The sequence below is a fragment of the Antechinus flavipes genome, chromosome 3 (genome assembly GCF_016432865.1).
Source record: "Antechinus flavipes isolate AdamAnt ecotype Samford, QLD, Australia chromosome 3, AdamAnt_v2, whole genome shotgun sequence".
NCBI lineage: Eukaryota > Metazoa > Chordata > Mammalia > Dasyuromorphia > Dasyuridae > Antechinus > Antechinus flavipes.
Window position 1 is genome coordinate 573,151,182 of NC_067400.1, and position 72,089 is coordinate 573,223,270.

At 41.3% G+C, this 72,089-nt stretch overlaps 1 protein-coding gene across 1 annotated transcript; it reads left to right on the forward strand.

Moving 5' to 3' along the window:
* The first annotated feature begins 9,336 nt into the window (after window positions 1–9,336).
* On the forward strand, window positions 9,337–53,798 carry LAPTM5 (lysosomal protein transmembrane 5). The gene is made up of 8 exons (XM_051987996.1): window positions 9,337–9,509; window positions 40,009–40,102; window positions 41,202–41,278; window positions 45,296–45,427; window positions 49,435–49,560; window positions 49,744–49,839; window positions 50,219–50,311; window positions 52,908–53,798. Exons 1-8 carry the CDS (start codon window positions 9,423–9,425, stop codon window positions 52,983–52,985), a joined length of 783 nt encoding a protein of 260 aa, XP_051843956.1. The 5' UTR covers window positions 9,337–9,422; the 3' UTR covers window positions 52,986–53,798.
* The last annotated feature ends 18,291 nt before the right edge of the window (window positions 53,799–72,089 follow it).

Here is a 72,089-nt window from a genome sequence, read left to right on the forward strand (position 1 = left end):
ATAACCAAGTGATTTATCCTGAAAGGAAAAGAAAAGCCATGGGGAAAAGCTTCATTCTGGAACTTTGCTTTTTCTCCCAGGAGATGATGCATCCCCTAGGCAGACTCAGGTCCCTCATGATGTCTCAGCTAGAGAGAGAGAGCCTTAGCAAGATGCTCTGGCATCAGTTTGGAACAGGAAACTGTCCCATAGGCGTGGGACTACAGATACAGCATGAGGCGAGGGAGGAGGGGGGACAAAGTTCTTAAATTAAATTTTCTATTAGCCCATAATTCGCTGTTCCATGCTAACTGCAATATCAGAAGCTATCTTGAGCCTTTTCTGGATGTTCTGGTTTTAATACAGCTATGAGAGAAAAGATTATGGTCTATTTGTAAGAACTGAGGAGATCCTCATTACACCTTGACTTATCCCCTATGTGATTTTTCAATCTTGGGCCAACCACTTCCCCTCTCCCAACCTCAGTTTCCCTATCTGGATGAATGAAGCGAATTACCAAGGATGCTCCCAGAGCTGCTGTCTTAAGTTCTAGGAGCATCATAGAGTCCATACTAAGCACCTGCTTTGTGGTCAACTCTGGCCTTGGTGCTGGAGGAAACCACAGGAGGTAATAGCGTTCTATCCCTGAATGAGTTTACACATTTTGTGAGGAAATGAGGTCCATGTGCACAGTAAAAGATAGAATACAAATTCCTTGAGAGCAGACACTGTTTTTTGTTTGGTTTTTGAATTATTTCTTTCTTCCTATTTTCAATATTTTCTCCTTGAACTTGGTTGGAATTCAGCTATAATGTTTCTGGGAGGGTGTTATTTTTTCTTTTTTTTATTAAAAAGTCATAATTTATTTATTTTAAACAATTTCCCCTTTTTAATTTTGAGTTCCAAATTCTCTCCCTACCTCTCTTTTCTCCCTAATCCCCTGATGAAGCAAGTAAAATGATATCAATAATACATGTAAAGTTATGCAAAATCCATTTTCATATTAGCCATGTCATCAAAAAAATGATGAAATTATATTTCAATTTGCATTCAAATTCACCAGATCTCTTTTGAGGTAGAGATATTTTTTCATCATGAATTCTTTGGATTTGTTTTGAATCATTGTATTGATTGAAGTAGCCAGGTCTTTCACAGTTGATCATCATTATAACACTGCTGTTATTGTATAACGGTGATCTCCCAGTTCTTCCCATTTCACTTTGCATCAGTCATATAGGTCTTGCCATGGTTTTTTTTAAACTATCATACTCATTATTTCTTATAACACAAAAGTATTTCATCACAATTATATGTCTCAATCTGTGGTTAGCCATTCCCCCAACTGATGAACATCCCTTAATTTCCAATTCTTTGCCATCATAAAAAAGAACTGCTAAAGTCATTTTTGTACATAGAGATCCTTTTCCTTTTCCTTTGTTCCCTTTGGGATATAGCTCAATTATTGTATTGCTGGGTTAAATGGTATGTATAGTTTTAATGGGAGTTTTCCTTTTGGTATTTCTTTTTGGAGGGGATCAGTAGATTATTTCAATTTCTACTTTGACTTCTGGTTCTAAGATATCTAGGCAATTTTCCTTTATAATTACTTGAAATGTGATATAGTCCCAAAAATTTTAACTGTCTCTCCTTGATCTATTTTCATCAGTTCTTTTTCCTATAAGATATTTTGCTTTTTCTACTACTATTTTATTCTTTTTAGTTTATTTTGTTGCTTCTTGATGTCTCACAGAGTCATTAATTTCTGCTTGACCAATTCGAATTTCTAAGAAGTTGTTTTCTTCAGTAAAAATTTTTATCTCTTTGATTATTGGCCAATCCTGATTTTTAAGGAGTTTTTTCTTCACTATCTTTTTATGCTTCTTTTGCCAACTTGTTAGTTCTCTTTTCATAAATTCATTTCATTCCTCTCATTTTTTCCCAAGCTTTTTCTCTATTGCTTTTGTTCAATTTCTAAAATTACTTTATTGTGCTTTCTTTAGCTCTTGTAGAAATTCTTTTTGGGTTTGTGTCCAATTCTCCCTAAGGCTTTACTGGTAGATGTTTGAAAGTTATCATTTTCTTCTGAGTTTGTGTCTTGAGATTCCCTGCCACTAAAGTAACTTTTAATGGTCTGGTCCTGTTTTTTGTTGTTTGTTCACTTTTTCCAGGCTAAATTTTGACTTTGGACTTTCTGTTAGAGATGGACTCTGTTCACTCTGGGTAGGTGTATATGTAGTTGAGTATCTGGCTTTGGTTTCTCTCTTTCATGAGTTTTTATTGATTTTATAATTCAATAGGGCTGTAAGTTTGGGGGGTACTTTCAAAATAGTGTGATCCAGGGGGTGGTCTGGTCATTGCTCTCCTGATCTATGCTCTGGTTCTTCCACAATAGGGTTGCTGATCCCTTCTGGCTATAATTACTTCTTTCTATCCTGAAACTATGACAGGGAACTGGGTGATGGGCAACAGAGCTGCCATATTGTAACTGATCTTGTGCCTAGTGCTAGCACTGAGGTCCCATGGAATCTCTTTTTGATTAGATGTTCGGTCCCCTTGCTCTCCTTGTGTTTTATGCTACCGATGCTACTACATCTAAGGTTCACAACCTGTACTGCTTCTACTAAATCTTGCTCCTGACCAGCCCCTAAGCCAATGTCCACACACCTTTCTTTTTTTTCCTTCTAAGCTGTGCTAAGCTGGAAAAATAACTCATTGTGATTTGTATTGTTGTTGGTTTTCCTGCTCAGAATTTGGTTTGACATCCTTTTTAAGGTTGTATAGAGGGATGTAATGGGAGAGCTCAGAAAAATGCTCACTCTTCTCTTCCAGCTTTCATTTTGGGCCTGTCCATTTCATTTTGATTTTGGAAATTCTGGAAGGGAAGTATTCCAAAATCTCTGTTTCTGGAGAAGTCTTGTGCTGTCTGAGCACAAGAGATCACCAAAGGAGTGATAAAAACCTTCCACACCTGACATGATATCTTCAGAGGGCATGAGATATTTGCCAAATACTTATGTATTGATGCAAACAAATCTACCCTCAGTTCTTTCCATTGATGTTTGTGTGCCATGGTCTCCATTTTCCTTCACATCCTATTTGTCACAAGTCCCTTCTCTCCCAGGTCAGTGTTCTTTCTATTACAACCTATTTGTCTCTCTATTTCCAGGGACTCCATATGTTTATCTACTTTGTTGCAGGTGACTTTCATCTCTCCAAATCCCTAGAATTAGTCACTTTCTACCTTCCCAGGAGTAATGTGAAGAAATGGTTTCATGAGCCTTCAAGAATTCTACCAAGGTGAATTTTCCTTATTATGAGATCCTATGAGCAACCCCTTGGGTGGTCCTACTCCTCTCTCCCCTCTGCCTGCCCTCGGGGTTCTGAGCTCCAGGTTTCTTGGACTTTTCATTCTCTCACCCTTGTCATGGGGTCCTTGTCTTCTTGGGCATCTCCTTCAGATCTACCAGCTCACAGTTGGGGAGAGCATAGGTCTAAGTGAGTGGCCATCAGGCTCTGCTCTGTAGTTCTGCTAAGATTAAATAGCTAGGGTGGCCACTGGGGTCCCTCTCTCCCCTTTCCCAGTTCCCTCTTCTATAAAATGAGCGGCTTTGGCTAGGTGATCTCTAAGGTATCTTCCTGTTCAGGAATCTTATACAAGATTGTGGCAAGAGTGATGAATTTAGAGTTTGGGACCCTTTACCAAATGGAGGCTCTGATATTTAATTTCTCTGGATCTCAGTTTATTCCTTTAAAAAATGAATTTAGTCTAGAGAAGGTCTTCTTAACTTAGGATCTAACCAGGAACTATACCTATATTTTGATATGACAAATTTGCTTTGTAACCCTATGTATTTTATTTTGTGCATTTAAAAGCCTTGTTCAGAGAAGGAGTCCAGAAGCTTTCTAGACCTCCCAAAGGGACTGAGACAAACAAAAGGTTAAGAAGCTTTGGTCTAGATAAATGACCTGTAAGGTTCCTTTGAGCTTGGAGTCTGTGATCTCTGTTTTTGGAGGAGAGGGAGGACGGGAGGGATGTGTGGAACAGCAGAGCCCATGGCTGTTTTTCAAGTCAGGGAAACAGCCAGCTTCCTCCAGGCAACCACAGCTGCTCTCTCCAGGTCCCCTGAAGAGGCCTCATACCTCTGGGACTCTCCTGGGCCAGGAAGGTGGGGTGGGCCAGGAGGTGGAGCTGGGAGGGATAATGGCCCTCAGTCACCAGGGCTTGGGGACAGGGTCTGGTTCAGGCGTGTTTGCTCCCTGGCTGGTAACAGGACGTCCTGGCTTCCTCCAATACAAGGGGGTCTCTGTGAACGAGGGGCCGGGGGAGAAACAAGGGGCCTTCAAGGCAGCCAGCCTTGAGTCCAAGCCCCTCTGAGGGGCTTTTTCATTCATGTTCCTGACCCCAAGATCCAGATGTGTTTAAGGAACTGGGGATGGGGGGGAGGAATAAGGGGAAGCAAAAAAAAAAAATTAAAGGCCCCCAGAGAGAATCCCTGGCTGAATGAATAGCCTTCAACCATGGAAGGGATGATAGTGCTGGCTTTCTAGTGAGAAGGCCTACCCTGGTTTTCCCACTGAGCAGTCAGTCTAGTTATGAGTCCATTGTGGGGACTGCGAACCACAATGGACCCCTACTATGTCCTTCAGGAGTCTCCCTTCTCCTCTGGTTAAGGTGCTTGGACATAACTTGGACTAAATTTCTTTTCTTTGGTGTGTTGAAGGATCCTTTTCCCCTTTCTCTAAATCAGTGGTTCTCAAATTTTTGTTTTCAGTAAATCTTTATCCTATAAAAAATTATCGAGGATCTCTCCAAAGCATTTTTGTTTATCTGGATTATATTTATAGACATTTACCATATGGGAAATAAAAACTATTTTTGAATTTGTAGACCCTCTAAAAGGATTTCAGAGACCCTTAGAATTCTCTGGACCACACTTTGAGAACCACTGCTCTAAATGTTTGTCTGCATTTTGCTATACTGAAACAAAAAGATCATGCAAGAAGACATTTAATGCCCTTGAGGCTCAGTTTTCTTTTTTGGGAAATCATGCACTTTCTCTTCAACCTAAGATTGTTGTGAGGAATAGAATGAGAGGAAGGCTTTGTCAAGGTGATGGGCCTCTTCCAGCTAAGGGATTGGTTAGCATTTATAAGTAAATTCTATTTGGGATCAGTGGTAGTAATCCTACTTCTAGGGAATTGAGATCTTTTAACTCAATAATAATTTTGCTATCACCCAGTTTGGTCACCTCTTGCCTGGACTTTTGTAGTAGCCTTCTAATTGTTTTTTTTGTTTTTGTTTTTGTTTTTGTTTCTATAATCCTTCTTCCAGACAACTACCAATTGATACGACTCCCCTCCCCAAATAGTTAAAAAAAAAAAAAGCTCATTTATTCAAATTGGCAGCAAAACAGAACTCTAAGAACACAGATCTATTACACCTTTCATTGAATACTTACTTAATTAAGTATAACTAGTATTTATATAGTGCTTTAAAGTTTGCCAAGCAGTTTTTCAAATATTATTTCATTTGATCTTCCCAGTAATCTTGGGAGGTGAGTGCTGTGGGGAAATTGATAAAGGTAGAGGCAAAATTACTTGCCCAGGGACACACAGTTGGTACTAGTGGGAGACAGAATTTGAATCTATTCTAACTCCTGGTCCAGGGCTCTGTCCATTATCCACTGGACCACCTAGCTTACCTCCTCAAGAAACTTCACTGATTCCCTATTGCAATTAGACCAAATCCTCTCTCTGGCATCTCAAGCTATTTACCATCTGGCATTAGTCTAACTCTCAGGCTTTTTACACCTGACTCCTCTTACTCCTCTTTTGTATTTCAGCCAAATTATCTTCTTGGTCCCCCTTCCCATCACTCTCTATCTCCTATTTCCTATCTCCAAGCCTTTTTTGGACATAGCCAGAACAAGGCATTTTTATAGCTTCTTTCAAGTTTGAAGATGGCACCCCTGGTGTATTACTTTCCACATAAAGTTTTAAGCTGTGCCCTGGAGAGGTTAGTATACTATAGTGGAGAGACTTTGGGTGTCAGGGAGGTATTTGAATTCCATCTCAGACAGCTCTCCCTCTGAGACAATGACCTAAATTCTCTGAGTTTCAGTTTCCCTACAATGGGGAAGAATCACAATGTGAACTAGAACACTGTACATAAATGCTGACTTATTATTATAATTATTTCTTAAAGCACCTGAGATTTAATTTATCATAGAATAAATCCTTTGGGTGATGAAGGGTATAATATTTTGGCATTAAAAATTGGAATTAATTTTTCAAAAAAAGCTTCATTTGTCTCTTGCTGTGTCCTGCTGTGTAAGTTTTCTTACTTGGATCTCCCCCAATAAGGAGGGGTCCCATGCCAATAAGCTTTGGGACTGAGGTGGTCACATGGCCACATCCTTTGACAATCCATAATCTTGGGATTGGCTAATTTCCTGCTCCCCACCTTAACCATGCTCCTGTGGGATTTCTGAGATACTGCAGTGTAATTAGGGACTCACATTGTGAGGGCTGTCCCACACAAGTTGCATAGGGGGTATTGCTGTGTGACTTGGAGAAAAGCAGAATTGACATCCTGAGAGTCCTCCCCCAACCCTATCCAAGGGAAAAGTTAATTCCTGCCAGAAGGAAAAGCAGGAAGCTGGGACCAGAGGTCACCACTCTACTCTTCTCAGAGAGAGGAGGCCCTGGGCTAGAAGTAGATCTATTTACTCCCTTTAATATTATTAGTCTAGGAGCTGTGAATTTTAGATTCAAACTCACTTCTGATTGTTGCTTCAATATTGAAAGGAAAGGGAAGGACCCCAAAACTTTTCCTCCCAAATATCAATTTTACAATAAATACACAAAACCATTATCAAAGAAAACACATTCTTTCAAATCAATAGCAAATCAAAACTTTAAGGAAATCTACATAGGAGAATATGAATATATCAGAAAATATGGAGAGGAATTCTCCAATTGGGAATGAGAAGATAACTCTTCAGAAAGAGACACAGAGAGATAGAAAAATAGAGACACAGAGAAAAAGAAACAGAGACACAGAGAGAATGAGACAGAGACACAGAAACAGAGAGAAGAGAGACAGAGTGAGAGCAAGACACACAGAGAGAGAATGTCCCAGATCTCACCCAAGGGAAAGTTCCTCAAGTTTAGTAAGCTGGGGATGGGGATATGATGGAGACTAGCAGCTTCTCTCACAGCTTTTTCCCAGAGTCTTTTTCTTCAGCAATGTGAATGGAGGCTGGCTTCCTCCAACTTCTCTCTTGAAACTGGGGGCCAGAGAAACTGGAAAATGAATGGATGCCCATCAATTGGAGAATGGCTGGGTAAATTGTGGTATATGAATGTTATGGAATATTATTGTTCTGTAAGAAATGACCAGCAGGATGAATACAGAGAGGACTGGCGAGACTTACATGAACTGATGCTAAGTGAAATGAGCAGAACCAAGAGATCATTATACACTTCGACAACAATATTGTATGAGGACATATTTTGATGGAAGTGGATTTCTTTGACAAAAAGACCTGAGTTTCAATTGATAAATGACGGACAAAAGCAGCTACACCCAAAGAAAGAACACTGGGAAACGAATGTGAACTATCTGCATTTTTGTTTTTCTTCCCGGGTCATTTATACCTTCTGAATCCAATTCTCCCTATGCAACAAGAGAACTGTTCGGTTCTGCAAACATATATTGTATCTAGGATATACTGCAACATATCCAACATATAAAGGACTGCTTGCCATCTAGGGGAGGGGGTGGAGGGAGGGAGAGGAAAAAAAATCGGAACAGAAACGAGTGTCAATATAAAGTAATTATTAAATAAAAAATTAAAAAAAAAAAAAGAAACTGGGGGCCAGAAATGGGCAGGTGAGGAGACTTAAAGAAGGAACTCATCTCCCCCACTAGCTGTGTCCTAGCTCTCCCCCAGATTCTGGGCCTGGCTTCCCTCCAAGAAGGAGGGTCTCATACCAGACTTGGGACTGGGTTACAAAAGAATGCTTAGCTTCATGATTCGCTGGGGCCAGCGGACTTCAGGTCAGACCTGCCATACTGAGCTGTGTTTCAGGAAAATTCACATTTAACTTCATTTCACAAAAGAATTAACATGCATTCATTCGATAGGAGTCCCTCCAAGATAATCCCTTAAGTCTGCTTTGGGACTGGGCTAATTCCTTACCATGGGTGGGGGTGATGGGGAGTTGAAGTGGGACAGAGCCCATATCCTGGAGAACTTAACCCTTTAAGCTCCAGAACTTACATATAGAATAGGGAGTGCCTCAGGTGGCCCACTGGTGGTTCTAGATGTTCTTAATTTTACTTAATTTTTACTTAATTTACTTAATTTTACTCCTGAGCCATCATTTGCTCTCTCTGCCAGTAAGTATTACTCTCATCCCCATGCCCACACCTCCACCCCCTTTCTATTCTGCCATCATGATCAAATTAATCCTGCCATTGCTGCTGGGAATGCTGGGCCAATGTACTCCCCTAGACACCATTCATCATATTTGTAACTTTCCAAACAAAAACACCCTTCCTGGGTCATTGCTCACTTTCCACCTTGTCAGTCTTTGTGTTTGTATCCCCATTCCTCCCCTACTCCCCACCCCCTTAGTACAAGGTTTGGCTTGTGGTAATTGCTTAATAAATGCTTTCTCATTCATCTCTTTTCTCTATCTCAAGTCCCTTCCTTTGCCAATTCATCCTCTGTACGGTGGCCAAATTGATATTCCTAAAGTGTAGTTTTGATGATTACTCAAGAATAAACTGCCCGACTGCGTTGGCTGGTCTTTGTAAAGAGCATCTGGGCTTTTCCCACATTTCCTCACCTTTTCTCACTTTTCAGTCCAGTTACATCATTCCTCTTGTTGGTTCCTTGTATCTATTTTTCTTTCCCCCACCTCCGGATCTTTGCAAAAATTGTGAGACAAGCCTGGAATTCACTCTTGTCACCTTTATGGCTCAGATCCCTAAGCTCCCTTCAAAGCTTGGCTCAAGGGCCACTCTCCATGATCCTTACAGGAGTCCTTTGGAATGACTTTGGAGACATGGTGAATTTGCTAATCCACCTATGCCGTATTTCTCCTACAGACTACAAACTCCTTGAGGGAAAGGAGCCTATCATTTTTGTCTCAGCATCCTGGCTCGGCGCCCCGCACACAGTAGGTGGACCTTCCAGAATTTTGTGGACAACTGAACTGGACTGGAGACACTGCCCTGAAACTCTCTCTCAGTAGGCTGGCCTCAGGCAGCAGAGGAAGGAAGTGAAATGGGGGTGGAGTGGGGTGGGGTAGGGGAGGTAACTTCTCCTTTCTTCGCAGTGGAGTCTGGGCCGTCTTGTTCTTCTTCAGCAGCTGCGGTTGGAAGCCGAGAAGACAGAAGGGTGGGCTCCTGCCAAGCCGGGCAGCCAGCAACCATGGCCCTCAGAATGGTCCCAACCCAGCGCATCTGCTATTGCTTCAATGTCAGGATCGCCACCACAGCCCTGGGCATCTACCATGTGGTGAGTCCTGTCCCTTTCCCTTTTCCGGAGTCAGGGTCTGATGGGAGCCTCCTGTCTTTCTCTGAAATGACTCCTCTTCTACAAGTTGGGGTTATCACCCTGCCCTTTATCTACCACTATCTCTAACAGCCTGTAGCTGTGTCATACCCACAGACAAGGGTATGGGAGGGCAAGGGAGGCTGGGCAGAAGTTTGGGCTGGCACATCTCCGTTTCAGTCCTGACTTGACCATTGGTTCACAGTGGGATCTTTTAAAAGCTAAGTTCTCTCCCTGGTCTTCAATTTCCTCCACTTTAAAATGAGGGTATTGTATTCTGAGGTTCCTCCTAGCTCCAAAAGATGTCTCATTTTTGGTTGGAATCCTGGTTTGTCCGCTTTCTACTCAGATGACTTCCTGCTCCCCCGAGTCTCAGATTCCTCATCTGCAAAATGGGGAGATTGGACTAGGTGACCTAAGAGGTCCCTTCCCCATCTAGATCAATACCCCACCCTAGGGATAGATGTGCAATCCCCAGGGGAGCGGGGCTGGTCTTGGAAGGAACATCTGTTTTTGTTTTGCTTCTTCCTGTTACCCAGCTGCCTTCCTAGTTTTCACTTCTCCCAGCCTAGTTTCCTTGGTAGTTGCTTTGGTCCTGCCTCCCCTTCTTCCTGGCTTCCTGGCTTTGATCTTGTTCTCCTTAAGGCTGAACATGAGTGCACTTCAGAGATGACAGGACCCTCCTCCAGCTCAGCCCCAAGGGAGAAAGGAGACTTTGAAGGAGATGGAGCATTTCGATTGTAAGGGAAAGTGCTTGGTATTGCTTCCCATCTTAGCTTTATCACCTGTGCCTAAGTCCCCTAGGAGGAGACCAGCAGGGGAAAAAGAGAATTCTAATGACCCGTGCACAGAGAGACCTGAGGGAAAATTGGAGAGAATTGTTCAAAGTAGAAATGCATCTTTCTGGGAGAAAAAAAAGTAAGAGCCCTAAGCTTCCTGAGAAAAATAAGATACCTTCCAGCTCTAGCGAAAAAAAAAATAATGTGAATTTAGAGGCAGCAGATCTTGGCTTGAACACTGGCTCTGCCATTTAAACCTTGGGTGATCTCTGGTTAGTCATTCACCTGTCTAGACCCAATTTCTTTATCTGCAAAATGAAGTAGTTGGATTAAATAGTCTCTGAAATGCTTTCTCTCTCTAAATCTATAAGCCTACGAATCTATCTATCTATCTATCTATCTATATATTAATAGTAATGAGGAAGGACACTGATGATGTATCTAGCTCTGAAGAGTGCCACCAGGATGGGGGGGAGCCCCCAAGATCATGTTTGGTCAAAGGCATTGGGGGGTAATTGGGCGGTTGGGTGCTGCACTGGACAGAGCTCTGGGCTTGGAACTAGGAGGGTTTATTTTCATGAGTTTAAATCTAACCTCAGATACTTATTAGTTGTGTCTGGGCAAGTCACTGTATCCCTTTTGCCTTGGTTTACTCATCTGTAAAATGAGCTGGAGAAGAAAATGGCAAACTACCCCAATATCTTTGCCAATAAAACAGCAAATGAGATCAAGGAGAGGCAGACAATAATGAAATGATTCAACAATAAAATAGGGTGTAAGATTTCATGGCTCATACAGAGATGAATCCTTCCCCTCAAAGGGATTGCAATCTACCTAGGGGAATAAATAGAGGAAGTAGATGAAAAGAGAAGTTAGGAAATCCTGTATAATTATGTGCTGACAGGAGAGATCACCATGCATTGGGATAGTCAGAAAAAATGCGTAGTAGGGAAGGGGTAGGAAGTGAGCCGCTCCTTTTAAAGGCTCAGAAGGTAAAGACTGGATAAGGATGGTGAGAGAGAATGACATCCTGGAAAGGGGGAATGGTGCAAGTAATGAGGCGGAAGCAGCAACGACTCTGGAGTATCTGAGCAATAGTATGACCCAAAACTGACCGAAGAAGGAGGTTTAGCCATAGATGAGACAAAGCTGAAGGTGACGAGATCCTGAAGAAGAATATGTATATGTGTGTATATATATGTATATACATACACATGTACACGTACATATATACACACATATCTATATATTCACATATACAACATGTATGTATGTATGTACACACATATAAATCTGATTTGATATTGACCTTCCTTTGTGAGACTGTCCTATTATTGCCTCATTTTTCAGATGAGGAAACTGAGATCTGGAAAATTTAAATGATATGATCAAAAATAGCATGTATTGGAAAGGTACAGTTGGAAGCAGGAGATTAGGTTTGGAGGCTGTTATAACTGTCCAAGTGAGAGGTCAAGAGCAGGGCTCTGGGTGTGAGGGGTCATCTGACCGATGGGGCAGTTTTCCTTGAGTCACATCCATTCCCTGGAAATATCCCACAAGCCCAATGGATGGCATTCCCCAACCATTTTAAGTGATATCCCCAAAGGTGACAGATGCATATGTGCCCACCTAGGCTGGGCTCACACAGTGGCAGACATCTGGATGGAAGCAGGGGCAGTCATCCCAGATGTTTCTGCCTTGCTTAGAACTCCGTCACCCACATTCAGTCACGTACTCAGATCTCTGCCTAGCCGTTGTTACTCATGAGTCTAACCCCCTGGGGAGTAGTAGACCAGTCAGTTGTGCAGCCATTGCCCACAAGAGAAGGTCCCTTGGGTTTACAGAGACTAAGCCCTGTGATCTGGAGAGGGTATGGCTTTCCTGGCTCACTCGGGTAATTATGGCTGGCTAAGTCTGCCTGGGGAACACACAGTCACAGAACCTCTGAATTGGAAAAGACCTCAATGACCATCTAGCCCAACCCTGTGCTTGTTTAGCATCCCTTCCACAAAAAATCTGGCTATCAACCTTGGTTTGAAGATGGCTAATGAGGGAGAGTGACTACCTCTGAAGAGCCCCCGTTTAACTTTTGTTATTGTCAGAACCGACAGAAAACTGCTATGCTTTTCTTTAGATGGAGCCTAAATCTGCTTTTCCATAATTTCCCTCTATTATTCCTGGTTTCTTCCCTTTTCTCACAGTAGCATTTCACATTCTTGAATGCAGTTGTCATGTTCTCCTTTTCCATTCTAAACAATCTAAATTGCCTTCAGCCAATCCTGAGACTTTTCACTATATCAGTTAGTTTTCCCTGAGTGCTCTTTAGCTCATCATCATGTGCTACCCATATCTGAACACAATCATAGACAAAATGGCTCTGGAAAGGGCAAGTGATGGGGCAGGAAGGGAGTGGAAAATTACCTCCTTTTTCTCTGAAAGCCATATGAAGCCCAAGATGGCATTGATTTTTTGGTTGCCACATCATACAATTGACTCATAGTAAACTTATGTTCCACTAAAACCCCCAGATTGTTTTTCAGATGAATGTCTAACTATAGCCAGGTTTGCCTGTGGGCACCCAATCATAGTGCAACTTGGAGCCTGTTCTTTGCCAGATGTGGCTTCTGCTATGGTAAGCTCTTCACACCTGGTCAAGAGGTGCAAGTGGAAGCTCTGTGAGTCCCACCAATTACATAGCTGTTGGAGGCACTGTGGTACACAGGGTGAAAAGTCCATCAGCTTTGAAGTCAGAACGCCTGGCTTCAAGTCTTGAATCTGACACCTAATGTCTTTGCGAGGGGGCAAATCAATCCAAATGCCTGGGTCTCAGTTTACTTTACTATCACTCTGAGGTCACTTGTAGCTCTGGTCACTGGTGTGGAAGGTCACCTATGGGTGGCCAATTGGCTTAAAATGTCCAACTAATTTTATACAAAGAGGACTTTGGTCCCTGAAAAATGTTCATAGGGTACTTAGAGGCAATGAGCCTCTGTAAGGCTGTCAGCATCTGCTCAGATTACTCATCTTGTCCACACATTGAGGAGAAGCTCCTAGGAAGAATTCATTGATCTATCTCTGTGAAGGTCAATGAGGGCGATGGTCTTTTCCAATGCTTTGGAACTGGGCAAGATTCTGCCTAATTGAAATTTCTAATTTCTAATTGAAAGACAAGACTTCAAGGGAAGACATGAGGGATGCTAAGAAGAGCAGACACTGAAAACATCATCTCCACTGGCTTTTAAGGTATTACCAATAATGCCTAGAAATCCATTGCTTTGGTCTAAGACATGGAAGCCTCTTCCATGAGAGAAGCTATGTAGCATCTTGGAAAGAAGCTCTCAAAGCTGGCCATCAAAAGCTTGCATTGGAGTCCTGACTGTCCCCTTGGTAGCTGTGTGACTTTGAAAAAAATACTTGGCCTTTCTTAGACCCAATTTCCCTCCTGTGAAATGAGGAAGAAAGTGGCTGTTTTCTCTCAAGAAAATATTGCCAAGTTCCAGATAAAAGTCACTGTTATTGTAGCAGAATATCAGGGCAGGAAAAGGCCTTAGAGGTCATCTAGTCAACCCAGGGTTCAAGGGGGAATCAGTGGATTTGGAAGCAGAAAACCCAGTTCTTCCAGTTACCATCTTGTGTGGCCCTGGATCCAGGGAACTGATCTCTCAGGTCCTCACTTAGGTGACTCAGGGCTCTATCCCCTGAGCCTGGAGGCCGGAAGACCTGAGAGCAGATTCTCATTAGATGTGTGAATCTTACTCTATACTTGCTTGAATTTCTCTAACTGTGAAGAGGTGGTGGTGGTGGTAATTATAGCACCTATCTGGTTATGAAAATGAAATGAGGATTTTTATAGAGTTTGCCTAGCATACAGTAGGGGCTTAATAAGTGCTTATTTCCTTCCTCATCTGTAAAATGAAGCATGAAGTTGGAGGTAGAAGAGATCAACTCTCATGATAGAGGTGAGAAAATTGAGTCCCAGAAAGTTGAAGGGAACTCGCCTGAAATTACAATAGAAAAAGAGGCAGAACCAGGCTCTGAATTTGGATCTTTTCTGGCTGGAGACAGATTTCTTTCCCTGGAGCCACAATATCTTTCCAGAACTCTAGGATTCCTTTTGGCTTGAGGCTGTAATTCAGTGATCATCTCGCAATGATCCTTCCATTTCTGGACAGCACTAAGTGTTAGGAAGTGCTTGTTTTTAATGATAACAAACTTAGACGTGCAGCCTGGGGACTTCTTCCCTTTGCTCCTAGAAAACAAAGGTGGTTCATGAAATTATAAACGCCCAAAGGGGAGTGAATTGATGAGATCCATGAAATGGGGACTTGGATGGAGCAGAGAGCTGTTTATTTTTGGTTTTTTTTTTGGGGGGGGAGAGACATCACCTCCAGGGAAGGCAGGCCTTGACGGTATGTCCCACAGGGTATCAAAGAGCGGGCGCCTGGTAGGGAAGCTGCAGAGGGATGTCACAGATCGGCTGGATTACTACAGGAGTGACCTCTGTTTGACTTTTCTCATCTCTAAAATGGAGATAATGAGAGTATCTAAATCCCAGAGGGGTTGTGAAGATAAAAATGAGAGTATTTGTGGCAGTGCTTTGTGAACCTTAAAGTACCTTGTACATGATAGTGATGATGATGATGATGATGATGATGATGATGATGATGATGGTGATGAAGGCATTTCTGTTATGGTCAGAAAAAAAGGTGATTTCCTTAGAACCTAAATGGGTTCTATGGGAGGGCCTTTAGAACACAAGATGTCAGGGCTGGGAGGGCCCTTAGAACTCAGGATGTCAGAGCTGGGAGGGCCTTTAGAACCCAGGCTCTCAGGGCTGGGAGGGCCTTAGAACCTGGGATGTCAGAGCTGGGAGGGCCCTTGGAACATGAAATGTTAAAGCCTAGGGGTATAGGCATTTCAGAATGTGATAATTTAAATGTCTGAGCTGGAAGGAAACTTTTCCATCATATTCTTCATACAAATTGGGAATTAAAGCCTGGAGGGGCAAACAAATTTGTTCTAGATTCCACAGTGAATGACAAGATGAGGAGTATGAAAACTTAGGTCTTTTGTGGCCTCCCCCACCTCAGCCCAGACTTCCTTCCACCCCACTGTGTACAGTCTCTTTTCTAAAAATTGCTCTCCCAGTTCTGATTTTCTGCATTCTAAGATTGCAAGGAAATTATTTTTGTTTTCCTGACCATAAAAGAAATGCCATCATCATCATCATCATCATCATCATCATCATCATCATCATTACTAAGCATTTACAAAGTATTTTAAAGTTTACAAAATACTTTCTTTCCTTTTATTTCATTCTTTTCCCCTTTTTTCTTCTTTTCTTTATTCCTTCCTTCCCTTCCTCCTTTCTTCCCTCCCTTTTTCCTTTCCTCCCTCCCTCCCTGTTCCTTCCAAACACCAAGTACCTCATCTTGCCTTATAATTATGCTCTCTTAGCCTGAAAGCTTGGGGAGGACAAGGTCTAGATGTGATTCCCCTGGTCTCTCTTTGTGCCCAATAAAGATTTGAATACAGCCAGCGCCCAGGGTTTTTTGAATGGCTGAATGAACAAAATGAATAGCCTTCAAGGTGTAGGGAAGGTGGAAACTGAAGCCCGACAGCCTCTGGGTGACATTTGAAAGTTGATGTTCAGGGGATTAAAAATAGCTTCTTGACTGTTTGGCAGGGACAGCGCCTGTGCATCTGCTGGCAGCCTTATTTAGCCGAGCGTGGCGGAAATCAGCCGCCCTGTGGGGCACACCGTGTGTGCCCAGGAGAAAAGACGGGCCCTGGCATCTTGCCATTTGGGGTGCTTCCTTTTTATCTCTTGCTCAATTTTTTTTGCAATAATAATGATCAGAGGAACAACATAAGAGAGGGAGGAAGGGAAGACAGCTTCTCTGCCTTTATTTCTTCCTTGCATTGGGATGACCCATCAAGGGAGACCAGAGACAGAGTGTATGTGGGTATGTTTCTTCCTCCTGCTCTGTTCCTCTCTTTCTATAGAGTGCTCAATACTCCATGTTGCCTCTACTCTAGTCCAGATTCCCTGGAAGTTTTCAAAAGCTCTGGGTCCTTTCTACACCCTCCACTGCTTGAAACTGGCCCATGTTTCATGTGGCAAGGACTCAGAGCCAGGTTCCTGCATTTCTGAGTGAGTCCATACTAACAATCAGTCAATCAACAAGCATTTTTTTTTTACCAAATAATTTTAACAATAACAATTACTTTATATTTCCTGTGTCCTTATAGAGAATGGTTTCCAAACTTTATAATTTTTTAGAATTTATTTTTAAATAATAATAGCTTTTTATTTTCAAAATATATCTTAAGATAGTTTTCAACATTCACCCTTACAAAACCTCATGTTCCAATTTTTCTCCCTCCCTTCCCGCACCTCCTCCCCTACACAACAAGTAATCCAAGATATATTAAATATGTGCAATTCTTCTATACATATTTCCACATTTATCATGAACAAGCATTTTTTAAATTGAAAATTTTTTTAATTAAATTTTTTTCTTCTTTCTCCTTTCTCTTGCAGGGGGAGAGGGAACAAAATATAAAACCTTTGTAACAAAAAGATAGTCAAGTGAAATAAATTCCCATATTGCTTATGTCCAAATATTTAACATGCTTTTATTAAACTTTTAGTATGTGCCAGACACTGTGCTAAGCATTAAGGGATTCAAAGAAAGGCTAAACTATTCCTGCCTCAAGCAGCTCACACTGTCTTAGGAGAGGTACCATGTACATATATGGCTGTTTACAAGCTACATACAGATTAGATGGACGGAAATCTGAACTGGGAAGCATTTATATCTGGGAGAACCAGGAAAGATTGTCTGCAGAAGGTGGAACTTCAAACAATCAATTAGTCACCATTTATTAAACATTTGATCTGAATCTTACAGGAAACTAGTGGAAATGGAGGAGAAAAGGGAGAATATTTTAGTCCTAGAGGACAGCTAGTACAAAGACATGATGCAAGAAGGATGGAGGGTTGTATTGTGGTGGGTAAACAGTAGAAGTACCAGAGTTGTTGGATTGTGGGTTGTGTGAAAAGGAGTCAAGGGTAAGAAGATCGAGGAGATGGGAAGGAACCAGTTTGTAAAAGGCTTTCAATGTCAATAGTAGAATTTATATTTGGTCCTGGATGTAATAGGATTTCATTGGAGTTCATTGGGAAAGGGAATAACATGGTCAGACCTACATTAAAAATTATTTTAAAAAAATTAATAAGGATTTAAATTCTCTCTTCCCTACTTTCCCATCCCCCAGTTCTAAAAAATGAAAATGAAAGTCTATAAACTCAGCAAGCTATATTAGCTCTTCCTGTAACTTCTGATGAGTTTGTGGAAAAGCCATTGTTTGGTGCAAATCTGAAAAAGGAAGAAATCTAAAACCCTTGAAACAAATATATATAGTCGAGTAAAATGTTTTTACATTGCCCTTGTCTGGAAATGTATTTCTCATTCTTCACACTGGATGTTTCCTTCTCTGTCAGGAGATGGCCAACATGTTCTCTAGAATCATGGATGGTCATCACATTGATCAAGTTCTTATGTCTTTCTAAGTTGTTTGTCAGCCTTAACATTTTAAAAAGTCACCTTGTGGCAAAGTGCTGAAAACAATTTCTCTCTCTCTTTTCTTTGTTTTTTTGAAATGGGATATAATTTATTCCTATCCTCACTATATTAAATTTGAAAAGCAACGTGGCTTATGGAAACCTTCTCAATAATACAGCAAGTAAGACTGGTGTCACTGTTAAACATGAAAATCTAATACAACCTATTAAGACAGGTTGATTGAGAATTTACAATGCAGTAAAAAAGATATTTATGAAAATTTAGCACCATACAGATGCATTGGCAAACAAGTTGTATACATTCATTAACCATGCAAAGATGCAGTTCTATTGCTTTTCTCTGTTCTAGTAAATACCTTTCACTAACAGTTGTAGATATTTCTACATATCTGAATGTATAAGGGCAAATTATATATCGTAAAGGGTAAAGGAAAAGATGCTATCAATGGAGGAATGACTGAACAAAGTAGGTCATATGAATGAAATGGGATACTATTGTGCCGTAAGAAATGATGAAAGGGACAGTTTCAGACAAACTTGGGACGATTTGTATGGGCTGATGCAGAGTGACCAGAACCAGAACAATTTATATGATAATAACATTGTAAAAGCGAGCAATTGTAAAAGACTTCAGAACTCTGAGCAATGTAATGACCAACCACAATTCCCGGAGCCTGATGAAAAAAATTACTTTCTGACAGAGAGGTGATGAACTCAAGATGCAGAATGAGATATATATTTTTAGACATGGCCAATGTAGAAATTAGTTTTTGCTTGACTATGAATATTTGTTGCAAGGATTTTGGTTTTCTTTTTCAATAGAAGGGGCAGGTGAAAGGGAGAGAAGATTAACATATAATTAAAAACAAGAAAATCACCTTGACATATAAGTGGAGGATGGATGAAAGTCAGGAAACATTTAAAGGGGAAAGACTAGTTAGAAGTCTACTGCAATAGTCCAGGTAAGAGGTGATGAAATGATGTAGGTATAAAATAGTTATACAAAATAATTTGTCGTGATAGGGGACCAGAATGGGGGAGAGAGATCCCAAACCACTAGAGGAATCAGGAAAGATTTTGTGTAAGAAATGGGCTTATAGCTCATCTTTAGGTAAAGCTTGGGATTCCTAGAGATCCTAGTTTAGGGATTTCCCTAAGTAGGGGAAATATTCTGGCCATGGGAGAAAACCAATGCAAAGAACCAAAGGTAGACGATGAAAGTGGTTATGCATTTGTCCTGTGAATATCCCTTGGAGGGAGAATTGTGAACTCTGAATTTTTTTTTTTTGTTTTTGCTGAGGCAATTGGGGTTAAGTGACTTGCTCAGGGTCACAGAAATAGAAAGAAAACTCTGAATTCTTAATGGAAAACTTATACCCCAGGGTACAAGATTTCAAGCAGATTGGAATGATTATATTCTGGAAAAAACAAAAATTGGAACAAAATTATATAGTGATCAATTCTGATGGACGTGGCTCTCTTCAACGATAAGATGATTCAGACCAGTTCCAATGGTCTTGTGATGAAAAGAACCATCTACACCCAGAGAGGACTGTGGGAACCGAGTGTGGTTCACAACATATCATTTTCACTCTTTTTGTTGTTGTTTGTTTACATTTTATTTTCTTTCTTATTCTTTTCTGGTTTGATTTGATTTTTCTTGTCTAGCAAGATAATTATATAAATATGTATATACTGGATTTAACATATATTTCTACCATGTTTAACATATATTGGACTATTTGTCACCTGGGGAGGATGAGGGGAAAGGAAGGGAAAAATTGGAACACAAGGTTTTACAAGGGTTAATGTTGAAGAATTATCCATATATATATTTTGAAAAATAAAAAATCTTTAATAAAGAAAAAAAAGACAAAAATAGGGTGGGAGGGGTCAGACTATGATGGCCATCTGCAAGTATTTCCAGGGAGGGGTGGATACAATTGATATGTTCTGATTATTGGAGATAGGGTGAGGGATGGGTAAGAATGAGGGCAAATAGAAATTTAAGGAACATTTATGGAAGCTTCCTTTGTGCAAGAGAAAGAAGCATTCAAACATAGCTAGAAATCAGGAATATCCAACAGCTCAGTATGAATAGAACACACAATGTGTGAAGAGAGACCTTGCGAATTAAGACTGGGAAGGCAGGTAGCCCAGACTGTCCAAATGCCAGTCCAAAGAATTTCTGTTTTATTTGATAGACAACGGGGAGCCCCTGAAGATTTTTGAGCTAGAGGATGATAGGATTTGATGTGTGCATTAGAAAGATTCCTGTGTGGAGTATGGGTCATGGAAAGCAGGGAGACAATAAGAGGCTCTTGGATTTGTCTGGGTGAGCAGTTCTGGAAGCCTGAGCTAAGACTAAGATGGCGTGTGAATGGAGAAGTAGGACTGGGCACAAGAGACACAGAAGAGGTGAAACCGGAAAGATCTGGCCACTGGTTGGCTAGGGGGGTAGGGTGGGTGACAATCAACCGAGGAGTGGTGGGGTAGAAGGCAAGACATTGGCGGTATTGAGCAAAAAGTCTCTCTAGAAGGGGCTGGGGAGCCGCCTTCTGCCCGGGGCCATTTGCATATTTATAACATCATTTGTGGATCATATAAAATTACCAACTTACAGAACTCAAGCAGTAGGAGGTTGTTGTATCTAACTTTCAGCTCATCGTTGCCTGCGTTGACCTTAGCAAATGATTTTGTGGGTCTCGTATGGCCTACGGGCTGGACGTTCTCCATCCCTGCACTAGAACGTGGCTTTTAACCTTTTATGTATTATGGATAGTCTGGTAAAGTCCATGTTCCCCTTCTCCAAATAATGCTTTTCAATTCATAAAATAAAACCTGTAGGATTACAAAAGAAACCAGTTATGTTGAAGTAAAATTAGCAAAATGTTAAGAACTAAGTCCATGGATCCCAGAAATGTGATGGTGGAGAAAAGGACCACAAACATATTAAGGTGTGGAGGAGACCAGAGACCTTACCTTCAAGGAAAGCCGTGCTTATCATGCAGAAGAAAAGATTAAAATATTCTGGATATTTTAAAAGCAGTTAAGTGAATGAGGGGTTTGGCTGATTCTGTTTCACCCCAGAGGGCAGAATTGAGGTCACTTCCACCCAAGCAATGGGTCATATTTAGGTTCTCAGGAAGTGAGAATTTTCTAGCAACTAGAAGTGGGTATGGTAGGGCTGGCTACCTTGGGAGATGTCTGTTTCCCCATCATCAGAAGTCGTCAACAAAAGATAAATTTCCCTAGAACCTAGCTCCCTATCTGCCACAAGCAGGTACTAATGGAGAGATAAAAAACGCTTGTCAATTAATATTGTAGAGATTGCATGTTCCTACTTTATATTTCAGTTATATGTTGATATATTCCAATTGCATATATAGGTTGGACTACAAGATCTTTGAGCCTCTTTCTAACTTTGAGATTCTATCAGAAAGCCAGGACTATAGCTTAAGAGGTCCTCATACTATGAGGCCGGCCAGATGCTGCAGCTGAGGACGATTGTTCCCCTCACCCAGGGCTGTGAAGTTTCTTTATTTAAAGGCCCACAAAACAAAGTTTTTGTTTTTACTATAGTCGGGCCCTCCAACAGTCTGAGGGACAGTGAACTGGCCCCCTATTTAAAAAGTTTGAGGACCCCTGGAAGGAATAGAAAAACCAAGGGAGAGAGTCTTAAAAAATAATAACACTGATAGGTAAATTCTGAAAATATTTCTATGAAGAGAAAGAACAACAGAGGGAGGGAGAGCAAGGGAATGCTTGACAGAGGACAGTCCAGATGAGGAGAGGGGATGGGATTGGATGGAAGATAGTAGAGTGAGGGTTAGCTTTGGTGAGCAGTGAAGCTATCTGGTATTAGGAGACAGGTGGATGAAAAAAAATGAAATTTCAATGTACAAAAGAAAAAAATCTCAATGAGAGAAGGTGATCCCTCCCTGCATATTTAGGATAGCATGGCTACATAGAAGAATAACTGGAAGGATTTGTGATCTCCTGGAGAAGAAATTATTATTCTGCTCCTTTTTCATCCTATCCATCTCTGAGGCATCCTCCACTTGGATCCAGACTTTCCTCTTCCCAGCCTCTACCACTGCATTGGACATTGAACATGACTCAAGGATTATGAATCTTTGATTTCTTTATATAGTGATGGAATAATTTCTTTATATAACAATGGAATAAAGGCTAAAAAATGCAAGAAAAACAAGGTAGCATGAAATGATTGGCCAAGAGTTTATTGGAAATAACAGCAGCCAATGCAAACGCTTCTAAATGAAGCAGCTGGAGAGGCTTCCTTTGCTCAGCCCTTTCTCAATTATGGATTGGAAGTGGAAGTGATACAGGAAGTTAAAGAAGCAGTGTCCTTCCCAACTCTTGAGTCAAAGAGGACAAAATGGAGTCCATCTCATCTGAATCATTGCTCAGCAGGTGCTTAGCTTTTAGTAACAGCAGGACCCCAACTTTCAGAATCTTTGTGGAGGGGACAAATGCTTGACACAGCAAAATCCACATGGTGTTAAAATGAAAGACAACTGCAACTTGAATCGTCTTGACCTCTATTTCTCTCTCCTTTTTCTCCCCTAGGAATTTATTCCTTGTTCCCAATTCCTTGTTAACTATCTTGTGCACTCCTTGGTTTTAGAACAGCAGTGGCTTGTGAAATCCCAGGGAATCATCTTCCTCTCTAGGGTTATTCTGAAGAAAGGTAAAATTCTAACAATGAGTTACAAAAGAACAGAAAATAAGCAAACACACACACAAAAGTAACTCCACCTAACAAACCCGTTTACTTCTTCTGATTGCATGGACAGTGCTCCACACCCTCAGCCCCCATTTATTTCAAGATGGCAAGGAGTTGTATTTTCTCACACAGGGTTTATTATGTAATTTTTAACACCTTCATTTTACAGATGAGGAAACTGAGGTACAGAGAGATTAAATGAACTGTTCAAAATCACATAGTTAGTGAATGGCAAAGCCACCCAGACTCCAAATCTAACATTCTTTTCACTTTACCATGCTTCCAGTTATGGGAAAATTGCTCTGAGTTCTTATGTCCCTTCTTTCTCCCCCTCCCAATTCTCCCCACCACCCCAGACCTTGCTACATATACACAGGAAGCCAGGGCTTTATTTTAAGCCCTGGGGGCACTAGCCTGGAACCAGGAATGTATTCTGGGCAATATGTAAAGCCAGTGTGAGAGGTGACGCACTTCTCTCCTAGGACTTCCTGTAAAAGTCGAGCACCCTTTGTACAATAAATCCCTCCTCCTATCTTGGATCTGGGGCCAAGCCTCCATCCTAGTCACCTGATGAAAAAGTTTGTGGCTATTCCCAACTGGGAGTATGGGGAGTGAGCCTGTGTGGTCCAGGTGCTGTCCCTGGCTAATGTCAACAGCAATATCAAATCAGATCAATTTGTTCAACATCATAAACTGATAGAAGGTTATTAGTAGAAAGGATTAAAAGAGAATAAATTGCTACCTGCTTTTCTATTATGCCTTAAGGGCTACAGGACTTCTTCATCTGACTTGCAACTCAAACCTTCTGTCTATATTGTGTCCTCCATCAGAATGTGAGTCCCTTGAGAAAAGGAACTATCTGACTTTTTGTTCTCCCCAGTATTTAGCATCTAGTAAGTGTTTAATAAAGACTTCATTCACTCATCCATCCTTCCCTTCATTAATTTATTCATTCTCCAGGATTCGTGCTCCAGGATGATGTGCCTAAGATTGTCACCTGTCTTTGTAGGTGAAAGGCCTAAAAGAGTCAAAAGGCACGATTAGTGATTAAAAGAAGTATCTGCTAGGAGGAACAACTGCCATGCTGGGTGACGCAAATGCAGAGTTTGGAAGGTCCAAGTTCAAAAATGGCCTCAGATACTTATTAGTTGGGGGGTGATGGGCAAGTCAAGTCCCACTGTTTTCTGTCTGGTTTCTTCATCTGTAAATTGAGAATAATAATTATATTTGCCTCCCAGGGTTGTTATGAGATAGTTGAGTAAAACAGAATTAAATTAGCTCAGAAGAAACATGAGATGTGCCAAATTAGAGTCCACCCCAAATGTTCATAAGGACTACTTGTGTGCGACCTGTGGCAGAGCATTCTGAGCTCGCGTGGGTCTGATCCGCCACGGTCTGATGCACTGTAACTTGATTCTAGCATAGTGAGGTCATTTGGGTCCTCTTGGAGAACAAAGGACAACAACCAACTATCATTATTATTATTATTGCTATTATTCCATGTCTCATGGATACGAGTGCCAACGGCCCTTTCAGTATCCCAGTATCAAATTATGTTTGAGTTGAAAGAGCCCCATGTGGTTCAGTCTAATACATTCTTGATTAAGAGCCCACTCTGTACTTTTCAGCCTTTGTTTGAAAATCTCCAGGAAGAGGAAACCTCCTGGGGGCAGCCCATCCTATTTACCTTTCACTTTTTCCCCCCTGAGGCAATTGGGGTTAAGTGACTTGCCCAGGGTCACACAGCTGGGAAGTGTTAAGTGTCTGAGGGCAGATCTGAACTCAGGTCCTCTTGATTTCAGGGCTGGTGCTCTATCCACTGCACCACCCAGCTGCCCATCCTATTTATGGATAACTCTAATTATTGTCCTCTACATGGAATGGAAATTGGTCTCCCTGTGTCTTCCTAGTTTTACCCTCAGGAGTCCAGGCAGGATAAAGTTAACCCTTTTGACAATTCTTCAAATTCTTAAAGACAGCTACCATGCCCAAACTCCCTCTCTCCTCCCACTTCTCTTTTCTCCAGGATAAACATCCCTAGACTTTTCAAGAGACACTCCTCTGGAGGGATCTTCACTCTTTCTTGAATGTGTGATTTCCCCTTAGCATATAAAGTTCCCCCTTTTTTTCTTTCTTTGATTTATTGCCCTCTGTCTCTCCCTCTTTTCGTTCCTTCTCTTTTTCCCTCCCTCTTTTCATCTTTCTCTCCTTCCTTACCTCTTTCTCTCCCTCTCTTCCTCTTCTTTCCTCCTTCCATCCTTCCCTTCTCTTTTCCTCTCCCTTCCTTTTTTCCTTCTATTTTCTCCCTCCATCCTTCTCTCCTTCCTTCTCTTTTTTCTTCCCTCTCTATCCTTCCTTTCCCTTTCTCCCTCCCTTCCCTTTTCCTTTCTAACCTTCCCTCCTTTCATCCTTTCTTCCCTCCTTCCTTCCTTTTCTCCTTCTATTTCTCATTTCCCTTTCTCTCTCTCTCCTTTTTTCCTTTCTGTCCATCCCTCCTTCCTTCCTTCCTTCTTTCCTTCCTTCCTTCCTTCCATACTTCTTTCCTTCCTTCCTTCCTTCCTTCCTTCCTTCCTTCCTTCCATACTTCTTTCCTTCCTATCCCTTCTTCCCTTCTTCCTTTTCCTTCCTTCCTTCCTTCTTTCCTTCCTTCCTTCCTTCCATACTTCTTTCCTTCCTCTCCTTCTTTGTTTCTTCCTTTGTAATCCTAACACTTAATATCTATTTACTGATTGACTTGCCCTCCTTGGAAACTCTCTAATGTTCTTCCTGATGTATGCCCATAAATGAGCCCAGTCCTTGGGTTGGCTCCAGACTAGAACAATGAAACTTTCACCTCCCTGAGGCTCTATTTGCTTATATCTCTTGGGCAGTTTGAGTTTATCCTGGAGAGTTTAGCTAAATCTTCCCTGCTTTAACTTATTCCCATTTCTTCTCGTGCCTTGACTACGTGGCAAACAATTGGCCTAGAGCTTATAGAGCACAGAACTGGCATGTGAGCCCCTTCCAGGTCTTGACGGAAAGGAAACTGTGAGAGTTTTCTCCTCCCCAAATAAAATGTGCAATATGAAAAAGTATTAACAGGCTAGTGGTGCTGACTGTGATCTGGGGAATCCGGGCTCCCTCTGCTTGGCTGTGGGTCTGGGACTGAGTGTCTAGGGTTGGAGAATATAGGGAGGGGTTGCTGGGGAAAGCTCCAAAAGGAGAGGACTTTTTAGTAAGGGAAGAGCTCTTTGGACTGGAAGGGACCTAAATGTCTCAGGCAGCTGAGGCTGTAGCCTGGCTGGAGGGAAGGAAGGAATGCAGACTTCTTGGAGGGGCAGGCCGGATCTTGGAACAGAGGCGACCGCTGGACCTTGGAAATTGGAAGGCTTATCCAGTAATAAGGCAAATGTTATATTACTCAGTGTGAATTTCGTCTCCAGAGATAGTTATTACTGGTTTCCTGTGGCAGGGAGATAGGGAGCAGGAGAGCGGTGTACCTGAAAAGAAGGGAAAGCATATTTGGGAGAACAGAAGAGTGTGAAGAGAATGTGAGGAGACCTGTCTAGGAAGGGGCCTAATTGGGAAGAGTCTAGTTCTGGCTTCTGGGTCCAAGTGTAATTTTGGGGGTGCTGAGAATCTCCCAGTTCAGATCCCATCTTCTATGGAAAACCTTTCCCAATTTCTCTTAATCCCAGCACCTTTCCTCTAGTGATTATCCCCAATTTACCCTATCTGTAGTTTGTTTGCTTTCTGTTTCCCCATGTTTCCTCTCTGTTCTCAATGAGACTAGAGTCTGTCTTTTGCCTATAAATTTCCAGTGCTTAGTACAGTGTCTGATAAATAGTAGGCTCTTAATGTTTATTGACTGACTGCCTGCCAATACTTTCACCTTCCATCTAGACTGTTTGCCACAAGTACAAGGTGTGTTTCCAAAATTTTAAAATGTAAGCTCTGTGAAAGCAGGTGACTTTTTTTTTTTTTTTGGCTCTTTCTTTATATCCTCAGTCCTTGATGCAGTGCCTGACATAGAGCAAGTGCTTAATAAATATTTGTGCATCGATAAGAAATGGGGGAGGGGGTTTGTTAGGTGACCATGGGCTACCCTGAACTTGTTGCGCTACCTTAGAAGGTCTCTTTCCATCTCTGTTGTTTTCTGCATGGTTTCCCTATTTGAGGATAAAAATGAAATATTTGAAAAATACTATATACATACTCATTCTTAATAATACTTATTACTTGGGGCTAACTGTTCTCCAGCACTGCTGTCCCAATGGAAATAATTAGGGCTCTTGGAAGAGAGTTTGAATAAGAAAGATATTCTAATTCTTGTGTAAGCAAGAATATTTGTGAGTCAAAGATGAGAAAGTAAAGTGAAGGCCTGTTCTCTTCATGGCAAGACTGAGTATGCTGAAACAAGGATGAGGTAGGAGGGGAGGGGGACCTCTGGAACCTCAGTTGTGAGAACTGAAGTGAGATGAAATATCGGAGACAATGCTAGAAGTGGAGTTGACTGCTTCTTGTTGGAGACAGTTGAGGGGCTGTGGCTGGAGTCAGGTAGACCTGAGTTCAAATGAGACCTCAGACACTTACTAGCTGTATCACTCTAGACAAATGACTTGACCTCTGTCTATCTCAATTTCTTCAGCTAGAAAATGTGGACAATAATAGTACCTATCTCCTAGATTTTGTTGCGAGAATTAAATGAGGATTTAACACAGTGTTGGGCATGGAGTAGAATTCTTAAAACAGAGAACATAAGAGCTGGGAAGGCCCTTAGAACCCAGAATGTCAGCACTGGAGGGACTTAGATCCCAGGTTATCAGAGGATTGGCCTTAGAACATAAAATGTTAGAGCTAGGAAAGGCCCTAGAACACAGGATATCAGAGCTGGGAGGGCCCTTAGAACCCAGGAAGTCAGAGCTGGGAGGGCCCTTAGAACCCAGGAAGTCAGAGCTGGGAGGGGCCTTAGAACCCAGGATGTCAGAGCTGGGAGGGCCCTTAGAACACAGAATGTCAGAGCTGGGAGGACCCTTAGAACCTAGGAGATCAGAGCTGGGAGGAGGCTTAGAACCCAGGAGGTCAGAACTGGGAGGGGACTTAGAACACAGAATGTCAGAGCTGGGAGGATCCTTAGAATGGAATACATAGAATGTCAGATCTGAAGTTAACTAAGAACATAATTTCAAAGATGGAAAGGGCCTTAGAAATTACCTAGTCCAACATTTCCTCAACTCAGGAAACTGAGTGCCAGAGAAGTTTAGTGATTTACCTGAAAATTATAGAAAGGACAGAGGAAATTAGTAGTTGAGAGATTTGAACTTAGCCCTTGTGACTTCCAGACTGTGTTTTATCCATTATACCTTGTTGCTTATTTGATCCTTATGGGAAAAAGTATTGGGGGAGACACTTTTGGGATTTCCTGACTGAATTTATATTTGTAGCAAAAGTCAAAACAGACCCATCTTCTTACTTCTACCTCTTGATTTTTCTTTATTGCCATTGCTATGTTTCCTTGGCACATCAAAGGTCATTCCTCATCCTCCTTTGGTGAAGATTTTCCTCTAAAGATTGGTCTTATTCTGCCTCCAACTCTCTGTGCTACCTTAAACACCCCCTTCTCTAACACACACAACCCTGAGTCCTAGTTTCCTCATCAATAAAATGAGAGGATTGGTCTTAATGATCTCTGAAGTCTGATCTCAGATCTCTGATTTTCCCCCTTGAGGAATTCAGAGGGTTTACCTGATACATGTATGACATATTCCAGTGGATGCTTGTTCTCATTGATGGGGGTGCTTCCTCCACGGATCCCTTCCTAGTTCATCCTAGTAGACTCATTTTTGTCTCCATGGAACTATCACAGATATTATCTAAGAAATATTGGGATGCTAAGGGTCTCTGCAAGATCTCTGTAAATATTCCTTGAGGAACTGAGCTAAATCTAGAGATCATAAGTTTGGGGTTCTGAGCTAGCCCCCAAATTGTGATGTCCAGAGATTCTTCTGGTCCCTCTCCTTAGTGGGGGCTGCTTGGCCCAGAGATCTACCAAAGGGTGAAGCCGTTTTTCTTTGGTTTTCCCAATACAATGTCTATGCTTTTTAGGAACTGATTATCTTTGGATCCATGGGAAAATCCATCAAATGGAGGGTTATACATTTAGAACAGGAAAGGATCTTAGAGGCTATTGAAGTTCACATCCTTTTTTTTTTTTTTTTAAACAGAAAAAGAAACTGAGAGTCAGGAGTATATTACTTTATCCCATAACCTATGCTGATTCCCCCCGCAGCAAGTCATAGAAACATGACTTCCAGGCTGCTGCTGTATAGATGGGTGTAGACTCATTGATTGTTTTCGTTCCTGATTTTAAGAGGAAGAGGGAAAGAACTCTTGGTCCCATGAGAAGCAGGGTAAGGCGAGAGCTTTTGCAGCTTAACCACATCTCTGACATGCCCAAGAATGTACCATGCAGGGCCACTGGGTACTAAGAGATTAATGTGCTGCTCTCCCTGGGCAACTGCTTTTTATCTTATTTGGAAACTTCTGGAGACATAATGCAAGAACCGATTGGGTAGATAATGGAATTTTCATGTTAGATGGTGTGTGTGTGTGTGTGTGTGTGTGTGTGTGCGTGTGTGTGTGCTGATTTATTGAACACCTACTTTGTGCCAAACACTGTACAAAAGGATGTAAAAGATAGTCCAAATAAATATGCGCTTAAATATAAGCAAATAAACTATGCACCTACAAGATAAATGGGAGATAATTAAGAGAGTGAAGGCACTAGAATTAAGAATATTTGGGAAAGGCTGGGGAAGTCTCTGTGTGTGTGTGTGTGTGTGTGTGTGTGTGTGTGTGTGTGTGTGTGTGTATGAGAGACAGAGAGACAGAGAGACACACACAGAAAAACAGAGAAAAAGAGATAGACAGAGACAGAAACAGAGAGAGACAGGAGAGAGAGAAATAGAGAGAATCAGACACAGAGACAAAGACAGAGAGACATACACACAGAGAGACAGAGACAGAGAAATGGATACCAAGACAGAGAGATATGGTTTTAATAGACATTTTAAATGTGTGGACGGTGAGTATGACCAAAGCATTTTAGTCCTATCTGGTGGAGAGTGGAGGGAGAGGTGTCAGGCAGGTGAAAAGATCAGAATGGTACTAGGTTAGTTGTGTCCGTAAAGGAGACATCAGGAAACAGCTCTAAGAAAATGTGAGGAAGGGGAAACTTTTTCTGGGGGGTGATCTGGGAAGGCTCCACAGAGGAGGAGCTATTTTGGTACATGGGGATCTTAAAATCATTCTTCCACCCACAGTAAAAAAAACCACAGCTCATGTTTCTAAAGCTCCTTGATGAATACACTTCTTTATCACAACTCCTTCACTATTTTTATCTCCATTTTGCCCAGAAGGGAAATGGCTTGCTCAAGATTGCATTTCTAGTTGTGACTAAATGCAAACTCAAACCCAGGCTCTCTGACTTTAAATGTATTCATCTATTCATTCAACAGGCGTTGAGTAAGACCTTCTATGTGCAAGGTACCAAATGCCATGCCTTTGCTTATTTTGGTGGTTACTTATTTTTTTCCCTATTTAAGGCTGACCTCTTACCTAAGAACTGATGGGAAGAGAAGGCCAGGCCTAGACCAGACCTAGAAAACCAGCCTAGACTAGCCTAGACCAGACCTAGAAGACCAGATCTAGACTGGACTTAGAAAGCCAGCCTAGACCAGCCTAGACTAACCTAGACCAGCCTAGACCAGACCTAGAAAACCAGGCCTAGTCCAGACCTAAAAGACCAGCCTAGATCAGCCTAGACTAGCGTAGACCAGCCTAGTCCAGACCTAAAAGACCAGCCTAGACCAATCTAGACTAGCCTAGACCAGCCTAATCCAAACCTAAAAGACCAGCTTAGACCAGCCTAGGCTAGCCTAGACCAGCCTAGACCAGACCTAAAAGACTAGTCTAGTCCAGACCTAAAAGACTAGCCTAGACCAATCCCAGAAAACCAGTTAAACCAGACTTAGCTTACAGCCACTGTTGCACTCACTGATACTTTCTTTGAGAGAGTCATCTGTTAGGAAGAACAGTGAAAATGAGGACAGGAACCAAAGGAAACAAAGAATCTCAGTGCCTGAGTCACTGATGTTCTCCATTTGCTCTGCCTCAGCCTTTCAGCACCTGCCAACTGAGAAAGTAAGGTGCTTTCCGTAGGCTAAAAATGGACCCCCTAATAAGGTCCCTGTGAGTAAGATGCAGGTGGGTGGGTAATGGAGAGACTAGTCAAGGGACAGTTTTCCACCTGACACCTGGATCCCAAAAGTCCTTAAGCCCAGTGTGACCGGGCCATTCCCCTGCCCAAGAAACTCCCGTGGCCTCCAGTTCCTGCAGGATCAAATGGCATTTAACACTTGTCACACTCTGGTGCTGACTAACCTTTGCAGCTTTGTTACTCATGACTCCCCTTCATACACTCAATGCCCTGGTCTTTCTGTTATTTCTTCTGTTATTCCTCACTCATGACTCTCATCTCCCACCTGTGGGCTTTTTCCAGGCTGTGGCCGTGCTTACAAGGTGCTCCCTTCTCCCTTCCACATCCTAGAATATCTAGTTTCCTTCAAAGATCCCTCAGACTGTCTACTCCCTTCTGTTTCCCTGCCCATCTTTAGCTGCTTAATCATATGCACATGTGTAATAATGAACCAAATTATACCAGATGTGAGTAACGTAATATAAACTACATGTGACCAAATGCAATATGAATTACATGTGATATAAATAATGCAACATGAATTACAAGATATAAGTAACATACATAATCTACATGTGACATAAAATGAATGTTATATGCAATATAAATAATATAATAAGAATTATAATAATATAAATATCACAAATTACACATGTAACATGAATTACATATGATGTAAGGAATATAAATTAAATGCGATACAAGCAAGGTAATATGAATTACATACAATATAAATAATGTAACATGGATTGCATGAGATATAAGTAACAATCTACATGTGACATAGATAAATGTTACATGGAATATAAATAATATAATATGAATTACACATAATATAAATATCATCGTGCCAATTATACATAAGATACTTAATGTAACACGAATTACATGTGAAATAAGAAATGTAAACTACATGTGATATAAACAAGGTAATATGAATTACATGCAATATAAATAATATAACATGAATTACTCATGATATAACTTAATCTACATGTGACATAGATAAATGTTACATGGAATATAAATAATATAATATGAATTACACATAATATAATTATCATTATGTGAATTACATGCTATATGAATTACCTGTGATAGAAAAATTTGCTGCAAATTACAAGTGATATAAATATATATAGCATGACATATGATATACATATATAACACAAATTACATATGGTGTAAATAATGTAATATGAATTAATTACATAAAATACAAACAAGGTGATATAAATTACATCACATCTATTTTTTGGATATGCTATTTATGTACATATTGTCTCTCACAATAGAATATAAGCATCTTGAGGACAGAGACTTTTATTTTAGTTTTTTTTTTTTTTTTAATCTCAAGTGGCTAATAATGTCTGGAATAGGGTAGGGACCTCATAAATGTCTGTGAACAACTGTTTGGATAATTCCTCTTCCACCCAGCAGCTTTTAAAATGTTTGAAGATAGGATGAGACACAGATTATGGGGGAGATCCATTAAGATCTGTCGCCCTAAGCGTCTTTCAACTGACTCTGAGCCATGCATGTGCCATCTCATAGACATACTAATTGCCCTATTAGAATAAAAGATACCAGGGACAGCTAGGTGGTGCAGTGATAGAGCACCAGTCCTGAAGTCAGGAAGACCTGAGTTCAAATCTATCCTCAAACACTTAACACTTCCAGGCTGTGTGCCCCTGGGCAAGTCACTTAACCCTAAATGCCTCAGCAAAAAAAAAAATAATAATAAAAATAATAATAAAAATGCTACTTGTACTGGAACAGACTTTGGCGAGAAGTTAGTCTCATTCTTCCATTTTACAGATATGGAAACTGAGATGAGAGAGGTGAAATGACAAGATCTCATAGCTGGTAAGCCAAATTACATGGAAGGAAAGTCGTATTAAGTACCTAGTATGTGTCAAACACTTTGTGCTTTACTAATATTATCTTAGTACCTACTATGTGCCAGGCACATAGTGCTTTACAAATATTATCTTACTTGATCTTTACAACAACTCTGGAAGGTAGGTGCTATTATTATCCCTATTTTACTCTTGAGAAAACTGATGTAGACAGTGATTAAAATGTCTTGCCCAGGGTCTCCCAGATAGTGGCTGAGTCTGCATTTAAACTCAAGTTTTCTTGATTTCATATCCACTTGTGTCACCTAGATGTGATTTTTGAAGACCTGGATGCCTCCATAAAGTCAGGATAACAATAGTCTGTAAGACTGGGAATGTTTCTCTTAGAAAAGAGAAGCTGAGGGGAGAAAACCTGGGGACCTGACTCTTGGCTAAAGGCTCTTTACCCTGGCCTATGTAACTGCTCCAACCATGGCCAAACCGGACATTGTGCATTGTGCTTTTTCCTCTGTCTCCCCAGTGTTGAGCACATTAGACAGTGTTTGTTGACTGATTTTTATGAGAGTTCAGGTGGTGCTGAGGAAGCAGGAGGATAGAACAGAATCATAGAGCCTCAGCATTGAAAGGAATCCCGATCTCTGCCTGAACAGGAAGTTCATCTCTGCAATATTTGGCACAATATTCGGAGAGAGAGACAGAGATAGAGAGAGATGGAGGGAAGGAGGGAGAAAAGGAAGGAGAGAGAGAGAGAGAAGGGGGAAATGGAAGAAGGGGAATATAAAGGAGGGAGGGAGAGAGGGAGGAGGGAGTATGAGAGAGAAGGAAAGAGAGAAGGGAAGGAGAGGGAGAGGGAGGGGGAGGATTAAGGAGGAAGAACAAGGGAAGAATAGAGAAATCAGGCTGATTCATTACATTTTCACCTTTTCTTGTTTGCTTGCTTTTGCTTTCTCCTGTTTTTTTTCCTTTTGAGTCTGATTTTTCTTATGCAACATGATAAATATGGAAATATGTTTAAAATAATTGTACATGTTTAACCTACATCAAATTACTCGCTGTCTTGGGGAGGGGGGAGGTAAGGGAGAGAGGTAGACAAATTTGGAACACCAAGTCTTACAAAAATGAATGCTGAAGATTCTCTTTACATGTATTTGGAAAAAAATAAAAAAAATTATTGAGAAGGGGACAAAAAGTCAAACTTATTGAAAAACAGGGACGATTCACATTGTGATCTCGGGTAAGGAGAATGAGTGATGATTTTGAGAATTTGAGCAAAGAAACACTTCCTATGACCTCAGTCTTCTCAGTAAAATAAGTCAATGGATCCATGTAAACATGGAAAATTAGGGTATAATTGGTGGTAAGAGGAAAGAAACAGTAGTTAGAAATAGTCATGGTGGAGATTCTGTAGGATAGTTGATAAAGGCAGAGTGTGAAAGGCTATCAAAAAAACAGCTAAGGCTCAGATGAGCAAAGAGCTGTGATAAATGAATGAATATCACCCTGGAAAGGAAATTTCAAGTGGAAAGCGTCATGGAGCCATCTCTGACCCTGAGCTCTTTATCTTCTTGATCAATGCCTTGGAGGAAAACATAGATGGAACACTCATCAGATTTGCTGATGACCCAAAGCTGTGAGTGATGGCTGGCATAAATGGCTGACAGGGTCAAGATCTAAAAAGATCCCAGTGGGGTTAAAATGACGGGCTGAACCTCCTAAGTCAAAATTTAATAAGAATAAGTATAAATTCCAATAGTTGGAATAAAATAAAAATTAATTGTATTGACTATAGTAAAACTTCTTGAACTGGGACCCCACATTAGGTTCTCATAACTAAATGTTGGTGTCACAAAATTATGATTTATAATTAATAAATATTTAATTTGCACATCTATTTTATATACCTATATGCCCCAAATTTCTCAAGTGAAAAAGGGTTGTGAGTGGAAAAAATTAAGAAGCCCTAGACAACAGAATGGAGAAAGCCTGGCTAGATAATAGTTTATATGACTGAGATCTAGGGGGCTGAGAGCTAGAGTCAGAACTATGAATTACTAGAAATATGTAAGTTCAGAGAAGAGAAAGCTTGGGGGCACATGGTGACCATGTCCAAGTATTTGGAGGTCTGCTTTATGGAAGAGGTATTAGTCTTGTTTTGTCTGGCTGCATAAGCTAGAACAAGGAATTTTTTTTCTGTACTTTACTGTGTTTTTTTAAAATCCAATTTTATTTCATTTTCAGTTCTGAATTTTCTCTCTCACCCGCCCCTCCTCTATTCATTGAGAAAGCAAGAAAAATAAAACTTGTTAGAGATATTTTTAACCAAGCAAAACAAATTCTCACATTAGCCATGTCTAAAAAAGTCATCTGCTCCCATCTACACATCTGCACCCATCACTTCTCTCTCTGGGGGAGGAGGGTAGCATAATTAATCAGAGTCCTCTGAAACTGTGCCTGATAGAACAAGACTTAATAGAACTCACAGAGAGAGAGAGAGATTTGGGTTCTATATAAGAAAAAGCTTCTTATCAACAGAGAGCTGTTCAAAAGTAGAACAAGATGGCCTGGAGGTAATGAGTTCCCATCATTAGAAGTCTTCAAGAAAAACCTGGATGGTCTTATTGTGAAAATGATAGAAGGAATTCTAGATCATATATAAGCAGTCTTTAGGGACCTCTGACATGCCTTTTAGCTCCAGAAATCTCTGGTTCTTTAATTCTTCAAGGTTCTAGAATATCAGCTCTTGCCCCTGCCTTGTACAAAGTTTCTCCTTCCAAAGAAGCCATTAACCGTTTACTCAGCAAGCTCTTGGGATTTCAGTGATGCTAATGGAACAGAAACTGCCCAGACTTGGCCTATTGGTCAGGAAAGCTCCCAGTGACATCAGAGAGGGTCCCATTAAATGCTCAGGTCTTTGGGTCCTAGAAATGACCCTTGGGGTAATTGAGCTTAGACAGCTAATCTCTGTTGAATTAAACTCCAAAGACAGCAACATATAAACAGCACGACTAATTTGTGATTTGGTTAAGGGCAGAATGAGGAAGCACCTGTTACGGGCAAAGCATCAAGTGCTTTATACAATTTACAAGTGCTTTGATCCTCTAGAAACCTAGAGGGACAGGTAACACAGGAGCATGAGGGATGGGCAATGGCAGTAGAGTGGTGTAAGTCTTGGTTTAGGAGCTGAGAAATTATCTGACTAATCCCAGCTCTCTTGCTAACTTGGAATGAATAGAAATATCCCTGGAGGAGGGACTTGGAATTACAATTTTCTCATCTATAAAATGAGAGTGTTGGATGAGATAATTTCCATGGCCTTGCCCAGCTTTGATACTTGATATTAGGTGGTGCAGTGGGTAGGGTGGTAGATCTGGAAGGAGGAAAGCCTGAGTTCAAATCTGCCTCCAATATTTGCTACCTGTGTGAACCTAGGCAAGCCACCTAACTTTGTCCAGTCTCAGTTTCCTTATCTATAAAATGGGAATAATAGTAGCATCCACTCAAATGAGATGCTCTATTATGTAAATTATTTTGCAAACTGTAAAGTGTCACATAAATGGAAGTTATTTTAAAATCCTTTTCAGGTGATCTTGGCCAAGAAATTTTTTTCTGTCTGGGGTTCAGGTTCCTTATTTGTTAAATGAAGGAGTTTGAATACAATGCTCTTTAAAATCCTTTGCCACTCTAACATTTTGCAAAGGCATGAGTTTACATACTTCTTCATTGACTAGAATACTAACACTCATACTTTCCAGGGACTTGGGAAATGGAATTGGCCATCAGAAGAAGGTTTGGTGAGCCTGGGGTTCCCGCCAAAGTTTGGGGCGGCTCTGTGGGTTTCTCCATCCTGGGCTGTGGCAAAGTTAATGGAAGACTCTGTTCCTAAGTGGACCCATCTTTCTAGGGAGAAGAAGCTCACATGGACCAGGTGGCACATCTCGGGTCTCAGGCAGTGCCAGGGGGCACTGCCCCAGTCTTCGTGGTATCCAACCGACAAGTAAAACGAGATGACTTCTGGGTTCCCTTGCGGTTCTAAATGAACCTAAGTTTTTAGAACAAAAAGTGCCAGAGTTGACAAGGACCTTGTAATGTGTCATTCAGTCCATATTTCAGTATTTGCTGTGAGTCAAGTCACCACGCGGAGTACTGGGGATGCAAAGAAAGGTGGCCCTGCCCCCAAGAGTTTCACAGTCTAATGGGACTCACAGCAACATGCAGACACCTACCAGAGACAGGACAAACTGGAGACAATCACCAGAGGGAAGGCCCTAGAACTAAGAGAGATTAAGAGGCTTCCTCAGAAAGTGGGTTTTTAGCTGGGACTTGAAGAAAGCCAGGAGGGAGGCATGAGGAGGGAGAACATTCCAGGCCTGGGAAAAGGCCAAAGAAAATGCCTGGATAGTGTGGAATAACAAGGCCGTTGTCACAGGATGGGAGATGGGCAAAGAGGGGACCTTGGGACGAAGGAGAGCGCTGAATATCTGAGGTCACAGGACCTTTAAAACACAGAATGTTCAGAGCTGGGAGGTTCCTTAGAACCCACGAGGTCAGACTTGGGAGGGCCCTTAGGACACAGGAGGTCAGAGCTGGGAGGACCCTTAGAACTCAGAATGTCAGAGCTGGGAGGGCCCTTAGAACCCAGGATGTCACAGCTGGGAGGGCCCTTAGAACCAGGATGTCACAGCTGGGAGGGCCCTTAGAACCAGGATGTCAGAGCTGGGAGGGCCCTTAGAACTCAGAATGTCAGAGCTAGGAGGGCCCTTAGAACCCAGGATGTCACAGCTGGGAGGGCCTTTAGAACCAGGATGTCACAGCTGGGAGGGCCCTTAGAACCCAGGAGGTCAGAGTTGGGAGGGCCCTTAGAACCCAGGATATCAGAGCAGGGAGAGCCCTTAGAACCCAGGAGGTCACAACTGGGAGGACTCTTAGAAGCCAGGATGTCACAACTGGGAGGACCCTTAGAACCTGGGATGTCAGAGCTGGGGGCCCTTAGAACCCAGGATGTCAGAGCTGGGGGTGGGGGGTAAGAACATGGGATGTCAGAACTAGAAGGGCCCTTAGAACCCAGGATGTCAGGGATATGAATGGTCTTTGAATAGAATGTCAGAATGGGGAAGGAATTCAGAATTGGAAGAACTTTTTTCTCTTGAATAAACAAATAGCTGGATTATCTAGTGAAGAGTCAGGAACTCTGGGTCTGTGGGAGATAAAACTGTGACCTCCTAGTTTTGTGACCTTGCTTCCCCTTTCTGTCTGCATCCCCCTTTCCTCTGTTTCAGTCTCCTGATCTTGTGCCCCAGCTAACTTTTCCTGGTAGGGAAGAAAATGATACAATTACTGCCTTCTTTTTGAGAAGGGAAATGTTCTCTGTTTGGATGTTTCTGTGGTTTGAAAGAGAAATCCTAGGGAGGTCATCTCTGAGCCCCAACTTGTCTCTACTGGAGCAATTTCACACCAGTCTGGGGAGGAGAGGTTTCAGAGCAGGGAGGCTTTTCCTGGAGGGGGTAACATGAAAAGGGTTTTCGAAACTACTGTGGGGAGATGGATGACTCCCCTTCCTGCTGCTGCTGCTAGTGCCTTGCATCCCCTTATCTTGTCTCTGCTCAGAGATGCACTCATCATTTCTAGTATTAGAATCTAAACTCCTAGAGGTCACAGACCTAGGGGCCTTTGTTTTTGTATCCCCAATATTTATCATAGTGCCTGGTACAGGAAACACTTAAATGCTTATTAATTGAAAACTCTCTAGAGGAGAAGTTTGGGGATCTGAGACCTTGGCCCAGCTCAGTCACCAGCTTTCTGTATGACTGGCCAAGTTGTTTCCTCTTCCTGAGGTTAAATTTCATCATCTACAAAATAAAGGAGTTGGACTAAATAAGCTTTCTGGTCCCTCCCAGAGCTGACGTTCTGAGTTTCAAGGTCCAAAGCTCTAATATTCCATATTCTCAGGCATCTTATGATCCTCCAGGTGACTTCCTAAATGCCTTCCAGTTAACATTCTATATCGTCTGTGTAGCTACACTCTTTCTTCTAAGGTGCTTTCAAAAAGCTCTGAAATTCTGTGTTTTAAGGCTCCTCCAATCTCTGACATTCTATGTTCTAACAGCTCTCCCAGATATGCCATTCAGGGTTCTAAGGGACCTCCCAACACTGACATCCTGTGTTCTAAGGCTCTTCTCACCTCTAACATTCTTTGTTCTAAGGGCCATTTGATTTCTGACATTCTTTCTTCTAAGGGCCCTCCCAGCTCTGACCTCCTGGGTTCTAAGGGCCCTCCCAGCTCTGACATACCAGATTCTAAGAGCCATCCCAGCTCTGACCTCCTGGATCCTAAGGGCTCCCCCAACTCTGGCATCCTGTGTTCTACAATTCCCTCTTCACTGCAGTAGACAAACATTTCTGTAAATCAGGAACAAATTATGATCTGAGGAAGAAATTAGGACAAAAATCTGAAATTGAGACTCAGTGACTAGGATTAGTTTCCAGAAAGAAGGAGGCCTTAGTTCCATTCTCCGCTGTCCGGATGAGACCACACCTGGAGGACGGCATTCAGTTCCCAGAAAGGACTGACCCAATGCAGCGATCTGGGGCTGGAAGCCATGTCCTTTGAGCTAGAAGGAACCTTAGAAGACACCCAGTCCAACACCTCTGTAATGAGACTGAAGCTTGTTGGTGGATGAAGGACAGCACCAAATTGGGGAATGATTGCCCAGGGTTACATAGGGTAAAAGAACTTAGTTCAAGGGCCACATCCTTCTAGTGACTGTTCCAGATGGCCCACATGTTGCTGTGCCCCATCCCCATTAATACACACACACACACACACACACACATACCCCTTCCCTCAAACATATTCTTCTGCTACAATGTAGGTGCCTGAAAGACAGACTTGCCTCTCTTTTGTACTTGTCCCCCATTGATTAACACAATAAAAGAAGGCTTAATAAATACTGATTGATTGGTTCAAGGGCCAGAGCTGGGATGACTGCAAATATAATTCAATAAATGCTGAATCGAAACCCATTGTCTCTTGGACTCTGGCACAATGATTGCTTGGGTAGGGGTGAGGATGAGGGTTGGGGTGTGAGCCGTGGCTCTTAGATCTGCCATTGGAGTTCCCCTTCCCCAGTCTCACGTTTCCTGCTCTGACCCATCACCACTTGTTCTGGATTTGCCATCACCACAGGCTTCCAAAAGGCTAACGTAGCTGGAAGTGGATGCTCAGTAACCTCTCCCTCTCCATCCCGCCTTCTCTAGGTCATGAGCGTGTTGCTTCTCATTGAGCACTCAGTGGAGGTGGGAACTGGCAAAGGCTACTGCAAAATCCTACAGATGTCATACTACAAGATTGGTGAGTCGCTGGGGAAGGGGCTAGTTTAGGTAAGTGGGTTTGGGCTGAGGGAGAAGGAGGGAGGGCTGGCTGGGAGGCAGCTCAATCCGTATTGGGGGACTTCACCAGCTGTGTCATTCACAAACTCTGCTGAACCACTTCCAGTGGTGGATAGAAAGTTTGTTAACTTTCACTATTGAACACATTGGCCCTACATCTCTGACACTAAGGGTCTCTTATTTCCTTTAAAACCCAGTGCTTCTCACCCTCCCCAAAATTACCTTGTGTTTAATAACAACAACAACAACAATAATGATTACTATTTATATGGCACCTAATATGTGCCTGGTCCTATGTTAAGTTATTTTATTTTTACAAATATCTCAATTTAAAACTAACCTTGGGAGGTAATTGCTATTATTGTCCTCATTTTACAGATGAGGAAACTGGGGTAAACAGATCAAGTGATTTACCCAGATATTAAGTCTGAGGTTGCATTTGGATTCAGCACTTTCTGATGCTATTTCACCTCCTCCCCCTCCATTGTATTTTGTTCATACCAAGGATCGGTGCTCTAACACTGGAGGGGATTCAGAGACCATCTTTATGTTCATGTGATCTCTCCTAAGTCTCTGTATCCCCAGTGGCTAGTGAAGTGGCTGGTACGGAGTAAGTGCTTAATGAATACTTATTGATTAATTGGACAATTTTAATGGTTAGAGAGCTCTATAAAATGTCAGAGCTAGAGGGGATTTTAGAGATATTCAGTTCCAAGGCTCTCATTTTACAGGTGAGGAAGTTGAGCTTCAGAGAGAGAAAAATAATTGCCCCAAGATCATATATTAAGCTAGTGACAGAACCTAGAATCCAGATTTCTTCATTCTTTCTACTCGATGACCTTGCTCCTTTTGGATCAGGTCAAATCAGATCAGAACAGAAATTTAGAACTGGGGAACACAAGACACAAGAAACAACTGAGGAATGAGTAGTTAGACGTCAACTATGGATCCCAGAACCAGAAAGAGGCTGAGCCTTATTGGAATCCAGGTTCTCTGACTCCAGGTCCAATCTTTAAGATTGGACCCCAGGGTCCCTTACTGTTCTTTCCCTTGCTTTTCAGCGGACATCGCCTCCAGCTTCCTGCTCATCATCATGCTTTTTATCATCAGTGTGAACTTGATCTACGGTGTGCTTAAGGTAAGAGGCAGCCAGTGGTTCAGCCCATTAGCACTGGACAGAAACTCTTCTCCATCCCAGCTGACCAGCTGGACATCTCAGGAGCTTCCTTGGAGAGCTCGGATTGGAGAAGGGCCTGTGCTAGTTACAAATAGCTAGTGTGTGTGTGTGTGTGTGTGTGTGTGTGTGTGTGTGTGTAGGAAGCACAAATGATTCTACTTCATTCCATGCTGGGTTGTTTTTGGAGCCATCATTGAACTACCATTTGGCTCCCATGGGGGTGGGGTTACATAATTTCTCAGTATCTGTGGTGGGATCTGGACTCAGGCTTCTTATCTCCAAGTTCCTCCTTTTACCCGCTACCTCATCTAGCTGAGTAAGAGGCACTGGTATAGTGCAAAAAACGTGAATTTTGAAATAAATAGGCCAGAGTTCGAGTCCTTACTCTCTTTGTGACCTTGGTCAAATAACTTTTACCTTTTAGCCTCAGTTTTACTCATCTTTAAAATGGATAAAATAATACTTGCTTTGCCTGCCTCAGAGGGGAAGATCAAAATGAGAAAATAATTACTTTTGTGTCTTTCTGGGAACCTTTCCACATTAACTCCAAATTTTCTCGTGTACTGATCCATCAGACTGCCTGAAATCCTATCCTGAATCCTGAAATTCATTTCTTTAAATTAAGACATATGTTCTCTATTGCAAAAGCTTCCTTTGGTGGGACGGACAATACAGGAAACTGTTAGTCATTTCTCCCTAAGTATGAATGAGTTTCTTAGAGGGAGCCTTAGTTTCCTGGCAGCTATTAAGCACAGAAGCCCCCAGAGAAGGAAGTTTTTGTGGGAGGAAGAAAGAGGGTGGGAGGGATTATCTTGGAATGAAACAGAGGGTAACTCAGTGGGTTTGCCCCCAATTTCCTCTGGTGTTAATAAACACCTGCTTGGGGACTACAGGGTTCAGAGGAGAGAAGAGCAGGCCTAGAAAGGCTAGAAAATTTAAATGCCCTCAACTTCCTGGGGGCTGGTTCCATAGGTAGACTCGGCCAATGCTGGGCAAGTAACAGATGTGGGACTGGGAAGGGGCATGTTGGAAATGAACCAAATTTTGGAAAAGACTTAAGGATGTAATTAAAGCTGGATCGAGAGATGTCCATGCAGATCCTGAAAACAACCATTTGGGGGCTGATGTGGAAGCTTCTTTTGGGTTCACCATTATATCTGATCACTGAGCCATCACTTAAACCCCATTGAGGAGGGATTGGCTGTCTTCCTGAGGAAGAATCCAGTTCTCTGTGGCCATCCTAATGTGGCTGTACTAATGTACACCTGCAGTGGATTATCTTGGGAAGATAGAGCTTTATTTTACATGTTCACCAGTAAGTCCTTGCAAGGTCTCTGTCCCACTATATCCAAGACTCATTTTCTGTCTTTATTGGGATTTTGGCCATGGACTCATCAAAAGAGTGGGGTAATCATTAACGAGGCCCTTACACATACACAGCACCAATAGCCAATCTCATATAACTGTGTGATCCCCACTGTACAGAAGAGGATCTGAGACTTGAGGAGGGAAACAACCAGAGGCCAGTGTTACCTAGTGAGATACTGGTAATGCTGTAGCCAGAAAACTGTCCCTTCTCCTCCATGGAGGCAAAGGGAGGGAATTCAGGCCCAAGGTTTCTTTCCAGCCTGAATTATCTCAGCCCACAGGCCCCTACTTGCCACCTCTCTTTGGCCATGGGCTCTCCATGAGACCTCGACCGTGAAGAATGGATGCACTCCCAGTTTCATGCTCTGAAAATGGAGGATCGACTCACAAAGAGCTGATATATTCTGTGGCATCTGTGGGGCCCCATTATGGAGCTTTTGACTCAGCATCACTGGAAAGAGGAACTACTATCTCTCTTTTCTGCCTCTGTGGCCCAGGAAACACATAGAGCCAATAAACAGTGTACTTTAAATGACATCAGTGGAAGAGATAAAAAACAGGATCCTCAAGGAACAAGGAGCAGGCAGTTCTTTTTACCATCAGATAATTGCCAACCTTGAGATTAGATATGGAACTATGAAAGTTGGCTTGACCTTTTGGTCCTGTTTTTTCGTATCAGCTTAGATCAATGGTATGTATGTAGCATGTATGGTAGCAATGTGTTGACCTATTTGTAGACTTGCTAGTGGGTTTAGTCAGTGGAAAATATGTGTAAAATACCTAGTCATCCCTTTGGATTAACAAACACATTAACACAAACATAGAATTCTGGGAGAGAAAGCGCCCATAACCTATATATTCCTCACACTTTAGTAGGAACCACAAAATAAATTGCTTTCTATCAGTATTATTGACTGTGACCAGGAGAACAAAAGGTTGAAGGCTTTGGGACTGGGAAAAGAAGGAAAGATTTTAGGGCCTGGTAGTAGAAGGCCCATGTTGGTGCCAGGGCAGCAAGGGGATACACTGGGGAGAGGCCTGGAGTTAGGAAGTCTCAACTTACTGTGTTCAAATCTGGCTTCAGACACTTCCTAGCTGTGTGATCCTGGGTAAGTCACTTAATCCTGTTTACCTCAGGTTAATTATCTGTAAAAAAAAATGAGCTGGAGAAGAAAGTAGCAAACTACTCCAATTTCTTTGCCAAGAAAACCACAAATTGGAATCATGAAGTCAGACACAACTTAGACAATGACTGAACAATAATTAGAAGGCCTGAATAGTCTTACAATTTAGAGCTAAAAGGGCCTTTAGAAATCTCATAGTATGCTTAATTTTACAGATTTGGGAAGCAAGACTCAGATTTAGACTTGTTCAAGGTGCAGAACTGGGATCAGAATCTAGGTCCTTTTTACTATAGATCTATAACTTCATCATGTTTTTGGGTATGAGCGTATTCAGCAGCAGAAAGAAATCTAGAATTTCACCCATATTTTAGGTATGAGTGGATTCAGCTGTAGGGGATCTAGAACTTAAACCATGTTTTGGGTATGAGTGGATTCAGCAGCAGAAAGAGATCTAGAATTTCACCCATATTTTAGGTATGAGTGGATTCAGCTAGTAGGGGATCTAGAACTTAAATCATATTTTGGGTATGAGTGGATTCAGCAGCAGAAAGAGATCTAGAATTTCACCCATATTTGAGGTATGAGTGGATTCAGCTGTAGGGGATCTAGAACTTAAATCATATTTTGGGTATGAGTGGATTCAGCAGCAGAAAGAGATCTAGAATTTCACCCATATTTTAGGTATGAGTGGATTCAGCTGCAGGGGATCTAGAAATTAAATCATGGTTTGGGTATGAGTGGATTCAGCTGCAAGAGATCTAGGACTTTAACCATGTTTTGGATATAAGTGAATTCAGCGGCAGAAGGAGAGCTAGAACTTCAGTCTTGTTTGGGGAATGAGTAGATTTAGCAACAGAAGCATACTGAAATTAGAATGTGGCAACTCTGAGAAGTAGAGGAGGTGAGCAATACAGAAAGAGGAAGAAGAATGATGTAGTGCTGAGAGTTTGAAGTTCAAAGAAGGCCTAAGTTTATTCTCTCTACCAATCAGGGTGATGACCTTGGATACCTAGACTTGTTCTAGTTCTGCCAAATGGAATTTAGAGGGCTCAGAAGGGGCTTGAGGCAATCAATAAGCAGTACCACAAGCATTTGGGGAATCAGCAATGATCTACCTCTAGAATAATTCAGGACAAAAACCCTCTCAAAATTGTCTTGCCTAAAATAACCCCCATTTCCATGGCCTAGTGGTAAGTATCATGAGCTTATAGATTGAATGGTGGAAGGGACCCCAAAATGCTTCTAATCCAACCCTTCATTTTACTTATAAAGAGTAAAATCTGAGCATTCTCAATGGATCCTATTGGAAGCAACAGGGACATCCAAAGGCACAGGGTCTTTCTAGAAGTTGGGAGCCCTTTTCTTCTCTAAACCCAAGGTTTCTTTATGATCAGCTAATTAACCGATTCTCTTCCTTCTTCCCTTGTGATGATGATCTGTTCTTCAAGAAGGGCAGGTCAACAGTTGGAAAACTCTTTTTTTCCAGAACAGAGAACGTCACCTTTTGCCCTTCCTGTCTCTGCAAATCATGGATTTTCTTCTGTGCCTCCTCACACTGCTGGGCTCCTACATTGAACTCCCTGCCTATCTGAAGTTTGGTTCTCGGGGGAGTCGATCGGTGAGTAGTCAGCCTCCCAGACCAGCTTAGGCTTGGGGCTCTGGGCCTTAGGAACAGAGAGGGGGGGACAATGGCAGGACTGAGATCAATAAAGCAGGCAGAACAGGGCATATTTTGGTGGGGGCACAAAGCTTCTTAATGTGATTTTTGATGAGAGCATATTTTCTTTTTTATTTAAAATTTTTTTTATGGTAAAAATTTTATTTTTATCAGTGATTTATTTGGGCTTATTACTCAACTGGATCTGTGATTAATTGATTGGAAATACCCTCAAATAATGCAGATCGAAACCTCTACATCCTGCCTTTCCTATATAACTCAATTCCTGTCCATGTCCTCCCCAAAGTTAGTCCCAGAGAAGCTACTTGATGAGCTGGAATCCTTCCTTGATTTCTCCCAATGTCACAAGGGTATCAGTGAAGCACTCTGTTTTCCTTTGCTCTTTCCACCTGGCTGGATCATGTTCTTCCTTAATGATAGTATTTAATTAATTGTATTAATATGTATTTAATTATTATTTAATCCTGTTTTTTAAAGTTTCTCATTATTTATTATTTTGTATTCTCATATTTAGATATTGCAACTTACTCACACCTACTTTTCCATTGTTCTTCTAGTGATACTTAACTTTGAGTCTTTGGAAGCAATAGCAAGCAATATAAGACAACATTGTTAAAATGTTCTAGTTAGCAGAGTGGCTAAGTAAGCAGATTTCTGGGCCTGAAGCTAGGAGGGCTTTAAGTTCAAATCCAGCCTCAGGCACTTCCTAGCTATGTAACTCTGGGCAGGTCATTTAATTCTGCCCTTGGTTTCCTTATTCGTAAGATAAACTGGAGAAAAAAATGACAAATTGGAAAAGTATTTTTTCCTGGTCTTTCTGAATAAAGTAGAACCTTTTATTTGGTTGAAATGTCTTTCCTTGAGGGGACCATATGGGTTGTTGACTTTCCTATTTTATAAAGCAGAAAATTTGCTTTCTCATGGAAAGTATACAAATTCACTTAAATTAATCCATGGGAGTTGTCATTCTTTATTTTCTATTTGAAAAATTATATTAAAAAGTTTCATCTAGGTTTTCTGTTTTAATACTTTAGTTTTTGAACTACTCTCTTCCTCTCAGTGAATCTTTCTTTAAATCTAAAGAGAAAAAATAGTTAAACATGGTTTCATTGAATATATTGATTTAATTGGACAGTATATGCAACATTCCAAATCCATAGACCCCCATCTTTCCAACAAAAAGAGGAAAATGCATACTTTTTATGCTAGAAAATTCCATTTTCTATGGTTCACAGGAATTTTTTTTAGATACATTAAGTCCCAAGTATAACACAGAGACTCAGACTCTCAAGGGATCTTCACACTACTGGCAGGAGTGCAAATTTCAGATTTTGACCTAAGGATGCAAAAATTTGAATCCAATGATGGGTATGTTGTAGAGCTAGGAGCTCTATGTGGATTGGGATCCAGGTTGAGCAAAGAAAACACAGGACAATATGTGTCTGGTTTCTAGAGTAGAACAAGGGGAAAGCAGTCAAAAGGGGTTACAGCATCTGGAAGAGTTGATGAGCAAAATGGCAAGTGGGCCGGTCATTGGTAAATGCATGAATTAGTGTCTTGCTGAAAAATTGTTGTAGGCAGTGAAATTAGATGAAGAGAGAAAACTCACTTTGGATTTAAACTCACCTCTCTTAAATTGTTTTGAATTTTCAGACCCTTTGAGGGAACCACTTGTCTTTGGTGATCTGAATATTCTGGCTAGCTGAAGCCCACTTTGAAAATTTATTTCCATAGACTTGTAGAATGTTAGCTTGGTAAGATTTAAACTCAGACTATGGAATGCTGGAACTGAGAATGTCAGATCACAGAATCGTGGTATGAAACAATCCTGGCAGATTATAAAGCATACACCCTTTTTGTTTCAATACTTGTTCTTCAAAAAAATTTTTAATGCCTTAATTAAGCAATCAGATAGAGTTGGCCATTGAGGCAAGCAGGGATTCATCATGGCTCATCTCTTTTCTGTTCAACATTTTCAAGAATCCCTTTAATGGAGCCATTGATGGTCTGTTTGTCAGATCTTTGGATGATCCAAAGCTAGGAGGGACAGCTAACACGTTAGATGACAGAATTAGAATCTAAAAAGACCTTGGCAGTCCAGAAGGATGGGCTGCTTCTAATGACAGGAAATTTAATAGGGATAGATGTGAAGCTTGACATTTGAATTTTTAAAAAATCAGCTGAACAACTATAGAATTGCAGGGGGTGAAGGGGGTGGGCAGAGCAAGCAGGAGGGAAGTGGTGTGTGGTTAAACAATAGTCATAAGACCTGGGGTTTTAATGGACTATAACTTCCTTATGAGTCAACAATGTGTTATGGAAGCTCTAAAAGCTTATGTGTTCTCATGTAACAATGATGGCGGTGCAGTATCAACCACAGCTGGTGGGCACTGGCTTCAGTCCTACGCACCAAGGACATTTAGAGAATACAAGGCTGGTAGGAAATGCTATAGTGTTCTGAGTGTGGGGTATCGAGTCAGGAACCCTTGACTTCCAATCCAGCCTTAGATACTGACTAGCTGGGTGACCCTCACAAGTCACTTCACCTGTTTGTCTCAATTTCCTCATCTATAAAACAGAGAAAATAATGGTACCATCCTTCCAGGGTTATTGTAAGGAACAAATGAGACAACACATAGAAAGTGTCTAGCACAGTACCTGGCAGCACATAGTGGGTGCTATCTAAATGTTAGCTATTATTATTTAGAATGATTTTGATCAATAGCATCACATCTAGAAAATCAAAATTGTGGGAAGCCTGAGTCCTTGAAGGATCATTCAAAGGAACTGGGGATTTTTAGTCCCCTAAAAGAAAAGATGTGGGGAGACAGAGCTAGAAGAGACTTCCCAGTAGTAGGGACTCCAGTCTGGTGTCACCATATGCCAGACTTTATTACTACTTTTTGGTGTTAGTGAAATACACAAAATTAGAGAAGCCACCCCAAATGTTTATGTGGACTATTTGTGTTCGAACTGTGGCAGAGCATTCTGAGTTTGTGTTGTTCTGATCAGCCACAGTCACAAGCACGTAACTCGATTCTAAAATAGTGATGATATTTTGGTCCTCTTTGAAAATAATGGACAACAATACTACTTTTTGGTATAGGTTAGTAAAACTAAGTTGAAACCTAAGTAAACTAAGTTAGTAAAACTAAGCTCCTAAGTGCTATTCCTGAACTTACTATTCTCTGACAGATTGCCTGAGCAATCATAACAATAGCTGGCATTTATATAGGGTTTCCAGGTTGTTAAGTGCTTTATAGATATTATCTCATTTGATCTTCATTATAACCCTGCGAAATAGGGACTATTCTACCCATTTTTGTTGTTGACCAACTCCTTGTAACCTCTGGTAAAGATACTGAACATTTGCTTCTTCAGGGGCTTGAGGCAAACAAGGTTAAGTGACTTGTCCAGGATCACATAGCTAGTAAGTGTCTGAGGCTGGATTCCTGACTCCAGACTCAGTTCTCTACCCACTGAGCCACTTAATTACTTCCTGAGGAAACTAAGAAATGACCTAGGGTCAAGCAGCTTTCAAGTGTCTTGAGGTAGGATCTGAATTTAGAACTTCTTGACTCTAAGTCTAGCATCTTATCTAGCTGCTCCATTAGTCTCAAAATTGAAAAGATAACCTTCCCATAGCCAGGAGGAACAAGGACTATAGCATGTTTTTCACTTTTTCTCTGAAAAACAATTCTTTATTTAAAAAAGAATAACAATAACAAAGCATAATATCTCATCACTGAGTTTAAGTGAATGTATAAGTAGAACAAGATACAAAGAAATATAATACTTAAGTAGGTGAGTACTTTTTTGATACATCTTCCAATCATTTCAACATGTATCTGTTGAGTTTCTACTGTGTGTCTATAGTGCGCTTCTGGTCCTGAATTTGTCAAGTACTGTCAACTCACATATTTTTCTCTTCTTCCTTCCTTCTCCAGAAAGGGCCCTTCAAGGTCCCTATCATGACTCTGCAGTTGCTGGATTTCTGCCTCAGCATCTTGACCCTCTGCAGCTCCTACATGGAGGTCCCTACCTATCTCAACTTTAAATCCATGAACCATATGGTGAGTATGATCACTGGAGTATTTCAGTGTTAATCTTGGCTTGAGCTACTTAGGATGTCGTTGAAATAGGCATCCATCTCTAAGGTGCTTAGGAGTAGTAAAGATCCTGAGTTATAAGTGACAGCAGTTCCCTTCAGGTGGTCAGATGGTTCCCTAAAATAACTGTCCCTGTGACTGTTGCAGAATTATCTCCCAAGTCGAGAAGGCATGACTCACGATCAATTTATCAAGCTGATGATTGGATTCTCCATAGCGTTCCTCACTGTTCTGATCTTGAAGGTATGTCGTTCTCCCTTTGCTTCATCCTTCCCTCTCCCCCAACAACTAACTGCTTAGGATGCCTGTATAGAACTTTGAGATCTGGGACCCTGGGCTGGTAGAGCCCAAGTATAACTCATGGCAAATTACTGAAACTGGCAAATTTGATCCTTGTCTTTCTTTCCTTTCTGACTTTCTTTCCTCCCTCCATTTTCCACCATCCCCAGGTAACCAAGAACTCTCATAGAGTTCTAGGTCTCTCCTATTTAGAACAGTATCGATCTAATAAAATCAACTACACTGAGATATTAGGAATTGAACATGTTCCCTTTCTAACAAACTTAGCAGGATGTAGGGTTTCATAATTCACAATCTGAAATTCAATCAAAATTTTTTTCAGGTCTACATGTTCAAATGTGTCTGGAGATGCTACAAGTACATAAAATCCCTAAATAGGGGTGAGGAAAAATTCAACACCAAGATTTTGCAGAAGGTGAGCACTTAGCTTAAACTGTAACTAGTTATGTCACCACCTAGGGTGGGACATAAAGGATTTTGCTTTGGGGTGGAGACCTAAAGTGTTTTAAAATACTTTCAAACTTATAGCAGATAGAGTCAAACTTATAGAGATTAGAACCTAATTAGCAAGAAAAATGAGTTAAAATGGGCTACCAGATAGCAGCTTCCTCCCCTCAGTGATTGCTAGCTAATTAAACTCTTCCCAAGCCTTAGCAGACTCAGTTTTTTTCTCTCTTTTACTTCAGTTGAATTGAGGGCATGGTTGAGGCTGCTTATCCTTGGTATGAAAATGGCTGGTTCTACCTCTTTTTAAATATGACCTTCAGAAACGTTGGGGAGAGGAAGAAAGAGGGTTTTGAAAAAATCCAAAAAAGTCTTTTTTTTTTTTTTTTTTTTTTTTTTTTTAAGGAATCAGGGTTAAATGACTTGACCAGCTAGTATTTGGAACTGAATTTGAACTCAGGTCTTCCTGAAGTTAAATCATGATTCAACCAGTATTTAAAGCATTGGCCCCACCTACATTTTTAGTGTCCTCTTCTTTAGGGGGCAGCCAAGTGACTTAATGGCTAGAGTACCAGTTCTGGATTCAGGAAGAACTGAATTCAAATCCAGCCTCAGTCACTTACTAGCTGTGTGACTCTGGGCAAATCACTTCACCCTGTTTGCCTCAGTTTCCTCATCTATAAAATGAGCTGGAGAATAACAATTTCCTGATTCCAGGTCCAGAGTTTTACCTTCTGCATTGTTGCAAAGATTTTCCTGCTTCTCTGGAAATTTCACCCATTGCTCCCTAGTTTGTCCTTCAAATACTTGAAATCAGCTTTTGTAGATTCATAGATCACAGAGCTTCCTAAGCCAATGATTTTCTACTACCCTGAACTGTCATAATATAGCCAATGATTTTCTACTACCCTGAACTGTCATAATATAGCCAATGATTTTCTACTACACTGAACTGTCTTAATATAGACCCCAGGCTAAACCACTGAGGATCCTTACTTAATAATGACTTCCTTGGTCCTGGTTTCAATTTTGAAAATCAATTACTTGGATGAATGAATAGTTGACCTGGTTATTCAATCTGTTGGCACCATAAAAATGTAAGCAATAGCCTACTTATTTACTTGTAGGTCTCAACAGGTTGTGCATGGGACAAAGCTGATAAAATAAAGTTTAATGGGGATAAGTGCAAGATTCTACACTTGAATTATTATTATTTCAATAAACTGCACATATATATTATAAAGTCTAACAAAATAAATGTCTAAAATAAGTCTAATCCCACATATGTATATATGTTTATATCTACATATATATAGCTATATGTAAATACATATACATACATATGCATATATATGTGTATATATGTAAATACATATACATACACATGCATATATATGTATATATATAATTAGATTTATTTTCTTTGGCCTGGGAGATAACAGATTTGGGGAAAATGGGGAGATGTTGGGGATGGGGGGAGCAGACTTCAACAGAAGGAAACCATTTTTAATAAAGGAAAAAACAAATCTAGGGGCATCCAGGTGCACTAATAGTGAATTTTTGAGAGGAGTAACTAGAAAGCAGTTCATGGGAAAAAGATAGGGGTTTTTTTGTGGTTGGTTTCTTTGTTTTTTTTTGGTGGATTGCAACAGTTTGGTATGAGTCTGTTGAGACATAGCACCTGAAAGAGCAGTTTCTATGCCAAGGCAGAAGTGAGTAGTTGTTAGTCATCTCTATTCTGCTCTGGTCAGACCACTTGTGGGGTATTTTTAGTTCTGGGCACCACATTTTCGGATAGGTTTTTGACAAGGTAGGTATTCAAAGGAAGGAAGGCAAGAAAACAAAGGACTATGGGACAATTTTGGCTGGCTAAGTGTCGTCTGGTGCATAGAACACAGGCCTGGAGCAAGAAGACCTGAGTCTAAATCCAGCTTCAGACATTTACTAGCTGTGTGATCCTGAACAAGTCATTTAATCCTGTCTATCTCAGTTTCCTCATTTATAAAAATGAGCTGAAGAAGAAAATGGCAAACCATTCCAGCATCTCAGCTAAAACAACTTTAAATGGGGTCATGAAGAGTAGGACACAACTGAAATGGCTGAACACAAGTTATATGTGTTTTTTATATATGTATATATAAGTTATATGTATACTGGTTTTAGGAAATGGGAATTTTTTGAAAAGACTAGACAAAAGACAAATCTTTAAATAGTTAAAAGGCTGTCTTCATGGAAGGGGGGACATCAGATTTATTCTGCTTGGACCGAGAGGGCAGAAAGAGAACTGAAAGGAGGAAATTACAGGGAGGTATAATATGTAGTAAGCACTTAAGCAATGCTTGTTGATTGACTGACAATGCAATGGGCTGCCTTGAAAAGTAATGAGCTTCCTGTTTGTTGAGGTCTTCAAGCAGAGGCTAGAGGATGGCTTTGTACAGAGAGTGCTAATCACATACAAGGTCTTTAAAGGCCCTTCCTACTCTGAGCTCCTGGGGTTCTACAGCTGGCAAACAGGGTCCTAATGTGCCTTGCATCTATCGACCACCTGACTCATCTCTTCCTTCCAGGTACTCCTGCCCACCTATGAGGAAGCTGTGGCCATGCCTTCCAAGGAGCCAGCCCCACCTCCTTACTCAGCTGTGTGAGCTGCGTGGTTCCCTCCTCCCCTCATCCAAGTTGCTATAATTGCTTCTTTTTGCTTTAAGTGGTCCCAATTACTGTCCGGCTTCCTTCCAGATGTTTGCTTTCCTACCAAACCCACTAGAACTCTGGTCTTTTTCACCCCTTCAGGGTCCGTTATTGATGCCCACCAGTAGGATGATGGGTCTTGGCTGGGGATAGATGGGACCTTTGGCTCTGTCTGGTCCAAACCCCTCCTTATACAGATGAGGAATCGTGGACCCAGAAAAGGAGCTTGGGTTGCCTAAAGTTGCACAGATAGTAGGCTCTGGACTGGGATTCTGACTAAAGTCAGTGTTTCTTTCACACAGCGCCATGCTGCCTCCTGGTTGAATCCAATGGGCAATTTTGTCAGTAAGTGGATGAGTCAGCTCATCCCCACAGTGGTTAATTCGGTCAAACAGTTTTCAATTCGGTCAAACTGTAGTGAATGAGTCTATCAACAGCCCTGAAATTCATCTGTCTTTCTGCTTGACGGAATGCATGGGGCCATGTCCTCTCCACAGTTGCAGGGGTTGTAGGGCCTTGAAGGCTCTGGACCAGAATCATGCTCCTCCCCCCTTCAGAATCACTTCCCTATTGGCTACTGCTTGGGAGAGAGGTCTGGTCCTGGCCTTTCTGATGGAGCCTGAGAGATGGGCTTTGGATGGGGAGCCCAGGTGAGCTGGGCTTGGGTGGAGGGAAGAAGGCTTGGGGTACCAGGCTTCTGGGATGGGAATAGTTGCTTTCCATATGTAACAGGGAAGAACTTCATTAAAATTGCATTAAAGCTTTCTCTATGACTGGCTCAATTCTTGAAGCGTGAACACTGTGGGGGCTAACTTGTCTTAGGTCCAGAAACTCATATTTGCCTCTCCCTGGGGCCCTTCTAAGACACTTAGTGTGTGTCTAGAAGTGGGGAAGGGGGTGAAGGCAGAGGGCATATGGAGGGGGATCTTCTCATTGGCTAAAATGATTTCTCTCTGTTCTGACTCACACACCTGGAGCAGGTAATACCTGTGTGACCTTGGACAAGTCACCTGAGCAAGAGGGTGCAACAAGAAGGATCTTTTGAGCATGAAATATCAGGACTGGAAGGATTCTTAGCCCAATTCTCTCCTATTAAGAAGGAAATGTTTTATCTAAGATTACATAGCAAGTTAATAGTATACAAACAATACACAAAATAATACACAAATAGTACAAGAAAAAATACACGAATAGTACACAAAAGACTAAAGCCTAGGTGAAGGGTGATTATTATCAGATCAATTCCTGATGATTTCTCTACTTGAACTTATCAAATCAGCACATATATTAAAGGCAGCCAGGCGGTGTAGTGGTTACAGTGCTTAGCTTAGGAAGATCTGAGTTCAAATTTCACTTCAGACATTTCCTAGCTATGTGACTGTCTGACACAATCTCTGTCTGCTTAAGTCTTCTCCACTGTAAAATGAGGGTAATAATGGCACCTCTCTCCCAGGATCAATGAGATAATTTTTGTAAAGTGTCTGGCACACAGTAGGGGCTTGTTTCCTTCCTTCCTAACTGAATCACAAACATAAGTCCCTTTGTTAAGTACTAAAGCATAATGCAAGGTATCATCTGATGGAGACAAAGGAGAGAACCTAGTAAAAGGCTCCAGGATAAATGGAGGGGGAGAGAACATTTTTACTAAAGGGATGAGGTGGAGATTGGGGATGGCTCCTTGTGAAAGAAGTCATATGCGATGAACTTTAAAGTAAGGTGGATTCTGAGAGCTAGCAATGAGGAGATAGCATCCTCCAGGCATGGCAGTAGCTTTTACAAATGTGTTGAAGAAGGAAATGGAATAATGAGTTCATGCAAAAGCCATTGATTCAATCTGTGCACAGAACATAGAATTCATGAAGAGCAGTAATGCGGAAGAAAACTGGGAAGGCAGGCCGGAGAGCCTACAACAGGCTAAAAGAAATTATTTATCTTAGAAGTGCTGGAGAGTCAAGGAAAGTTTTTGAGTGGAGAAGTCACACCATAAAAACTGGTCTCTAAAAGGAAAGATGTTAGAAGCAGGGAGACCATTATTAAGGAGACTAGTACCATAGTCCTGGTGAGAGATGATTAGAGCTTGAACTAAGGTAATGGTTATATCAGTGGAGAAAAGAGAATTAGAGTTGGCAACTGATTAGATGTCAAGGGTGAAGGAAGAAAGGAAGTAAATAATCACTTATTAAGGGTCTACTATGGGCCAGGTATTATGCTACATACTTTACAAGTATTATCTCATCTGTTCTTCACAATAACTCTAGGATGTATACACTATGATGATCTCCATTTTAGAGTTGAGGAAACTGAAGACAGGCAAAAGATAGGGAACTTGTCTAGGCTCACACAATTAGGCCATTTTTGAACTCAGATCTAACAGACTTTAGGTTCAGGTTTCTCCACCGAGCTACCTGGCTCCTCAAAGGCAAAAATGTAAGGTCAAAGAATAGTTTGATATTTTGAGCCTAGGTGACTGGAAGAATATTGGTACTCTCAACAGAAATAAGAAAGTCAGAAGGAGGGGTAGGACTAGGAGAAATATAATTAATTTGGGTCTTTGATGTGCTGAGATGGAGGTGGAAAGAGGATTTCTGGGTGGAGATGTCCAACAGGGAGCCTGGACGTGAGGTCTAGAACTCAGAGGAAAAATGAGATCTACAAATCTACATTTGGAAGGTCTTCCAATAAAGAGAATGAAATCCAATGAAACGTACTTTCTTCACCACCCAAAAGACTCCAAGTTCTTTTCTAAGTTTTCATTTAAATATTTACTACAGGAGATCTAGACAGATAGTAACTGCACTTCTACGATTCCACTCCAATTCAGTTTTATCCACTTCCTAGCTAAACAACCAATTATTATGTTTGTTGAGGGAAATCCATCACCAAAGTCTGCCCAGATGCTTCTGGAGAATAATGAGGGCCTCTTCCCAGGGCCTTTCTCCTTGTCTCACCCTCTTCCACTGGTGTCCTCTGAAGTCCCATCTGAAGAATGGTGGAGTCCTACATTTTGCAAGGTCTTTAAACATATGCTATTAGTTAGAAGGGAAACTGGGTATTAGAGCTAAAAGGAACTTTTAAACAAAAAGTTGGAGATGAAATGTGGAATGCTGGGTTTGGAAGAGACTTTAGTAAATATAAGGTTAGAGCTGTGAAGGCCTTTAGAACCCAAAATGTCAGAGCTGGGAGAGTCCTTAGAATATAGGATGTCAGAGCTGGGAGGGCTCTTAGAACACAGGAGTCAGAGTTGGGAGGGCCCTTAGAACACAGGAGTCAGAGGTGGGGGGGCCCTTAGAACACAGGAGTCAGAGGTGGGAGGGCCCTTAGAACATAAAATGTCAGAGCTGGGGGCCTTTAGAAAACAGAATGTTAGAGCTGGGGGACCCCTAGAACATAGAATGTTACAGCTAGAAGGAACTTTCAAACAGTAAATAATAGAGCTGAATAACTTAAAATATGCTGATGGAATAGATAACAAGACCCATCAGGGAGATACAATTTAGTGTGCTTTATATCTGTTCTCTCTAACTGGCTTGGAGACTATCTGAGTTGAGAAGAGTTCTAAACCAGGAGTCTTTGATTTCAGGAAATCTCAGAACTTTAATTGCTAAGATCTTTATTTTCACCAATTTCCAGGAGAAAGTGAGCATTTTCTTCAATTGTGATTGCAGAAACAAATCTCATTCTGACCCGGGATTCATAGACTACAGCACACTGTCAAAGGAGTCCATGGCATAAATGAGATGAAGATCTCACCTAGAGCAATCGCTTCTTTTTATAGATGAAGCATAGAGAAGGGTCTCACTCACCTTGGTCATTCAGAGTTAGGGGTAGGAATGGTATTAGAATTCAGGTCTCCTGAATCCTGCCTGCCTTCCCCCTTGCCTGCCTTGCCCTCCCTGCCCTCCTTTCCCCCTCCCTTCCTTCTTCCCCTTATCTACCTTCTCACCCCTGCTGCTTACCTTCCCCCCCCCTCCTCCCAGGGATGATAGGAGAACCTAGTTATTTCTTGAAAGAAACTGATTCATGGTTAGACCAAAGCTATGGTACGTGATGCTAAACATCTGGGTGGAAAAGCATCTGGTCATATTTAAACTGGTTCTCGGAGCATTTGGTGCCATGCTGGTCCAATTAAAGCCTTGTTAGCTGTGATGAGGGTGGAGTAGATGGGGAGGATGAGCTCAGCTTCCTGAGCCAAGACGACACCCCCCCCTCCGGAGGGCCGATCTTTCTGGGGACTGGGAAAGGGATTCACAACCAGGCAAAAGTGTCCCAAAGAAATCATAGCCCTCCTAAGACCATAAAATTATAGGATTTCAATAGGATGGAGCATCCCTGAGAAGCTGATGATGGTCTGAGGCCTGAGAACTCTTAACTAAGGGTCCTAAATGAGGATCTGTAGGGATTAGACGTTGTCTGTGAGATGGAGATTTTCCTTGATTTATCCCAGGGACTTAAGAGATTTACACACTCAGTAGCATCCTGACAAATTGGCTGTTTTAAATCTTCCCACTCCTTAGAGAGCATTAAGAGAGATAAATAACAGGCCCAATGAGATGAGGCTTGCTCAGAGATGGGCCCTGACACACCAGTCTCCAGATACATTCATCTTCCTAGAGTCTGAATCCCCCAGTGCCCAGGGGAGGTAGCCTAGGTCTCTTTGAGATGGGGGACATGAGAAAGGAAGCTAGCACCTGAATCCTTGCACTGATGCAAGGATCTCTCCCTATTCTCCCTAAGACTAAGACCAGCAGTACAGGGCCATCCCTGCTCCCTTTCCATCTCCTCTCCTCCAAAAATCGTTAGTCAGTGATGTGGGGCAGACACTTCCCCTTCCCCCCAACCAACATCTTCTGGCCACTTTCCTTTGTAGAGATTCTGTGTTTCTTAATTTTTCTGCTCCTTTGTTTTTTCTTTCTTTCTCTCCTACTCCTTCTCTCCCTCTTCTCTTGTTTCATATTTTACTCTACTTCTTTCTTCCTCCTTTTCTTCATCATCACTGAGGAACATTTTTAGAGACTCATGCCATATTATACCTGGAACTGATCTTCTAACAGAGAATGTCAAAGCAAGGAGAGAACCTAGAACCTAGAATATCAGAGCTGGGAGGACTATTAGAACCCAGAATGTCAGAGCTCAAAGGGTCCTTAGAACATAGGACATCAGAGCTGGGAGGACTATTAGAACCCAGAATGTCAGAGCTCAAAGGGTTCTTAGAACACAGGACATCAGAGCTGGGAGGACTTTAGAACACAGTATGTCAAAGTTGGGAGAGCCCTTAGAATACGGAATGTCAGAGCAGAAAGGGAACATAGAACCCAGAATATCAAAGTTGGGAGGGCCCTTAGAACCCAGAATATCAGAGCTCAAAGGATCCTTAGAACACAGAATGTTAGAGCTGGGAGGAATCTTAGTAACATAGAATGTTAGATCCGGGAGGATCTTAGAACATAGAATATCAGAGCTAGAAGCTTCCTTAGAACTTTAAATGTTAGTCCATACAATGTCTGAACCTGAAGGAACAACAGTTCATAGACTATTAAAGCTAGAAAGAAGCATTTTTAGAATTGAAAATGTTGGAATACTTTGTAATCACATCAAACAAACAAGAAGCATATATTATGTACTTAGCATGTGCCAGGCACTCTGCTGTTAATAGCTAGGATTACTTTTACAATTTAAAGTCTGCAAGGCACTTTATAAATATTATCTCATTTGATCCCCACAATAACCCTGGGAGAGAATTGATATTATTGTTCATATATTATAGATGAAGAAAATGAAAGAGAAAGGTCATATAGCTAATGAGGGTCTGAGGATAGATTTGAACTTTCTGACTCCAGGACCAGCTCTCTATTCACTGTGTCACGTTGGGTCTCCACAATAGCTTTCTGAGTTAGGTGTTATAGGTATTACTGCCCCCACTTTACAGATGAGAGAATTGAGGCATCTGGGGTCACAGAGTTTGCCTTGGAGGTGGGAGTCATACTCATGCCTCTCCTGATTCGAAGTCTAGAATTCCTCCTATTACATGACACTGTTTCTCCAGATTTTGCTGGGCATATATTCTGTTGCTAGTTTCCATTTGATGCACTTCCAGGCTGGGGACGCGTGACAGAGTTTGGGTTCTGGTCAACACAACCCTCCAGAAATCAGGGTCACTCCCAAACCACAATGAGGCGCCAAAATAGGGTTTAGATGGCTACCTTTAAAATACAATTGATTTTTAGAATGACCAGTCAAGTACTTGATACTTCCTTCAGTTCAAAAGGCAGGAACATACCACCCCTACTCCTGAGACCGGCTACTCTAGTTTTGGAATATTCTGTGGGTCTACAGTCTTTAAAACTACATTTCATGAGCCCCCATTAGTGTTCCCATCTTTAATAGTTAGCCAAATGACATAATGAATTCAAAGCAAAGCCAATTAAAACACCCAAAAGAAAGCATCAGTAAAGCATCCCCTCCGTAACCTAAGGTGCTCTCATCCACAAATACACAAAACATCAATGAGAAGAGTTAATTCATGTAGGTGATGAACAGAAGGACAGAATTTGTCAAGGCAGCATTATCCCCAGCTCTGAGGACCTAAAAGATCTATTGATGGTCATTAATAAAAATTAAAAAAAAAATCCTACTCTGAGATTTGACCAGTTCAACCAGAACTTATTCTTTGCTTACATCTGAAATTTGTTTCTTGGTGTTTTTATTTTTAGAAATGTTTATGGAGTGGCTCACATGTAAGGGAACATGAGGAAAAGTAACTTGCAGCCTTGCAGCTGCAGGGTGCCTAATGCATTCTAGTACTGTCATTACACTATTCCTGCTGAGTTTGCATTCCCTTGAGCTCAAAGTCTCCACACAGCACTGCTTAGAGAAATGATGCTCTGCTAGTTCCTGCTTCCTCAGAAGCTGCTTAGCTGAACACTGCTCGGATACCCAGGTCTGCAGAAGACACAATCTCCATGGGATGAATAGTCTCTGCTGGACACTGTCTGATTAGGTAATGTTTAGCTGGATCACTCACTCACTCAGTCCTCAAGTACTTAGTAAGCACCTATTATGTGCCTGGCAGTATGCTGGTTGCTGGAGATATAAATACGATCAGTGAAATAGTGTAATCAAAGAATTTATATTCTATTTCTTTGCTGTTTTCATTTTATAGTTTGGAGCTTAAATCTTAAATTTTAAATCCTTAGCTATCTCTTCCTTAAGAAAAGAGTGGACACTGCTATGCTCTTCTCTCCCCTCCCCAGCTCTTACAGAAAAGGCATCAACTCTATCCTGGGGCAATCAGAAAAGGGCAGAAATCCTTGACTGGGACAAGCAAACACACACAAAAGTCTTCCCTCTGGTTGGTTCTTGTTTAGTTTTCCTCAGCCCCCATCCACTGAACTCTTCAGAACAAATAGTAGGATGCTCCCCATTCTAGGTAGTTGATGTTATTGGGCTTATTTTTGATTTGTATTAATTTGCTAGTTACTGAACTTGTGTTCTCTGAGAGCAGTCCCATTCTAGCTCACAGCATGCATTTCAGATGCTTCCTAATTTTGATCTCTTCAGGCTGAATTTCAAATCAGACAAAGGTTTTTTTTTTGCCTAATAGGCACCCAAAGGCTCTGGGGTATGGGATTCCTCAGTTTTAGAGCCCTAATTTTTTCCCACTCTTTGAGGTGGATGAACAGATAGAGAAAAGCTGCAGGGACAAATAAAAACTAGACAAAGTAATTGTCTCCACTTTCCCTTCTTTCTCACTCAAATTTTTAGTCCTTTTATGTGTAAATAGTCAAAAGCATTGGGGGGGAGGTAGGCTTCGAGGTCCATAGTTTGTCAAGAATATTAGCAACAATAAAGAGATATAGCATATAAAACAAGCTGTTCAAGGATTTTTACTTCTTTTTGTGTCAACCCCCCTTCCCCTGGACCCCTGGGGTCTAGGGAAGCCTATGCATTTCTTCTCAGAATAATGTTTTCAAGACATAAAAAGATAGAATTCCAAAGGATTCAATTATACTAAAATGCAATTGTTAAAATATTAAACAAAACAAACATCCAGGTTAAGAAGCCTTATCCATCTATGACCAGGTTTGGAGTCAGAAGACTTGTATTTTATGCCTGTCTGTGACACAGACTGGCTATGTAACCTTGATCACATAAGTGACATGTAAATCCCTTAGAGAGCGCCCAATCTAAGACAATAGTTATAGAAAAGTTGCTGATTTTATTAGTAGAAGAAGTTTCTAAGCTGGGAGTTCCCTGTGCTGTTGTAATCACAGATTGGAGTAAAACTAAATGTTCCTCTAGTGCCTTCCCTCTTAGACTATCTCCAATTTATCCTGTCTATATCCTTCATTTTTGAAGAAGACCCTTGTAATGTTTTGACTTGCAAGTGAATTGGAGTTGAGTGAGATGGAGCTGGGCAAAGTCATCAGCCGGATTCTCTCCTATCCCAGCATCAGAATCCAATTGCAGCATGATTGTTGATGACCTGCCTGCCATTAGACTGAGCTTCTTGAGGGAAGGGACCATCTTTTACTTTTTTTTTCGTACTTGCAGCTCTTAGCACAGTATCTGATACATAATAGAAATTCAATAAATGCTTGTTGATCGATAGTTATGATATTAATGATGATGCTAATAACATAGGTTAGTATGAGTCCCTTGCAGAGGGACGTCACCGTGTTGTGTGTTCAGATGTGTTCAAAATACACCGTTCTGTGCCTGGGACTGAAGGTACCCCCCTCAGGCCAGTTAGTGTAAGAAGAGACGGAATGTACAGTGGAGGGAAAGCAGAATCCGGGGGCCAGGGCAGGGAAGGAAGAGGGGTGGGAGACAGGAAATAGTTTAGGTTTGCTGAAATGTTAGAACGATCCTGGCCAACCCAAGGTAAACGGAAGCTGCCCACGATCTGTTCCCAACTGGGCCAGGGGCCCTATCAATGCTGTGTTTGAGACTGATACAAACCTCCTTTGAAAATGGCCCCAGCAGATGGTGGCCACTGGGGGATGGTTTCGCTCCTTTTGGACTGACTGAAAGGAACTGTTTTTGGATGGATGTTCTCCGGCGTCAGTCCCTCCCCCAAATCCAAGAGCACAGAGAACAGGAGGTGGGGGTGGGATGGATGAGAGACAGCCAGAGGAAGAGTGAAGAGAACAGTTAGTTCCTGAGAAAAAGGGGAAAAAATCTCCAGATCTCATTTGGGAAAGCTAAGGTACCCACAAATTAGTCCTTTTCATCAATTTTGAGGACCTTCCCTTTGGGCATCAAAATACCCATAGAGATTGCAGAGAACCTCAGCAGGAATTTGGGATTGTCAAAGGGAATAAGAACGTTGCTTCTGACTTCTAACTATCCCAAGAGGTAGATAGCCCTTTCAGAGGAGGATTACGAGATCATAGGTCAGAGGCAGGATTTGAATCCAGATCTCAATGGCATGAATTCTGTTATTCTATTCATTCTTTCATGATGCTTCTCCTGGAGGCACAGGTAATGTGTCTGAGGGGCTCAGGAATTGGAGAAAGATTGTGTGCTATAGTGTCCAGATCATGGGATTTAAAGACAGGACTGGCTCCGTCACTGACTGCCTGTATGAGCCTGAGCAAATCACTCCTTCTGGATCTCAGTTTTCTCATCTGAAAAATGAGGAGATGGGCTGGGTGATCTCTAAAGTTTCTTCTTGTTCCAAATCTGTGATCTTATGGTTTTCTATGCATCATTGAATGCTTAAATCCAATCATTCATTCAACATTTATTTAGTGCTCACTAAGTATAGTATATAGTGTGGAGCTTTGGAGGAGATAAAAAACTTAGGCTTAAAATGGTATAGTATGGTTCCTTGCCTTCAGTGATTCCATAGTTTAGTACGAGATTCTTGAGACATATTCCACAAAGTGTAATCTATGCAGGTGTCCCCTGTTGAGAGTCAATCCAAAGCAATTCCAATAGATTTTGGACAGAAAATGCCATCTGCATCCAGAAAAAGAACTAAGGAGATTGAATGTAAATTAACACCTGCTATGTTCAATTTTTTCTGTGTGTGTGTGTTTTTTCTAAATCTCTCCTGTGGCTTTTCCCTTTTGTATTCTGTATTTATAATCTGTATTAAAAATAAATCAATCTTTTAGGAAAAGAAAGAATCAGGAGACAGAAGAGATCACCTCAACCCAGCATTTAGAAGCTTCCTATTTGAATGAATTTATTCTTGCTTAACAATTTGGAGTTATTTTTTTCATGATTTTTTTCTAAAACTTCAAATATTACTAGCACCCTCTAAATTAGGCTTCCTGGGGCAGAGTCCAAGTTGCTACACCTTGCTTACAGTTCTAGGGGAATAGGACACAGCTAGGAAATGTCTGAGGAAATATTTGAACTCAGGAAAATGAGTCTTGGTAACTCCAGGTCTGGTACTCTGGGTATGATGGCACCACCTAGCTGCCCTGCAGGTAATATTAATACATAGTAATGTGATGGATGCATCTTAGTGACATAACATATACTCCTCCAACAGTAGAAGGAAGTTTGTTTTCAATTGAGATCTCCAGAGATGGCTTTGGAGCTGTATGTAAGTCATTTGATCCAACCTCCCTCCATCATTTAGGAATCCCCTTTTTGGTCGTCTTCTAGGATATTGATGATTCCAGGAGCTGATTATTTACCTAATTCTTGGAATTTTTCCTTTTAGGTTGTAAGCTCCCCGAGGGCAGGAACTTTATCTTTGCAAACTTGGTGCTCAACACAGGATCTTGAAGATAGAAGAATATAATAAGTTTCCCAGAGCAGGATCTATCCGGCAGGAAATGACACTGGAAGGGGGTTGTGGGGAAGGAGGGTGAGGAGAGATACTTTTGGTTAACGGGGTTTTGTCATAAGGAGTCACAGAATTAAGAGCAGCCACAAACAGGTCCAGCCAGATCTTGGATCCTGGTGCACAGTCTCCTGATGTCTCATCTGGCGATCTGCTCAGTCTCATTAAAAAAAGTAGAGATCATTTGGAAATATACCCAAAGGTCTATAAAACTGTACATATCCTCTGATCCAGTGATGTTTCTACTGGGTTTGTATCCCAAAGAGAAACGGAAAAAGGACCCACATGTGCAAAAATGTTCGTAGTGGCAAGGAACCAGAGACTGAGTGGATGCCCATCGATTGAGAAATGGCTGAATAAGTTATGGTACATGAATGTTATGGAGTATTATTATTCTATGTATTCACAAAACATTTTAAAAGTTTACTCTTCCTGGAACAGCTAGTTGGTGTAGAGCACCAGTCCTGAAGTCAGGAGGACCTGAGTTCAAATGTAGCCTCAGACATTTAACACTTCCTGGCTGTGTGACCCTGGGCAAGTCACTTAACCCCAATCACCTCTCCAAAAAAAGAAAAAAAAGTTTACTCCACCTTATTAATATTTCTCCCACCACTTTTTAAAGTCAAGAAATCATGAAATAATAAATCAAGTCTATTTGGAGTATTTGCTCATCTTCCGTGTATAGATGCTCACATTGTACAAACTCTCTTTAGCCAACAGGAGCTAGTTCAGGCAAACTAGTCACAACAGTGGGATTCTTCTACCTTCTGAATCTATCAGTCAGTCAACAAGCAGGCATCAAGCAGTGACAATGTGTTAAACACTGTGTAAGATACTGAAGATTCAAAGATAAAAATGAAAAAAGTCCCTCCCCTTGAGGAGCTAATATTCTATTTAACTTCTCATGATTTAGACTAGTGATCTTGAACTGGTGTAACCCATTGTGACCACCACTGACTAGTGAGCCCAGGAACAACAAACCAGATGGATGATTTATTAGCTGCCCTGGAGTAGAGAGCACTTGAATTGAAGCCCAGAAGACCTGAGTTCAAATCCTGCCTTAGATACTTCCTGGCTGTGTGACCCTAGGCACATCATTTAACTCCTCTCTTCCTCAGTTTCCTCATCTGTAAATTGTGGGTAGCAATAGAACCTACCTCTTGGAGTTGTTTTGAGGATTAAATAATATTTGTAAAGTACACTATAAATACTACAGTAATTAAATGTGACTATAAATAATAAATAACCATTTACTTGGCATGACGGGCAGCAAGGTGGTACAGTGGTAACAACTCTGGGCAAACCTTTCTGTCCCTCAGTTTCTTTATCTGTAAAATGAGGGGAAGGTATATAAAGGGTATGATAGTGCATAGTGTTATAGGTCTGGAATCAAGAAGACTATTTTTTCTGAGTTTAAATCTGACCTCAGACACTTGCTAGCTGTATGACCCTGGACAAGTCACATCACCCTATTTGCCTCAGTTTCCTCAGCTGTAAAATGAGTTGGAGAAGAAAACAGCAAACCACTCCATTATCTTTGCCAAGAGAACCCCACTTAGAATTGGATGTGACTGAAATAACTGAACAACAAAGCAACGACTTGGGGCAGGGGAATGAACAAACTAATCTCTGGAAATCCCTTCCAGAGCTTATACTAGTAATAAGTTTCTAGAAACTTGAGATTTACAAAAATTTGACATTTTCCTCATGATGACCCTGGGAGAGAAGTACTTCAACAATTATTATCATCCCCATTTTAGAGATAAGAAAACTAAGGCTTAGGGAGATTATATGACTAGCTTATCATCACAGAGCCAGTGAGTGTCTGAAATAGAATTAGAACTCTGAGCACTGCCTGCCCCCTGAGTTGCCACCAATAGAAACTCTTGAATCTTAGGAGTAGGATCAAAGTACATTAAGCACCTCGATTCTCTTTATTTAGAATAAAATATCACAAACCTCAGTCTGGCTTCTTTCCTCCTCAGTTTCTCTCCAGAGCTGAGCTACCTTGGTGGCCAATTAGTCCCAGGCTGAGCTTCCTGTTGGGGTCCCTGGGAGATCATTTGGAATGTTAATCTTCCCGACCACAGCAGAGGGCTCTGACTGAGATTGGCTCTGCGGTGGCAGGGACACCTGGGTGGCTGTGCTGGCCCCTGGGAGGGCTAGACGATGGTCAGTCTGTGGCTTTGGCTATCCATCCTCACAGCAGAGCTGGCTGGTGGTCTGGTGCTAAAAAAGCTGTGAGACGCAGCTGAAAAGGTGCAGATCTGCCCCTTCTTAGGGCTTCCTAAAGTCCTACTGGCATCCCCCAAAATGGGGTCTGGGATGATTGGGTGAGGTCCATGGTGCTGACTGAAAGTTCCCTGCTTCCATGGGTAGAGAAAACATTTATTAAGAACTTGCTGTGTAGCAGGAGCTGTGCTTGAAAAGTGCGAGAAGTGGGCATTAGAGAAATCCTAGCACAGGTGGAAACCAAGAATAAGATTCCCCAAGCCAATATCAGTAGTTGATGAGTGGGAAGAGAAAGAAGCAGGAAGCAGGATCAGAGAAATCAATTAAACAATATACATTTCAAAAGTGCCTACTATGTGCCAGGGACTATGTTCAGCACTGGGAAAAGCTTCAAAGAGCTTTCACTTTTTGTGTGTATGTTTGTCTATCTATCTATATTTCTATCTATTTTTGCTGAGGCAATTGGGGTTAAGTGACTTGCCCAGGGTCACACAGCTAGGAAGTGTTAAGTGTCTGAGATCAGATTTGAACTCAGGTCTTCCTGACTTTAGGGCTCATGCTCTAACCACTGCAGCTGTCCCATGTTTATTTTTTATTAAAGCTTTTTATTTAAAAAAATATGTATAAATAATTTTGAACATTCAAATTTCTTTTCTTCCTTTCCCCCATCTCTTCCCTTAAACAACAAGCAATCCAATTTAGGTTAAGGAAGTGAAATTCTTCTATACACATTTCCACATCTATACAAGAAAAATATATAAGAAGTATATTTTCTGTACAAAAAAAATCAAATCAAAAAAGGAAAAAATGAGAAAGAAAACAAAATACAAGCAAACAACAAAAGTAAAAATATTGTGTTGTGATTCACACTCAGTTCCCACAGTCTTTTCTCTGACTGCAGATGCTCTCTCCATCACAAGACCATTGGAACTGGCCTGAATCACCTTGCTGTTGAAAAGAGGCATACCCATCAGAATTGATCATTTTATAATCTTGCTGTGTATAATGTTCTCTTGGTAAAGATCTTACAATCTAAGACCTGCTATATGACCAGCCAAGGTCTTAATTCCCAGAGAGAATACCGGTCCAGGCAAAAGTCACAGTAGTGCTCAAATTTGAAATTATGCATATTCAATAAACACATTTTTTTTTAAGTTTACTAAAGATCATTGCTTCTTTATTGACTTGTCAAGGACCTATCTTGGTGCTCAGATAGGATGGCCTCCAAATGGAGGGAGGAGGGGGAAGTGGCAATGAAAACTGGTTTCCTGTCTCCAAAGGCAATCTGATTCCTCTAGAGCTTTCCCAGGGGTCCTCAAACTAGGGCCCGCAGGCCAGATGCAGCAGCTGAGGACGTTTATCCCCCTCACCCAGGGCTATGAAGTTTCTTTATTTAAAGGCCCACAAAACAAAGTTTTTGTTTTTACTATAGTCCGGCCCTCCAACAGTCTGAGGGACAGAACTAGCCCCCTATTTAAAAAGTCTGAGGACCCCTGATCTAGACCATGTCTAGATTTCCTCATAGGAATCTAGGTCCTTATTTTGGCTTAGAATCACCCCTTTATGCTCAGGTAAGAGACTAGCTGTCCTGTGTGAAAATTCCTCCACAATTCCTGCAGCACAAAGATTTTCTACCTAGGGTGTGGACAAAAAATTGTTGGGGTTCCAAGACTATAGGCAGATTTCCTGTATTCTTATTCCCAGACTTCCCAAGGAAGAGCAATGTGCATGGAGCTTCAAACTCACCTATGAAAGGGACATGTAGGTACAGTTGGAAAAACAAACAAGATCAGCTGATAATTAAAGATGGATGAGGCACTTAAGGAAAGAATCTAAATGCCAATGGTTGATTACTTATTGCCTTAAATTTTGCTGTTGTTCAGTCTTGTATAATTCTCTGCATGGAGGTTTTCTTGGTAAAAATACTAAAATGGTTTTCCATTTCCTTTTTCAAGGTGTTTTACTAATAAGGAAACTGAGGCAAACAGGATAAAGTGACTTGCCCAGGGTATCACTCAGCTAGCAAGTGTCTAAGGCCAGTTTTGAACTCTTGAAGATGAATCTCCCTGCTTCCAAGCCCAGTGCGTATTAGTACCATGTTACCTACAATTGTTTCCAGGCATCCTTACAGACCTTTCCATATGGACTTGAAGGGCATAAGGATCTCATAACATGGGAGCCTTCTAAGTCTGTTAAATACTACCAGAAACTAAGCCTTTCTCAGCAAAGTTGCTGGCATTTTAGTCATGCAAAGTCTATAGCCCTCTTGTTTAACTACATATTACTTTAGACTCAGTAATATGGCAAGTATCATTATCAAAACTTTGAATAACTCAATAAATGTGCTAGCCTGAAAAATCATCTCAGATGGAACTGGTTTGTAAGGGGAAACAAACACTGGGAAAACCAACTGTATGATCATAGTCTAAAGCATAGAGAGGAAAAATGATTAATTAATAAAATAATTTCATCAAGTTATGATTAATAGTATTCACTGTTTCTGAGGTGTCAATGCTCACACTGAAATTTTAACAATCAACTCTGAGAGCCAGGGAGGAGAGTGGGAAGAGTAGAAATGACAGGTTAATACGATCAGCTGGATTCTTCCCTGGAAAAACTGCAGGAACCACCCAACTCTGATGATCTGGCTGCAGGTTTCTGCCTTTTTTTAGGGGGTGCAGATTACTGTTGATTAGAAGAAATCTTGTGTTGCCTTTGAAGTCATCATAGAAATATAGAACGTAGAGATCTCTCAGCCTGCAGTATGGGGATAATCACCCCATTTGCCTCATTCATGAGGGCGTGTCTCCCTTGGAAGCAGTTCTTTCAGGTGTGGGTCCAAGGAACCATGCTGTGTTTGTGTGGTCCTACCACAGTAGGATTAGTGTTTATTTGTGGGGAGTAGGGGAGAACCACAGTGCTGATCAGTGTAGAACAGGAAGTCAGGAGTGATGAAAGCTGGCTCTAGACTAGGTCCAGCCCACTTTTGTTTGAAAGTATCCATTTTTCTTTGTTATATTCCACATGCTCTCATAACCTGCCCCCATCCTTAAGGGAATTCTTGATTCCTGGCTCAACTCCTTGGTCCATTTGGTTCTTGGGGTGACTTCCTGCCTCCAGGTCCAGATTGGAGATGAATCTCAGTGCATTACCTGGCAACTGAGCTTGTTTTGATTAGAAAGTGAATCTTTTTCAGTTAATGAACTTTTTAATTTTCTGGAAATCCTAGTCATGAAAAATAAGGAGATGGAACAACCAGGGACCTGTCAAGGGGGTTTGAATCCCGTAATACATTGCCTGTCTAGTATAGAAGCAGACTTGAAATAAGACTCCGTCTGAAAGTACATCCCCCCTAGTCAATACTGGACATGCTGTTCCAATTTTTGGAGTCCAAGGGGGTGAAAGTCTTTATATTTTGAATTCATAGATGTTTATTTATTTTTGCACATATAGGCTTAATTTCTTAGTTGGTCTGTTCCTTTTTCATACCCTTCTCCCTTCTTGAATTGCAGAATTCTGATGCTGTTTTCTGCCTTCTAAGACCCACCTCTTTTCCTAAAAATTTACCTACACCATATTTATCTTTCTATACTAATTAGAAGAAAAATGACACAGAGAAACATTATATTTTCCTTCTTGAGAACTACCATAAAGCCTCCATTTATGGGCAGAGTTGAATGCTCCATTTCATAGGCGGCAATCCTGCCATGTCGGCCAATAGATCTTTGTCTGTGAACTGCCCATGGCAGAAAATAAATCTCCTTTAATACCTGCGTTAGAGGAGGGAAAGGGCAGAAATCACTCAGATTGGCTCACATTAATTCTGCTTGTCCTCTTTCAGGATTTCCTTGGGGAAAACACTAAAGGCCTTTGAACGATCTGCATCACTAACCCTAACTTGAACCTCACTGGGGCAGCCAGGGATTGTCCTGGGTCCTGCCTAGACTCCCAGTTTAGAGAATAATTGAGAAGGAGGAGGGGCTTAGGGACCCAATCTCCTTCAGAAGCACTTTGTCAAAGTAAACACCATTTATCAGACGGAGCAAGATAAAGCCTGTACTTATCTTGACTTACATTGCAGACCTGAAAGGTCTATTAAAGATTACCAAATTATCTTGCATTTACTTATCTGTTTGCAGTGTTCCCTCTGGGCTCACTTTCCCAACTGCCAAGGGCATTAACTGGTTGGGTCCCCAGAGGGCAGTGACTAATGGTCCCCTCAGGTTTTAGAATTACCTTCTTAAATTGTTGAGGTTTAGAAACAATACTAGAGTATTGTGTTTCCTGGGTCCGAATCTAGTATGTTTTCTAACCTCCAGTATCAATTGATATTGCAGTAGTGGAGGGCAGATGGGCAGTAGAATTCCGAGTATGAAGTTGGAAAGACTATTTTTCCTGAGTTCAAATCTGACCTCAGATACTTATTAACTGTGTGATCCTAGGCAAGTCATTTAACTCTGCCTGCCTTGGCTTTCTCATTTGTGAAATGAACTTGAAAAGGAAATGGTGAACTACTCCAGAATCTTTGCCAAGAAAACTACAAATTGGGTCATGATGAGTCAAACATAACTGAACTGACTGAATGGTAACTTTAGTTTGTAGAAAAAAAGAGTATTTACTGAGAAGTTGCAGCAAGAAAAATTGTTATCAACCAATCCTTCTGCATCAGGGCTTCTTAAGCTTTTTCCATTTGCCACCCCTTTTAGCAGAGAAATTTTCATACGACCTTGGATATATGAAATAGGTATACAAATCAAACACTTACTGATATACATTCCAATTCCTTGCAGTTCCTAACAAATCCTAGCAGATGCAGATACTCCATCTTTTAGCTCCATGCATTTTCTTTGCTGTCCCTCATGCTCATGCTTCTCTCTCTCTCTCTCTCTCTCTCTCTCTCTCTCTCTCTCTCTCTCTCTCTCTCTCTCTCTGTCTCTCTCTGTCTGTCTCTCTCTGTATCTCTGTCTCTCTCTGTGTGTATCTCTCTGTCTCTCTGACTCTCTCTCTTTCTCTCTCTGTCTCTCTCTGTGTCTCTGTGTCTCTCTCTCGATGCCAGAGAAACTGAGGCAAGATAGAATTAGAGAGTTTTTAATATTTTATTTGGATTTCTGAGAGGGAGAGATTGTGCTGGGGGCATATTGCCCCCAGGGTTGAGATCCAAAACATCCAGCAGCAAATGTGCAGTTCCCATGAAATATATATGCACACACAAGCTCAGGTAGCTAAACAAAGGTGTGTGTGTGGGAGTGAGGTCCAAACTCTGGTGAGCAGGAATCTCTAGCCAGGAACCATTAATCCGAATCTGACAGGTTGGGGGTAGGACGATAAATTCTAACAAATTGGGAGTTAAGGAGGTATCCAACTAGAGCCAGGAAGTCTGGGTTTAGAGCATAAACAATTCCAATTAGGTATCTGAGATAGGACACTTGGAGTCTTATCTTCTGGAATACCAGTTCTCTACAGCCCTAATTATCTCAGTTCTGATGAGCAGAAAAGGGGGGTTGCAACCAGGGAAACTGAGGCAGAACAATTAGGAAAACTGAGGCAGAACAATTAGGGAAACTGAGGCAGGACAATTAGGGAAACTGAGGCAGGACAATAAAAGGGAGTGTGTCATAACACACTCTTTCCCCTTCTTTCTCTTTCCCTCCTTCTCTCTGTCTCTTTCTCCTTCCCTCTCTATCTTTGTCTGTCTCCTTCCTTTCTCTTTTTTTCTCTGTTTCTCCCTCTCTCCTTTTCTCTCTCTCCATATATATATATATATATATACATATATATGTGTATATATGTATATATATATACATACACTAAAGAATTTTTAAAAATAAATTTCTGTATAAATTGTAAAATCATGTGTTTTAGATATGATTTTATCATTTATTAAAGATGAAAGCAAATTTGCATACTAATGAGATGGATGTGCTTGTTTATTTTTACATAAAGAATGAAATCTTTGTGGAATATTTGATATATTTTACTGTTGCCAGTTTTTTTCTGGCCCCCACATTCTATTACAGTCCTATAGAGGGTC

Coding starts and splice junctions, on each gene's coding strand:
- LAPTM5 (XM_051987996.1), top strand. CDS start 9,423: ATGGCCCTCAGAATGGTCCCAACCCAGCGCATCTGCTATTGCTTCAAT. Junction 41,279..45,295: donor TGATCTACGGTGTGCTTAAG/GTAAGAGGCAGC, acceptor CTTTTTTTCCAG/AACAGAGAACGTCACCTTTT. Junction 49,840..50,218: donor TCACTGTTCTGATCTTGAAG/GTATGTCGTTCT, acceptor AATTTTTTTCAG/GTCTACATGTTCAAATGTGT.